The sequence below is a fragment of the Grammomys surdaster genome, unplaced genomic scaffold (genome assembly GCF_004785775.1).
Source record: "Grammomys surdaster isolate TR1022 unplaced genomic scaffold, NIH_TR_1.0 255, whole genome shotgun sequence".
Lineage (NCBI taxonomy): Eukaryota > Metazoa > Chordata > Mammalia > Rodentia > Muridae > Grammomys > Grammomys surdaster.
The window spans coordinates 2081558-2142481 of record NW_021604696.1 but is presented as its reverse complement, the minus strand read 5'-3'; the positions used below and the strand labels follow the sequence as shown (position 1 = coordinate 2142481).

General features: G+C 35.4%; 2 pseudogenes; one reads left to right on the top strand and one right to left on the bottom strand.

Moving 5' to 3' along the window:
- Nucleotides 1–5967: 5967 nt before the first annotated feature.
- LOC114627528 lies at nt 5968–6173 on the top strand (annotated as a pseudogene).
- Nucleotides 6174–23391: 17218 nt separating this feature from the next.
- LOC114627527 lies at nt 23392–24745 on the bottom strand (annotated as a pseudogene).
- Between the last annotated feature and the right edge of the window lie 36179 nt (nt 24746–60924).

Genomic DNA, 60924 nt, shown 5'->3' with positions numbered 1-60924 from the left:
GAGAGAGAGAGAGAGAGAGAGAGGGTGGGGAAGAGAGAGGGAGGGAGGGAGAGAGAGAAGGAGGGAAGGAGGGAGGGAGGGAGACAGAGAGGGAGGGAGGGAGGGGGAGAGAGAGAGAGAGAGAGAGAGAGAGAGAGAGAGAGAGAGAGAGAGAAAGAAAGAGAGAGAGAGGAATGATCTGAAAAATGATAAGGTTTTATTAATGAGAAATCCCTTGAAAAAGTAGATGGGACCCTAACAAATCTCAGTTTTGCACTATAAGAGACTTTAGCCTTAAGAACTTTAAATATTCATTTTTACAAGCTACCTAAGTAAGAGAACCATGAAAATCAAGATCCTTAGTCAAAATTACTAGCCAATATAACGTTCTTGTTACTTGGCTAAACTAGCCACTTGAAGTAACAAGGAAATTTTCTTTCCCATTTTATTTGTTTTTTAAAAGTTCTACAAGACTGAAAATATATTTTTCTATATTTAGAGAACACCTCCCTTTAAAAGCTGGCCTCATGATATCTAGTAATTTATTCAACCTGTACTAATTTGAGTATAAAACTAGCTATTATTTTTATAAATTATACCTATACAACCAAGATTAAAGTAGCACATCCCTAAACATAGCCTTCCTAATTTTAATGCCATCTGTCTTTCAAAATAACTAGATCTTTACATTAATGAAATAAAGTGAAATACTAGGTATTGAATATTAAAATTGTAAATGATAAACAGGTGATGTTATTATACACACACACATACATACATATACATATACACACATACATACATATCAAAGTTTCCTTATTGTAAATAACAAAATAAAAACTGTTGTTGAGAAAGGAACTCAGAAAAGAAATGAAATTTAACAAGATAGAATGTCCAGGGCAATAGTTCATTTACTGGTCCTTGCTTTGCAAACTTCATGACTTGAGTTTGATCCCCAGAATCCATGAGATAAATAACAAAGGAAGTATTCCACATATGTAATTCTCGCACTGTAGAATCAGAGGCAGCCAGCTCTCTAGGGCTCATGGACCAAAAGACAATCTTCTCAAAATTGGATTCTTCCCACCCAAGATAACTCAAGATAGTTGACGGTGTTAGTGCTCACTCTTTGTGGTGACTATTTGTGGTGAAATGACACCCTCATATACTGATGCTGCTGCTGCTCATGTAAACTAATTCCATTCAATTCATTGCAGTTACTGACCATTTTTAATACAGCTAAGACCTTAGATGAATATTAGTCACTATTATAGTAAAGATGGAATAGTATCACCAACACATTCATACATTGTCTCCATACATTTGTTTTCAATATTAAGTCTAGTACTCACTAGTAAGTACTTTTAATTAGAAATGTTCTAGATTGTAGAAATGTTAAAATTGTGTTCATATGCCTATCTCTGTAATTATAAATACATTTTAGTGTCACACGTAGTTTCACTTGGAATATAGGGTAAATCCAAACTAACTTATCATCTCTTTATGAGTACCTTTTTATCACATCAACTCTAGTGTGAGTTTTATGGACAATTATTCATTTATCCAATAGGTTATGGTGACTTTAATTTTCATTTTTGCAACACAGTTAGTGAAAATAGTCTGTGGTCAAGTTACCTCTCTGGAAAGTCAGAATCACGAATGTTATCTCAGCTTACCAAAAATAGTTATCTGACACTGCTTAAGGAAGCATGGCTCCTACTCTAAATATCTTTCTATTAAGGATTGAGCTTCATGGTCGATTAGCTCAACTCAATGAAAAATAAGATTTATTAGGAAAAGCTTCAATAAGAAAATTTGAAAAAGAGTTTACCATCATTTTTTTCACTTGACCTGATGAGACAAATCAGGCTCATGATGGTGATTTAATGGGGCAATCAGCAGGTGTCAGATCTGATTGATGTGTCCCTCAGAGTATGGCAGGTGACTTGATCACCAAAATCCCAGACAAATTTTCCCCCAACGACCCCCATAAGTAACAATACCATGAGGTATTCTTTCAGTCAATTGTCTTTTATTTTGTCCTTGAAACAAAATGACTTTCTTCTATTCAGTCCTGTGCTTTGAATTGAATAGTACACAGTGACCTCAAGATACTATTTATGATAGAGAGCTCACTTACCTTTCAAAATGTCAAATGTGTAGTCAAGTGGCAAAAGTGATTTCTCTGTGGAGACTTAAGTTTGAAAGTAATAAATGTAATTTTCACAAAACACCAGTTTTAATAGCTATCGGTGTGTTATAAACACAGCGAAATTTACTACTGTCTCTGAGTCAGCACTCTGTCACCTTCTGTCCTCAGTTGCTAGCTTCCCAAACTCAGTGTTGAGGACAAACAGTTCACATCACCAGTGCACACAGCAGCCAGATCTTACTGGAACTCAAGGACAAATAGAGCAATAATCTCAAAGAACAGGGTTTTGTCTTCTAATCATGTACACATTTAGAAAGCTAAATCATGGACAAACACTTGTGTGATGTCATGTACACTCCTTGATTAACCTTCAGGAACTCCCACATATGGCAAAGTGAGGCTTGTTTCTGAGAAATTACATGAAATTGTGGTGACTCGTGTGAGTCTTGTTTGGGGAACTGTGATCCACAGAGTCATAGCACGGGCATTGCCAGAAAACTTGCTGCAATTTCAGGCTTCTCCAAGATGTTGATTTGGAATCTTGTTTTCAGTAATGTATAAGCATTAAAATATGTGGAGAACCACTAACCTAAAAGGAGTACTTAGCTTGAATTGAATAAAGGGGATCACTATCTCTTTCTAATACCACAGTTAAAGTAAGTTCCCTAATGTCCCTGAATGTCTGCCTCCATGTCAGTTCACTAATTTAGATATCACCTGTACTGACACCAAATAGAATTATTACAACAATGAGAGAATGACAAGAATATGTGGTTATTAATTATTATTGCACTATTAATTTGTTTCCATGGGCAGAAGTATTGATATTTTTCATTAGTGTATGTGGAAATTATTTTTTGTGGTAATAAAGAATTTCTCTGATGTTCCCATATATCTGTCTCTTCCTTGCTTCTGGGCACATGGAAGTATTTTTCTCAGGACTCCAAATCTCTGTCATGGACTAAGCCTCATGAAGAGTCTAGCTTAGTGACTGTGGGAGAGTCACTTATAGACAAGAACTTTTGGTATTGGAGACTCAGTAAATGGTTCTTTCTTTCTTCTGCTGCCCACACAGATAGTAGACATCTCCTCAGTCTGCATCCATGAAAGTGAAAGATATTAGCACATACTTCTACTGGCACATGGCAAATAAATAGCATGAAAAAGAAATAAAAATTACTCACCCTAGAACATGAAGCTCTAGAATATGTTATTACACTACAAGTCTACTTTAACAACCAAATACATCTACTTTGCAAAGCCAACTTTTAAGGCTAGTGTTGGCTTATACACTCAAATGAAATTAGAAGTCTTATAGGTAAATACTCACATACTCTTTTGATTCAACCTTGCCTCTTCATTCTTCTCTACCCAGTTTACCACAAGGGAAAAAATTTCTCCCCAAAGGCCCTACAACCTGAACTTTCTGTAATCTATTATTCTGAGTATATAATATGGTCACATCATGATGTTCTAAACTTAGACGTTTTGTCGTATTGTAAGGCTAAAAATTAACACTGAAATTTTTAATTTTTTCTCAAAGAAAAGATTTATTCTTATATTTATTTTTAACTCAAAATTTTTGAAAGCATTTATCAGAGTAAGCCAGAAAGATTAATTTTCTATCATTTATTTGAATTTTTGTATATCTGAAATAAACATTCTCTAAAATTTGATCTTACTCTAATTCCAGTTTTTATTTTTTATGATTTCACTTGCCAATTAGTATTTTCTTGAACAAGGGAAACCTTTATTTTTTCCAGAATGTAAAATATGATAATAAGAACTATAATTGAGACACTTGTGCCTCCAAATATGAAGTCTACTTGATTTTTCCATTCTCATTAGTTAGAAATACAAGAAAGGAAAACTGGGTCTACTAGCGGGATTTTGAGAGATTAATGAATATGTCAGAAAATCAAATGCATATCAGCGTGACTCTGAGTGACATCAATTCATGTCTCTGAATTTCATATACTAGAGTGCTAACAGTGATCAAATAATAGGAATATGAATAAGAAATATGACATATTAAGAAATTACTATGTTAAAATGAGAAGCTGGTGTGGGGAAGTTTTTCCTTATGTTTACTTTTCCCAAAATCTTTTCAGATGGGCATAATTCCATTTAAATTTGGGAAACCTGAGACTTAAGAATTGTAAAAACTTGTTCAACAGTGGAATAACTACTCTGTTTATAACAGAGTTTGACATCCATCTACAGAATACCTGGGTACTCTTCTTCTCCACACTGAACTATAATGTGAGAACATACTAATCATTATTCTTAAAAATAGTGTGTTTGGGTAAGACTAAGTAGAGAAGAACTGTAGTTTAGCTCTAGAGCCAATTCTGATTTCAATTCTTTATTTGACTTTGGAGAGGGCTATTATCAATTTTGAGAAATTAAATCTAATAATTGTTGTGGCCTTTACAAGCAGATGTCCTATGGAATAACAGCTTACAATCTAAACTGTATTTATAGTCGCTTTGTATTCTTAAAATATCTGACAGTGTCTGAATATCTATATACATACAGGTGATTGTTACTATTAATTGTCAAGTTGACAGACTTGAGAATCACTACATAGACTGTGATTAGCAGTCCCAGGCAGGAACTATCTTTCTGAAGATGAGAAGGCCTGCCCATCATAGGCGACATCATTCCCTAGGCAGAGGATCTTGTACAGTGTTTGAACTGAAAGGGGGAGCTGATTATTGGTATGATGTATTCATGACTGTGCACTTAATATTACCAGTTGCTTCAAGCTGCTGCTGCTATGACTTCTACATCTTGGTGCACTGTAACCTGTAACTGTGAATCAAACAAATCTTCAAAGTTGTTTTGTCAGAGTAATTTATAGCAAAGACAGGGAAAGAAACCAATAAAATGAATTTGAAAATAAATAATGCTTTTCATGAAAATAATGACTTCCTGTTTCTCTGATTTTGAAATGTTATGCATTAATATTTCTCAGTAGGCGATAAATAGAAAAATAGTATTTGTTGCTTTTCTTGACAATTCTTATTTTAAAAAGAACTCCATTATATTTTAATTAGTGATTTAGTGTTCAGTTTCAATTGACCAAGAGATTTTCCAATATCAAGTTTTCTATGTATTTTCATCTGCAACATTGGAAGATCTGAATAAAATGCTGTGAGATATTGAAAATGGAACAAGATATATGAACCAGGGACTTATATACAATTATTTAGTAAAAGCATTAGACCTAATTTTTTTGGTTTGAAGCAAACAAAGAACATTGACACGCCTTTAAATTTTGTCTTTTTAATTATTCTTGTTGTAGTTTTTACTTCAAGATAAATTCAGAAATTATCTATATTAAGAATGAATTGATCAGATCATTGAAAACACCAGTTCAAAATTACAATTACTAGCTATGAGACTAAATTGTCGCTTTAACTTTGCACTCTTCATTATTCATTTAGAAAACTAGTGAAATAGTTCCCTAACACCTGCATGACGCTATTAAAAGAATATGAATTCAGAAATATGCAGGGCTATAAAACACTCATAATTTTGTTACTATTGTCAGGTTTCCTTCCATACATTCGTCAATAAAACTGCTAGGATAAATGAGCTACTTAGTCCTCATTGGTTTTCTGATTAATAAAATACAGCTGAAAGCCTGTTTCTTAATTTTGTTTTTATATTCAGGAACACAGTGTATATCCTGTAGTGACATTCTTCAATGTTGGAAATTTTGTTTCTTTAAAAACACACAGAAGGAATTTTTTTGTGCAGGTGAGGAAGGGAGTTAAATCTGAGGCAATTCAAGGCCGGGGTGCAGACACCAGAGCCGAGCGCCTGTGGCCATGCCTCAGAAAATTGAGATCAAAGACTTTCTGCTCACAGCCTGGTGGATGCCAAATCTGTCAAGATCAACAAGAATAAAGATAATATGAAGTTCAAGGTTCACTGCAGCAGGTACCTTTACACCCTGGTCATCACAGACAAGGAGAAAGCTTAAAAGCTGAAGCAGTCCCTACCCCCAGGTTTGGCAGTGAAGGAGCTGATATGAACCAGATCTCTGCATATGACTATTAAAAACCCTGAAAAGTGAAAAAAAAATAAAAGAAAAGAAAAAACAAAAGACACACACAGACACACAGAAATTCTTAGAATTCTTATAGTAAGATAAATAAATTCCTATAATAAGATTGTGCTTTGGGGGCTGCTTCAGGTTACACCGGCTGACCATGATTGGCCTTTTGCTCTGGCAAAAGCATGGTTTTGCCACCTGCAGATAATTTTTGTGATTGGGTGATATGTGGAATTCTGAGAACTTTTCAGAGGGTGCATAAATGTGAGGGCCCCAAAAGGTCTGGTGGTTGGTGTTGGTGGTCATTGAGGGAAGTTGGTTGTGATTTGTTAGCAGCGGAGTAGCCACAGTCAAAGAAGAAACAAAAGGAGAGCAATTAGATTCAGGGATTCTCCTAATTCCTCTCTCCCCTCTATCCTTGTTTCTCTCCTATGTATTGTTATGGGTTAAAACTGGGGTCAGGGAGATTGAAGGTGAGAAAAAGAAGATCCTCAAAGTAGCAAAGATCAGCCATTATATCCTGTTTTGTTCCTTCACTTTATTTTATACAATTTTCTAAGAACAATGAGAAAAGAGGAAAATACATATACTTGCATATGCATATCTGTATATATAAAGTTATTAGAAAAAAAAGGGCACCAGGATTGGTTATGAACCAATGAAGATCATGATGTAACTCAACTAGTGAGTGGAAGGATGGACGACATCTGTGTGGATTTCATATTACAATTAAATCTAGAAAAGTAGAGTTATTATTATTAATTGATTATTCTATAGTAAGGTGTTGATAAATTAACAATCATGAAGGAACTTGGTAAAAATGAATGCTCCTTTTTAATTATTCCTTTGATACTTTAATTTTTATACGTGGCAATTTCACAACATTGTTTAGGAAATGATCATATAGTCTGTACATAGAAAAGCATTAATTTTTAACTTTACAACTAAAGTTAACTTTTTCCTTAGCATGCAAACCATGAGGCTGGATGCTGAATTCAGAAGTATTAATACCAATTCCCTTCTGCTAAAGTAACTTACATAGTTGTGTTTCCTTTTTGTTTCCCTAGTAGACAGATGTTTCACCTCAGAGTTAATTGAGGAAGTACTGCCTTTTCTTTAGAATGGATTACATTGTTAGAGTATATGAAAATGGCGAGATAGGACATGACCAACGGCTCATAGCTATAATTAGAGCGTGTGGAAAGGAAGGCTGCTAAGTTTCAAATATGAACATTTTCCACTATATTCATTCTACTTGACTAAAATGTTCTCAGCAAGATTTTCAAGCTCACATCAATTCTGGCATTCCATTTCTCATGTAATATTTAAAAGTTTTAATCATAAAATTAAGCCCAGGATTACAGGCTAATCATTGTCACAGTATTCATATGGATACATCTTACCAGATTACACATCTAAATAATTAATTCCCCCATTTCCAGTCCAAATAATATAAGGAAGAACCACCAAATGGTGACTTATGAAAGTTCTTTAAAAACATTAGCCTATAATCTCAGACAAGTTCATTACATTTGAACAACGTTAATTATTGTGTAATGTTTCAGAAGTTTTTGTTAAATTTCATTGAACTATAACACAGAAACAGGAATTATAAACTATAACATAGGTCTATCCTTCACTATGAAGCTACCTGTGTAGTAAGCATAATCAGAAGTCATACATAGAGCACATGAGACATCGGTTTCTCTCCCAATTCAATTGATTTTCTAAGAGCACTGAGTGGATTTTATAGTTTTTAAAACATTGCATAAATATAAATAGGCTCTAAGCATTAACTCTTTTAGCCTCTCACTGAACATGCTTCTGAGAATCCTTTTGACACTCAGCTCACTGTATTGCATTGTATATATTGTATGAAATTTCACCAACCTGTCTACTCAACTAATTCATTCTTCTATTTGTTAATCTTTTTATAGATATTAGCAGATTTTTTAAAACAGAAAAGTAATAATGCTATTAACATGTATTTTGTATATTCTAGTTTTGTATATCAAGGAGCTAAGTTGCCTAGTTACTGAGCATATATATATGTAGCTACTGTAGATGTTGTCAAACACTTTCACAAATGAACTAAACATTTCATTCCCAACAGCATGTAGAAAGTCTTAGATCATTACAATTTCCAAATATTTGTGGTAAACAATTCAGGCTTTTCTATCTTACTCTCTCTAAAGTATGTACAAAGATTTTGCATTATGATTTTCCATAGCCTTTGCCTAATGATTAGAGAGCCTGAACTGATTTCACAGTTTCATTGGTGTTTGGTATCTTAACCCAATTATGTGATGCTCAACAATCACATTCAAAATTCTATGCATACTTTTTCTTTATCTATTGAATTAAAAAAGTATACACTGGTATATACACAGCTTTCTCCTTACCTATTCCTTTCTTACAACTATAGTCTTATGAAATCCTTCCATCCTCTCTTGCCTGAATTAATACTAGGTAATTCTAAGCAGGATCCCTATGACCAAACCCAATTCAGTATGTACTGCCTTGTCCTCTGTTTCCAAAATAATCCTCAGGATGAAAAAAAAATGCCAGCCACAACAAAAATACTATTGAAGTTGTAAAAACATAAACATCATTTCTGTGACTATGAATAGACTCTAAGTCACAAGGGAACAATAGAGAAAAGGAAGAGCATGACATTTTTCACAATTGTGTGCACCCAAAACCATATGTGTCCAAATACACAAAACAGAAAATGGTATCACTGAAAGAAGAAAGCAAATCCAAAATTATATTGAGAGAGTTCAGCAATTCCCCAGTAACTGATAGAACAAACAAATTAAATGTCTAAGATTGTGATCTATCTGCTGCACACAGATCACACAAACACACAGATCACACAAATGTCATGGGGAAACTCTAACTGATAACAGAATAGTTTAATAGTACCAGAGATAATTGAGAAGTTTAAATAGTTTATGATCTCACAGGTCTGAGGGCTCAAAATCTAAGATCAGGATGTGGGCTCACAGATGGTGAGTACAACCACAGATGTGCAGTTCAGGGATTTCTTGCTGTTAACACTGATGCTTTCAAGGTTAAATGAATTTATAAAAGTTTTATGAAAGAGAAGATACAATTATCTACTAAATAAATGCATTTGAAAAATCTGCATTCTTTTTGTATGATCCAAGGAATTTCATGGAGTAATCAAACCAAATGTTTAGATACAGCAGCATATATTTTAAAGGTGGACCAGGCTTTCCAAATCAGTATGACCCACTTGTATCACATACAATTTTCAAATGTTGTCTATGATTTAAATGGGGGAAGGAATGATGACTGACAAATCCTCCACTTTTATTGGCTTTTGTTTGCTTTTTGTTACTGTCATCATGGTTTTTTGAAGCAGGATTTCTCTGCATAGCCTTGACTCAATGAGAACTGAAGTTCTGTGAGTGTCAAAATTGTCTATTTGGAAGTGGATTTCTTTAAGCAGAAATAGGAAGCAGTGGGTGGCACTTGAACATGATCCTGCTAATGGTGGTTTTGGTATTCTCTTTCCACTGGTAAAATAAAATTCTTGAATCAAGGGAAATCACATAATAGCCTATGAAAGCATCACGCAGGATGAGTCAACCAGTATTCCACCAGTTACAGGTATTTTACCACATCCTATGTGGCTTAATGTATTGACACAGGAAAAAAAACATCTTTCCTTTAATTAAAAAGGAAACTCTGCAGTATAATGGCATATATAGAGTAGAGGCTTACCCTCCAACATTGCCATCTATGGAAGTCTTGCCCATGAGATTAAATATTTGCCTTTTGTTTATGGCTCAATGAATATTTATGAATTTATAGTCAGATCCTTGTCAGCATTTGTGTACCAGACACTTTATGATATCTGACATTTATTATCTCCCTTTTTATCTAACCATCTCTTATATGAGTTTTGAAACGTACTTCCCTGTGTCATCAGCAAGATTCCATGAATGTCACTCATACCGTGTCAGAGTCCAGGGTACAAAAACCTCTTTCTTTCCTCATCAGCAGATTTTCTTTATAATTCTTGTGATTTTGTGTTTTCTCAGAAAAACTTTGAATTTTGAAGTTATTTTCATCATTCGTATCACTTCTTTAAGTTTACATATTTACATCAACTATCTTTTTTTTTTTTAAAAAAAAAAATCCCTTTAAGATGAAACTTTTTTTGCCCTGAATTTTACTATTTTTTTCAACTTTTGTAGTCTTCTGTTTGGTAAGAATTTTACATCATTTATATTAAGCATCGAATTCTAAAATTCAACAGACAGTTTAAAGTACAGAAGAATCCATAAAATATTGCTGGAAAATGTATCAAATAATATCAGATCATCGAATTTAATATTTATTCATTAAAATGCATAAACTAAACTGCTTGCTTAACATTCCCTCAAAAAGCCCACTACTGCTCTATAGATACAAATTTGTAAATTACAGTTTTAGCATAATATAGTTGATATAATAAGGATATAGAAAAATTCTCTAAGAGGACTACAGTATGCATAATCAACGAAAATATTTAATATTTAATAAACTATTAAATAAGTATATAATTCATAGGTCACGTTTAATCATTAAAATGACCTTTAATCATATATAAAGCTAGTAGAAAGTTATGAGCACATTGCAGGCAAAGATTAGATGAGTATTAATTACTGCATAATGAAAAACAGTCTTACCAACTTGGTAGTTAACACACATCATCACTGACTGTCTCAGAGTTCCCATGTGTGAAAATCTGGGTATGCATAGCTGAACTTTCCACCTGGGTGTCACATCCCTAAATTCTAATATTTACTTGATGAATATTCTATGTAGTGGTTCAACTATGGAATGTTTTGCTTGAACACGTATTTGGGTTTTGTCATGACTGACTATGTCCTCATTGTATAATATGTCCTAGTTTCATAGTTTCTATAGGACACCATGGCATTCTGAAAGCAACCATAAGCTCCTGTCACAAGGACCTATGTAAGGCAATTGAGAGCAAGAATATTCACCTCTACAGTGGGAGGGTCCCCTAAGTGGTTTCAGGTACTTTGTTCATCTGCCTGAACTAATCCTCATTCTAAATAAAATAAAATCAATATTGGAATTTAGGTATTTTACCAAGCTCCCTTCATCTTTTCCATATAACTTTATATTATCACAAGAGTCTCATTTTACCATCTTTCATATATTCTTTACTTATATACAAGTCAGACGTTTTATCTATACTTTGGGAAGCATATATACATACACACACACACACAAACAAAGACATAACCACTTGATATCAAAAACTGAAGCAGTTATTCTAGAACTTTCACAATGTACTTGTTACAAACTCTAATTTTCACAAAACTGTAAATGTTATGGTTCCATTGTGTAGAAAACCGAATACAAAATATTGATTTAAGGTTTAGGAACATCACTCTGCTGCATGCAATGAGAAAGTTATGTGAAATACTCGTAGAGTACACTTGGGGCAGTTTTCCTGGAAGCATCAAGAAATGAACACAACAGCGTGAGTCTGGAGGTAGGAAGTTTTGTTAGGAAGGAATATCCCTGACAAGAAGACTGAGATTTTTTCAGAAGAAAAGGAATGAAAATGTAGAAATAAGTATGAAAAGACACTTAAGAAAACAGATTAAAAATGGATAAGAGGTGGGAGGGCTGTACAACTGATTTAAGATATACTGGCTATGATCTGAGATTCAGGAGTTGAATACACAGAATCCATCCTCCTCCTGTGGTCTACTTTCACAAGCTCTGTTAGGTGAATTGGAAACTTCTAGTTTCTTTGGAAATGTAGGTGAAATGATGTTTTTCTCAGACACATAGGTGAAAGACCGTTTTCCTGAAGCAGACACAGGTGAAAGGATGTTTTGTTATAGCAGACACATGATAGGATTCTTGAAGGAGTATAAATATGACCCCACAGACAGTGGAAGACAAGCAGCGAGCACTGGTTTGGTTTCCTCCATCGTGCTATTCTTCGCTAAGAACAGGCACATATTGGTTTGCCTTACATAGTGTTGTTGAGCTCAATTTGTGGTTACACTGACATTGAGATAAATGCAACCAAGAACTGCTCCTGAGTTTCCTGTGGCAGCTTGCCACTTCAGCAGCCTCACCTCAGTCTAGTTGGTGAGCCTTGCAGTTTCTTCACAATTGAACTACAGCTGCTTAAAGGACTGGGCTGATTCATGTGTGGTATCGGCCTGCCTAGAGGACTGGTGAGCAGCTGCTGAGTCCTATTTCATGTTTGCTACAGGACTGCACTGCTGAGAAAGAAGATCAAGGTCGCCCCCAAAGAACTATTGCTGAACAGGTCCACTTCCCCCATATACTAATAGCTTTTATCTTCTACTACCTCTGCTGGGTGGTGGGCTAGAGGAGAGGTTGAGCCCTTATTAAAAGTAGGTTGCAAAAAATGTATGCCTACAATTATGATGTTTAGTTATATGTTCAACATCAACTTGTTGAATGGTGAACGAAATATCACATATAAAGCAGATTTTTTTACTCAGCCATAATGCAAAATACGAAGGATAGAAATGGAGATCATCATGTTATGTGAAGTGAGTTCCAGAAGGAAATGCATTGATGTTTTTTAACTCATATGTGTAATATAATGTAGGAGGAAATACAAGTCAAAGGGGTATTTTAGGTATAGAAGGACAATGAAGAAGAGAGGAGAACATGGGTTGAGAATAAGGAAGATTGATAGAAGGAGTATATATGTCAAATACTCTAGAAGAATAAGGAGAAAAGAATGCATTATGCTTTTTACTTTGTATAATTAATGTATGGTGACAAATTTGCATGAAATTGAAAAAGGTCGCTGTTCAGTTAGGAAGACATGCATTCCTTCATCCTAAACACTAAAGATTTCTATTCAACTAGTAACTTGCTTATTAATAACAAAAATAAAGTAGCTATTGACTCAAACCTCTAGTGGTAGGAATATCAGGCTTCTACTCTGGATAGTAGAGTACAAGACTTCCTCTCCTAAACAGCATAGCTATCATGCCATGCTAAGCAGTGTTCCATATTTTCTGAGTTCTAAAACTGTTTTCCTATGCCTCTTGCGCGGTCCTCAACAATGGGGGATGGAATACACAAAAAAAACCAAAGGCCTTCTAAACCCAGCAGGACCAACAAATATATGAAGTCACAGAGACTGTGGCAGCATGAAAGGAACCTGCAAAGTCTAAGCCAGATGGATCACAGTGCTAAGAAAGGAAGTGGACAGAAGCCCCCATCCTCAACCCAGAAGTTATCTGCAATTGATAACTTCTCACAAAGTAAAACTTAGTTTTCTCCATTAGAGTCTCATTGAATGTACAAATAGCTCTTAGGGATAGGTCTCATGTCCAGCAGTAGATAGCCAACACAAAACAAACTCAACAGCATTTTGGGTGGTTCTTTATCCATTAATATTTTTTCAGGGTATTTTGCTTGTTTGTTTGTTTTATTTCTATTTGTTAGCTTGGTTGGTTGATTTTTTTTAACCTAACTGATCTTTTGCATATATATTACAGTTTCTGGTTTTGAGTTCTAACGGGATTTCTCTGTGTGCAAACATGGATATCTAAATGTCTACATGTTTACATGTGTTTCTTGTACTTTTTCCGGTCCTGTCCTGCTCTATTTTTAAAAGTTTACCTTATTCTAACTAATTATCATTTTCAGGTGCTGTTTGTTTATACTGAGAGAGAGAGAGTATTTAAATTTGGGTGGGAAGGGAAGTGGGAAGAATCTTGGAGGAGTTAGAGAAAGAGAAACTATGATCAGAATATATAGTATATAAAGTAAATCAAAAAAAGAGACTACTTTCAGGGAATAAAACAATATCACACAATGTACTTTTACCATATCAAATAACTTTAAATTAAGAATATCATTAATCAGCTGGGCGGTGGTGGCGTACACCTTTAATCCCAGCACTTGGGAGGCAGAGGCAGGCAGATTTCTGAGTTCGGGGCCAGCCTGGTCTACAGAGTGAGTTCCAGGACAGCCAGAGCTACCCAGAGAAATTCTGTCTCAAAAAAACAAACAAACAAACAAACAAACAAAGAATATCATTAATCAATCTATAGTTCATGCTGAAAATTTTATTTCTTTTATTTTGAGATTATTATTAGAATTTTTACCCTTCCATTTTCACCCTCCAAATCCCCCATATACTTCTCCTTGCTTTCTTTTATATTCATGACTTCTTTTATTTCATTGGTTATTGTTACACACATGTAACAATAGGAGGAAGACTATTTACCCTGCTCTCAGCATTAATTATTTTCCTGTGTTTCATTGTTTAGGGTTGACGCTTCATAGTCCTTCCAATGTTCACTTTGGAACATTGCTATTCCTGTCTATTGCTGTCCCTGTTCAGCGTATCATTAGGCAGTCTTATTGGTGAGACATATTGTGAGCATAGCTTCCTATGTTATTGGGAAATGCCATCTCACAGAAAACTCTTCTATCCTTTGGAACTTAACATTATTTTTTTCCATTTTTATACAATGCTTCCTGAGCCTTAGTTTCAGAAGTTCTTTTGTAGATGAGTCCATTTGAACCAGGCTCTACATCTACTTTTTGATTGGGTCCCTTCTTGCATTATGGTCTCTATATGTTGTAAAGAGGAGTTTCATTAATGTGAGATGAGGGCTATACTTATCTGTAAGTATAAGGAAAATGGTTAGAATACAGTCAGAGATTAGCCTGGCTGTGTAGAGCTGGGATTGTAGTTCTTCAAGATCCATGACTTCACTACCCCTGGGTAGTTGGCTAGGTTTCACATAAATGTGAATGATTTCCATCTTGTAGAGATGGTTGTAAGTCTAATTAGAGAGATATTGGTTGTAGCCAAGGTATACATTCCATTACTGCACCCTTAGGGTCACTATGGCATGATGTTATTGTTGTGGTTCATAGGTGTCATAGCTTAGTAGGACAGTTGGTTGTTTGCGTTATTTGGAAGCTTGAATGACACCTTCTGACACTATGAAAGCTAGTCTTCAAAGAAGAAATTTCTAACTCAGTTTCAGCTCAGGGGGCCTCCAGGCCCAGTGTCTGAAGTTCATAGTGTCTTCAGCAAAAGAAAATTATATTCCACATCTGTAGGTTGAATCAATACAAATGTTATTGTCTAAGATTTGTTATTAGCATATGTGTGGGTTCTGCTCACATCAATCTACTACTTAACAGGATCAAAAATTATATTGACATTTAAATTAAGTACCTCTGATTCATACACATAATATTTCCCCTAGGAATTCTCTTTATAAAGTGAGAATTTATCATTAAATGGGTTGATTTGTGTATTATTCAAGTGAATTACGATAGTAATGAACAATCAATTTCTCATCAGTTATATGCCTCAATATGAAAGCTTTTTAACTGTACTAAATATAGACTCTACATCAAAACATTAAGATTTGATGTCCTTTTATGCTTACATTATTGTGACATTCATCATGGAGACTGTAGACAATAGAAAAATAATCTATAGTTTTTATGAAAAATATGAATAAACGTGATAAAAACCAAAGGCAACAAAACCATCACATTCTCTTCAATTTAATTGTCAGGAACATTAATGCTTATAAATCTCTTCTTCAGATGAATAAGGTATTGTTTTAAAATTGAAAGCCATAGCATTTTAGTTCTTCTGATATTTAAATTTAAAGGTTTATTTTTCATCTCAGGAAGCTGTGTAAGTTTTCTTTGAAAGCGGGATTATTTTCTTGGGCATAGTTAGCCACCTCTGCAATGAAATTGGGTGTATCACAAAGGACCTGTGTATTTATTTAGAAAATAATTTTCATTTCTGGTTTTCAGAATATTTTTATGTGCTACTATTGCACATGCTTATTAATCAGAGATTTCTCCCTGCAATGCAATACTACAGATCCTCCCTGTCCCTGTTCCTGACCCTCTCCTTCTCCTTTTCCCTCCGCCTCCCTCACTCTCACCTTTCCTGATATCATGGTTCTGTATTGTAGAGAGTTGCTCTGCAAAGTGAAGTTCTATAATTATTAAAGACAAGATGCTCACAACAATGCTGACCTTCTATGTGTGTGCTATAATGCTTTGCAGAACTCGTAACCTACTTAATGACTGCAAGGATTTCTTTTCAGGGTTCCAGAATACCTATTTTGTTTGAATAGGATGTACCTTTGGAATCTGTACTTAAGATTGTGGATATTACTTTCCGAAGTGGAGTGTTACGGTCCCGTTTGTTTGTTTCTACTCTACCACTTCTAATTTTACTCTATGATGCCTGCACTGTCTGAGGAGACCCACAATGGCAGACGATGATAATGGAGGCACTTAGGAAACTAATCCTCACAACACAGCATATTATAATTGGTAGCTCACACCATAGGAACAAAAGCCCCTTTCTTCTTAGCCCCTTATCGTTTTCACATATTCTCCTCTGCACTCAAAGCCTCATTAGCTTTAACTCAAGTGGGCTTTGTTTACCTGGAAATGTGTAGTTATCCTTAAATGAGACTATTTTTCAAAGTGACAAAAGCAGTATTAGCCATTGTGTTACTTTGAAGTCTGTTGTTGAGAGTACTACATCTAAAAATCAAAACACCATTGTCTCATTGCTTATAAATGTTCTGAGATTAACATCTTCCTGAAACATCTCACTAGGTAGCATCCTCCCAACTCACTCAGATTTGGGTTAGACCCAGATTCACATTGGTGACTCCATGAATAGTATTCTGCTCAGTGTTACACAGCATAAACCTTTAACCCTGGTATCTAATGCCTATTTTAATGTTTATTTTCTGTAGCAGTTCTTACTTTAGGAGTATCTGAGGTCTAATTTTGATATTCAAAGGGTTAATTAAATATGCAATAGTAAAGAAAGCACCATGCATGCCTGCACAATCTTGGTGACTTTCTATGAGTTTCTGAAGACTCTGTTTTCCTGGTGTCATTCGTTAGTACTGGATCTTATAATCTTTCCATCTTCTCTTCTACATAGCTCCCTTAGCAGTGAAGAAAGGAGTCTGAAGAGCGTCCATTTAGGATTGAGTGTTTCAAAGTCTCTCATTCTCTGCACATTGTTGAGTTGTGGGTCTCTGTATTAGTTTCCATTTACTGCAAGAGGACGCACCTCAGATTATAGACAAATAGCACCCTGATCTATGTGTATATTAGAAAGTAATTAGAAAGTCATGTTATTGGCATGTTCCTTTAGCAGAGCAATCGTACTAGTTTTGCTCTAGGTTCATGCCTATCTAGTCTCAGGATCTTTGCCCCTGAAGACTGTCCAGGAATTTGTTCCACTTCCTGAAGTTAGCCTTAAATACAATTGAGATTATGTGGTTACCACCACACTGTTTGTGCCACGGTAGCACCAGCACATCTTGCAGGCCACTCACTATAAAATACCAGGTTTCTAGCTGGAAATCCTACTCCTGTGTCTATATTCTGCACCAGTTTTTTTGCCCAGGTAATAAATCCAACTGAAATTAACCTTAAACATTAGGTTACATCTTAATTTTTTTCTCCCCAGGTATGGATTAAAAATTCCCACCCAAATCTGGTAGTAGCATTCATTAACTCCCAGGCTAAAGGTTTCAGAGGAAAAGAAATAGAAATTATGCTTCATTTAACAAAAAAGAAAATGGGACAAGAGTTTACAATTTTTCATAAACTTTTACTAAGCCAGTCCAAAAATAAGAGGAAAATTTCTGTTCCCATTCCCATGGGCCCCTAGTCCACCTGCAGAATCTGTTCTATTTCCCCTTCCCAGGGGGATCCATGCATCCCCCTAGAGCCCACCTTGTAACTTAGCCTTTCTGGCTCTGTGGTTTTAGCATGATTATTTTTTACTTAACAGTGAATGTCCACTTGTACATGATTACAAACCATGATTGTCTTTCTGTGTCTGTGTTACTTTACCCAAGATGATCATTTTCTAGTCCCACCAATTTACCTGAAAATTTCACTTCTACTGGAGGAATTAGAATACCAATCAAGCAACAAAAACATTGACCTACAATCTTTCCTGTCTGCAAAATGTACAAAGGCAGTTGAGGCACACAATCTGTATATATGGCTAACCAATGACTGGTCTATATTGAGACCCACACCATGACAGGGAACCCATGCCCAACACTGCCCAGATGACCAGATATTGGAGCCGAGAATGCCCAGAGGCCTATAACAGAAAAACTTAATAAAATGATTACTAATGATATTCTGCTATAATCATTAATTGATACCATGCCTGATCATTATCAGAGAGGCTTCCTCCAGCAACTGATAGAAACAAATGAAGAAACCTACAGGAAATGAGAGAGAGCACAAATTGAAGATCTCCATCTGGTTCTTCCCTTCTTCCCATGGAAGAGGAGCAGGAAAAATTGTAGGAGCCAGTGGGGCAAGGACAAGAGGAGAACAAGGCCACAGAATCAACTAAGCAAGGCTCATAGAGGCTCAGGCTCACAAAGACTAAAATGACAATCATGGAGCCTGCATGGATCTTCACTGCGTCCTATGCAAATGTATTATGGTTGTTAGCTTGATGCTTTTGTAGCACTCCTAAAACTGGGAGCAGGGTATCTATGACTCTTTTGCCTATACTTGGGACCCCTTTGCTCCTACTAGGTTGGCTCACCCAGCCCTGATATGAGGGTTTGTGTCTAGTACTATTGCAACTTGTTATGCTGTATTCACTTGATATCCATGGGAGGCCTACTCTTCTGTGAACGGAAATGCAAGAGGAGTGGATCTAGAAGAGGGGAGGGGAGGGGTACATCACTGAAAGGAGTAGGGAGAGGGGAAATTACATCCAGGATCTATTATATGAGAGAATAGTTTTTAAAAAGAGAGACAAATACCTGTATGTCATAGCACAATGATGATGATAAAAGCAAGAGAGAGAGAGAGAGAGAGAGAGAGAGAGAGAGAGAGAGAGAGAGGACTAACTTTGAATTTTAAGAATTTTCAAGGAATTAAAGAAATACATAGGCCTACAGCTGATGGCTCAGAAGTTAAGAGCCCAGGCCACTCTTCCAAATGACCTTAAAGTTATTTCCACCAGCATCCTCATGGTGACTAACAAAATTCTGACTCCAGCTCCAGGGATTGGTATATATATATACATATATATAATTATTTTTAAAACATGATATGTAGAATTATCTGAAGCTGGACTTAGTAAGAAAAAAAATTCAGTAATTTAGGTTTAACCCCAACTTCTCAAATAATCTTGCCTTATTATTGAATAACTCTTGATTCAACTGCTTTTAAAGACTTAGACATCTCTAAGATGATCTTGGGAAATATGGCCATTGTAAGCATTTGGCCATCTTCTTCTAAGAATAATACGCCTTACCCTTTTGCATTTTCTTCCCCAAACCAGCTCTGCTCACACAGCAGTAATAGCATGCTTAGAATTCAACTCACCAAGTAAGAAAGTTATATTTGGAGGTGAGCAATTATTTCTGGAATCTCGTGTCCCTTGAATCAACTTGCACCTGTGACTAAGTCCTTCTTCTCGGGAGTACAAGCGCATTTCGAACTTGACCTGTAATTTTTTCTTGTAATAAGTTCTCAAGTATATATTTTTTCTCTGCTACTTAAATATATGAGTCCTAATTCAGTCTCTGACCTACATATTTTATTTGGCATTAAGTGAAGAAATTTTCAATATTAATTTAGTGCTTCACTTTGAGAAAATTTTCAGGAGAGTAGATGGGAAAACCTCTTCCAGAGCCAGCAGCATAAGGCACAGATATGGGAGCCAAAGAAGTCATTCATACTTGCTCTCCCCTTTCTCTATCTGATCACAGTTCTCACTATAAATAGAATTTGATGGTAATTAATGTGGTATTAAGCTTACAAAGAAATAAGTAAATACATCAGGGTTATCACTACATTTTAAGTAACATAACAAATCTATGTAATGTAGGAATGGATGGAAAATAGAGTTCTTTTTCTTTAAATACAGGATGAAGAGAAGGTCAGGTCCTGATTTCTTTATATTAAATCTGTGACTCTGTCTCTTTTTTTGTCGCTGTTTTTCTGTCTCTATCTTTCTCTCATTCTGTCTCTGTCTCTGTCTCTGTCTCTCTCTCTGTCTCTCTCTCTCTCTCTCTCTCTGTGTGTGTGTGTGTGTATGTGTGAGTGTGAGTGTGAATGTTGAGTGTATGCATAGCATAGAACACATGTGGAGGTCAGAGGGCAACTTCAGAAGTAAAACATCTCCTTCTACCTTCCAGAATCCCTGGTGTTTTTCTACTGTGTACTAGGACAGCTAGGATAGCTAGCCTGGGAACTTTCAGGGATCCTTCTGTCTCTGCCTGTCATCTTTTTCTAGGAGTTCTAGGATCACAGACATAGACATATGCATCTTTACATGGACTCTACATGAGATTTAAGATTGTCACAGGTAAGTAGCAAGCATTTTACCCATTGATTTTGTTCCTCAGCTCAGGAGAACTTTTTAATATAAATATTATTTTCAACACTCCATCTAGTGAAATGACAATAATCACATATCTAGATGTTGATAAAAATGCAGTGAATTGCATACAATGCTAACTATTCTGTGGTAGTCATTCCTCTGTCAGACTCAGTGATTACACAGAATTGCATATATAAGTCACATATGTGTCAGACATATATAATCAAAGATCATTATACATTTCAGTAGTTGAGTTCTATTACCCAAGGAGGTTAGCATAACCTTTAAAATGCATGTTTTTCTTAAAATTTTATAGAGCATTTAACATCTAAGTGCATTAGAAAAGCACCTAAAATTTCGACATAATGGAGTCCTAAGGGACACATGGAGTTGATGGTAGCTCATATTCACTTGAGTTGAGACAGGACCTTTATTAATGGTCTCATAATTGGCTTACTTCTATGGATTCACTTCCTGACTTCATATTTATCTCTACCTCACTGTGCATCTACTGTAATGGCTTGATGGATTACCATTGATTCATTTTATTATTACTAAATGTAATTACTTAGTAATTATGTACCTAGATATGAAGTGTTCAGTTTCTAATCTAATAAAATAGACTGTTTTGAAAATAAGCATTCTAAATTGGAGATGTATTATATTAAATACAATAAAAAGAATCGTCAATGAAAAACAGTTTGCTTCTCAGTGTCCTTGTGTTTAGTGAACCAAGGGGCTTTGAAATTTAATTAATACATATCTTACTTTATATCAATGAAATTTTATGAATATAGTAGCTCATTTTAAAAAGAATAGAACTCCACACCTAGTTCTCTTTACCTAAACATAAAATTTAAAAAAGCAATAAAGAAAAATCTTGTAACTTTTCACCAAAATAATTCTGATAATTTAACTAATGTTTTTATAGAGATGGGTGGGTTGAACATTTGTGTATTATATTCAAAATACATAATATAGAAAGCATTCTGATTATTGCTATACCTTTTCTTATATCGCCCTTCCACAACTATTGTGGCCTCCTTCAATCTACAAGTCCCTTTTCCATGGTCATATGCTTTGTTAGCTACTGGTTTGCCCTGGGCTATCTGTATGATCCTAAGTTTTTAACTATCCATCGGAACATGGTGATTTCATCAATTAGTATACAAGTCTGCTTTTCTCCCAGAATCTATCATTACACCACAGTTTAGTATGGTGAGCTAGGGTCACATAGGCTATTCCCGGATCTGTTATTGTCTATTGGCATGAATGCATACCCAGTCATGTGCCTACTCATTGTAAGTAGCCACTGATGCTGTAAGACCATTATGACATTGGCTGCATCATGTGCAGAAGATGACATTTCATGACATTTCTGACTATCTTCTGTCTTTTACATTTTTCTTCCGCCTCTTCTCCATTGCTCATTGAGCCCTAAAGGGAGTGATATGTCAAACAGAAATCTATTACTTGGCATGCTAACTAGAAAATATGATAGCAAGAAGAGTGACAGCCTGCATGCTTGAATAATGGTGAATATAATAACCACAGATTATTAAGCAAACACCCTAGTGACAGCTATCAAACACCTCCTTATAAGTGGTTGGCCATGAGAGTCCTAGGGGTTTACATAAAATCAGAGACTCTTGATGTCCTACCAGAACTAGTTGATAAGACTCTATTGCAAAAGATAACATGTGCTTTGAGTGAAAGAAAGTATAGAGGATCTGTGGTGTGTGATCAGTTGGTACTGAAGAAAACAGCTATGAGTAACAATAGACAAGAGTCATTGATGTGAAAAGTTTTTATTTGATGGGAAAATTGGTGTTAGTTATCTGAAGTCAAAAATCAGCTTCAATTTATAAGAGAACATCACTGAGGTGTAATCATCTGGCAAGAATTCTTTTAGGGTCAACACACATAAGCAAGGTCCAGGAGGCTGAGGGGTGCAAGTTTGCACTTCGGTCTAACAGCTGAACTTTGTAAAGTATAAGAGTCTCCCACAGGTACTTGTTTTTAAGATGTGAAAGGGTTATGAAGAGCAGCTGAGACTTAGAACAATGGATTAAGGTTGCCATGTCCCACCAATGAGCCATGGTGAACATGTAGCCTTAGAGGCAGTGGGAATTCCATGATGGAAGGGTTCACAAGAAGAAGCTAAGACTTAGCAATGAAAGAATTCATGAGAAGGGGTTAAGGCTTGGCACTATGTGAAGACGCAACCTCAGCTTTAGTGAAGACACTAGCATGTTTGAGTTTCCAGGGCCATTGTGATGACCAGGATGGACAAGAACAAGTATGGAGTAGAATCAACCTAGGCTACAAGACAAGCATTATGTGTTATTGATGTCAAATCCTGTAAATTAGAGTAGCTCAGACTTATTGGATGTTTTTTCTCATGAAACATGTTTTTATGCATCTTGAAATTCTATGACATACTTTTGGTCAAGTTGTTTTCATTAGAAAGTACAGGTTTTGAATATAAATAACTTAAAACTGAATCTCTATCTGTCTCCCTCACACTCACCCGATCTCTCTCTCTCTCTCTCTCTCTCTCTCTCTCTCTCTCTCTCTCTCTCCCTCTCTCTCTCTCACACACACACACACACAAACACAAATGGTCCACAGAACATTCTCCTTCTGAAGGTTTTACGAAGCATTGTTATCATTAGCAAGTCTTTTACTATTAAACATAAATAGCCAATTGAGACAAACAATTCTTAGAACATTCTTCCACCAAAAGTTAGGTGGAAGGTGTTAGGGATAATATTCACTAGCCTTCTGAGCTTTCTGGGAAGACTTGGTGACTTTGCCTGTCCCAGCAGCCTTCTTGTTGACAGCTTTGATAATACTCAGACCAACAGTCTGCTTCATGTCACAAACAACAAAACAACCTAATGGAGGAGAGTCAGAGAAGTTCTTAACACACATGGGCTTGCCAGGAACCACATCAACAATGGCTTCATCACAAAACTTCAAGAATTTAGGGCCATCTTCAGGTTTTTTATGAGAACAATGATCAATCTTCTTTAAACTCAGAAAACACTAATGCTATGTGAGCAGTGTGACAATCCAGTACAGGAGCATATTCAGCACTAATTTGTCCTGGATGATTGAAGATAATCACTTGAACAATGAGGCTAGCTACTGCAGTTGGTAGGTCATTTTATCTGTCACCAGCAATTGTTGCCACACCTAATGTTCTTTACATTGATGCCCACATGGTTAATAGGAAGTTTTACTCTATTCTTCATGGTACATTTTAACAGACGTTACTTGTGCTAGGACACAGACTAGAGCAAAGGCTACCACCATGTAAGATTTGATATAAGAACATCAATCTCCATTTTCTCCACAGGAATAGTACTAATCCCATCAACTTTATAGATATCCTTGAGGGGCAGTCGCTGGGACTTGTCAGTTGGACAAGTTAGTGGCAGGATACAATTCAAAGCTTCCAGCAGTGTAGTCTCACTGATCTTGTCATCTTTACATGTGAATTTCTGTGCCTTGAACCAAGGTATGTCAATACTTGTCTCCTGCATGTTGTCACCCTTCCAACCAGATATGGACACAAATGTCACTGTCAGGATTGTAGCCAACTTTCTTAGGTATTGCTTTTCTCATACCTCTTCTGGATATACAGTGGCTCAATGGAATCTACTTTATTGACAACAATCAGCTGTTTCACAATAGGGTGAATGCCAAAAGGACATGTCCTAGGTCTGCCCATTCTTGGAGATATCAGCTTCAGTTCACTAACATCAGCAACAATCATCAGGACATCAGTCAACCTGAGATGTGCCTGAAATCATGTTTTTATAAAGTACCTGTGTCCTAGGGCATCAATAATAGTCAAATAGTATTTGTTGGTCTCACATTTCCATCAGATGTCAATAGTGATACCAGGATCACACTCAGCGTTCAGTTTGTCCAAGATCCAGGCATACTTGAAGGATCCTTTTCCCATCTCAGCGGCTTCCTTGTCAAAGTTCTCTATGATTTGTTTGTCAATTCCACATTTGTAAATTAGATGGCTGGTTGTGGTGAACTTGTCCGAATCTATGTGTCCGATGATGATGATGTTAAAATGAGTCTCTTCCTATCCCATCTTCGGCTTAGAATTAACAATGTTTTTTACAACACCACCACAGTGATGACAAACTCATTGTGAAAAAGTATCTTATGGATCTGAAAAGATCATGAGTCTCAGAAGCCAAATATTGAGTGATAAGAATTGATTTTGACTATTTTGATTGATTTTGGTTTAATCTTTCTGTAACTGTCCTCAGATTCTTTGATATGGGAGTAGAGTAGTATTTAACCTGTTTTATAATTTTACAGGAACCTATGAGACCATATTTTGAAAATGAGACTATATTTTGAAAGAGAAATTAGAATTTTAAGTTGTTTGAATTTTTTAAAGACTGAAAAATTTGAAGTTATCTGTATGTAAAATATATTTTATATTGTGATATTAAAAACATTAGGTCTTGGATATAAGCAAGAAAATAGAATAAAAATAGTGGTATACTTGTGTATCTAGTTGACAAAGAGGTCTATTGTACCAGGTACGTTTTGTCAACCTAACAAAAACTTAAGTCATATTGGAAAGATTCAACTCAATTTACTTCAATTGAATTGCCTCCATAATATTGGCCTGTGGGCATTTATGTGTAGCATATTTTTAACTAATGATTGATATGAGTGTTTTTAGCTCACTGTGAGTGGCACCATCCATGGGCATGTGGTTCTGAGTTACATAAGTAAGTAAACAAGTTGAGTAAGCCATTGAGAACAAGCAGGAAGCAAGGTTTCTGCATGTTTTCTGCTCCTGCCCCTGAGGTGAATTCTTCAATGATGAGCAGTGATTGGAAATTGGATTCCAAATAGATCTTTCCTCACAAAGTTGGTTTTGGTCACTGTTGTATCATAGAGGCAACCAAAACCTAACTAGAAAACTAGAAATGGGTAACATTTCCAATATGCAAAACTAAGAGCTGGGAGTGAGGCTCAGTTATTAAAATGACTGTCATATAAATATGAAGGACTAAATTAGGAAGGCTACATGCAGCGGCAAGCATCCATAATTCTAGCACATGAGAGAAGAATGGTACATATGTAGATGGATACCTGCAGCTCATTACCCAGCAAGCAAGCACAATCTATGAGCTCTAGGTTCAAGGAAAGACCCCATCTCAAATAAATAAGGTAGTGGTCAGCAGAAAAAAAGGTATTTGCCATTATAATCATAAATATGTATAGAAACAGATATATATATATATATTAGATATATATATAATATACATATATTAGATAGTTACTAATATATATATATATATATATATTAAAATATATATATATATATATATATATATATTAGGTAGTTACTATCATTTATGAACTCACGAATGACAATGTCTTTTTCTAACAGATTTCTCTGGTCTCATTTTCTGTTAGTCATCTCTCTTCATAAGGTCAAAGCCTCCCCTGTCATCTGTCATACTCTTTCCCTTATGCCTGCTCTATTCTTTGTCTTCAGGCTTAAGTGTGGAAACAGTCTCTTGAACTCACCAGGAGTATATCACCATTCATTACCAGTGTCATATATCCTGTCTACTGCTCTGTAAACAATATGTTTGATTTTATCTCTTTTAATTAGCTCACTTAAGTCATATAAAATTTGGGCATGTTTCTTGACTCAACACTGTGACCCAATGTGTAACTACACACACACACACACACACACACACACACACACACACGAGAAAAGTAAAAAAGAAAGAAAGAAAAAAAAGAAAAGGAAAGGAAAGAAAAGAACAGTTTAAGGGAAGTAAATTTGTCCTAAGAATTCAGAAGACTGAGGAGCAGCATCATGAAGAAGGCATGTTAGAAAGAACAGCTTGGTCCAGGGTGCAACCAGGAATCAGAGAAAAGGAATTTCAGTCATCAAGTTGGATTATTCTTATTTTTTCCTATTTTTTCAACCTTGTATCTCACACAACAGATGATGCTTTAAACACTCAGTTTTAGCCTTCTCTCTTCATTTACATCTCTATGGAAACACCTTCACATTAACATGTGTGTCTCATTAAAGAACAAGGCATTTATTAATTCTATCAGTTCAATAATGGAAATTAAACATTATAAGGTCATCCACTGTCAACATGACACTTAAACATATTTTATGTTAATGTATGCATGTATTGAATTCTCTTTTTTTTTTTTTTTTTCGAGACAGGGTTTCTCTGTGTAGTCCTGGCTGTCCTGGAACTCACTCTGTAGACCAGGCTGGCCTCGAACTCAGAAATCCGCCTGCCTCTGTCTCCCAAGTGCTGGGCTTAAAGGCGTGTGCATCCACCGCCCAGCATATATTGAATTCTCAAAGAGTAAAATCATTACATTATAAGGAGAACCTGGGAGAATTCTGTATTATTGCGTTATTCCAACAGCACAGTACACAGAGAGATGAAAAACTTGGCCATTTTCCTGTAGTTAGAGTAATTGTATATACATATATAAATGAAAGTAATAAATATATGAATAAACATTGATAGTTTGATATCCTATAGGGTCAAATACATTAACATTATTTAAACTATTTATTAAACTTTTTCCCCATGATGTGGTTACCTTCAATATCCCTGTTTTCTATTATTAGATTGCCATGTTGCTGAGGTTATGCCAACATATCTATCTCATGAGCTGAGAGACAAAGCAAAAGAGACATAATTTTCTAAACCATCCCTTTAAAAATTATTATTTTAACAGTATCACTTACTTAGGAACAATTATTTGTATATTACTCCATTGGAGAAAGAAATCAATGTACATGTATTTGCTTTATATTCATTATTTTAATTAGTCAATTAGTATCTATGAAGCATATAGGAATCTACTTATTAATAATAGAGTCACTAACAGTATAAATAAAATAGATTCATTAAATATGATTAACTTTTGCACATAAATAGCCAGTTGTTGAGAGTGCTCTGCAGAGAAGGGAAACAGGAAAAGATGTTCTGTGGTGGGAATGAGGGCATCAGCATTTAAACCCTGTTGTCAAACAATGCTGCATGCTGGAATAATTTATCTCCTTGCAACCACTTTCTCTCTTAGGTCATTGTCATATCTTCATTGTAAATAAATTCTAAATGTGTTTTATTGCGTAAATATGTGCTTGCGTTTGTCATGCAGTTGTAATTTTATTGGTTATTTTTTCAGCTCCCTTTTGCATCATTAGTCTTCCATGCAGAATCTCTTATCAAAGTAATCCTTATTGCTTATCTTATCTGAAGTGATAAAATACGAATATTTTTGTTGTTGCACCAAAATGGCCTTCATTTTCAATCTTAATGGATAGTATCTTGGGCTTAGCACTTCCTCAGGCTCCTCGGAGATATTTTGCCTTTGTCTTCTAGCTACCATTGATTCTGTTGCAGATTCATATCTCAGTTAATTAATTCCCTTCAACTGTATTCAATTTACTGTTTAATTTCACCATTGATTTCTCAATTGTGAACATTGTACTTTATCAATTCTAGAACTTCGGGTCGGGGCTTTTATTCTGTGCAAGCAAAGACAAAGTCAAGAATTCCACACACTGCTACCGTTGTCATTTGCTATGTATTTATGTTTGGTGTTTGTTGTTCTGTTTGTCCATTAACAGGTAAATAGATAAGGAAATAGAACTTTACTCATTAATGGGAATGAAATACTATGATTTGCAAATACAGGTGAAACTGGGACCATGAAGATAGGTCATAAGGTGAGAAAGACTTCAAAAAAAAAAAAACAAATGTTGCATGCTTTCTTTGTTATTCTAAAGAAAAATATTGAACATAGATAATATATAAAATAGAGGTCAGACTATTATGGAAGAAGAAGTACCAGCAGGGCAGTAAGAGTGATAGTAATGAACATCTTTGACCATTTGTTTATACTAATTGTCTAAATGTTTTCATGGAATCAGTTCTTTGTGAACCTTATTGATTTTATTTTTGAATCATATTGTAGATAAATCTATAATACACTGCTATTTAACATTAAAGAGCATTAATTTGTTGATAAATTGATTTTTAAAAACCCTTCATTTGTCATATCGATATTTAGCTCCCTAATTTTGAGTTCCTGCATCTGCAAAAAGGAATGATAATAAAATAAAGGAGCAAAAAACTTCTTGATTCCTGGTGGAGACTAACTAGCTTTACAATAGACCGGGATACTTACAGACCAACCATATATACAGAGCCATGGTACCAAGGACCAACCAGCAAACCTACACTATACCTCCTGCATCTGTGGCTCAGAGATCATTGTGGAAGAAGGGCAGAAAGAGTGTAAGAGCAGAGAACAGCTATAGGAGTTAGTTGTGAGACTACTTTTCCTAGGAATGTCAGCAGCTTCACCTATAAATTTCACCAATATGACTGTCTAAACAAGATCTGGACAAGGACAGCAACACCAGATGTGTTAATGCAGACAGGAAAAAGTCCAGGAGGCCTCAACTCTACACAAAGAACTCTAGGCAACCAAAGAATGCAAAGAGTGGAAGAAATAGTGCTCCCCAGGGAGCACTATTTACCCATCAGAGCACACTGATGGATAATCCATACCAACTGGTCACCCTTGAACACATAGATACAAGTAACATCATAGAGACTGAGCAGGTTGTACTTATGTGTTTACGAGTGTGTGTATGTGTGTGTGTGTGTGTGTGTCTGTGTGTGTGTGTGTTTGTAACACAAATTGATGAAAAAAAGATGCTTCGAATTTGAAAACAAAGTACATATAAAAAGGTTTCAGGGGGAAAGAGAACAGGAGATAATGTAATTATATTAGAATCTGAAAAATAAATGACTTTAAAAGAACTCTGACTGGTGGTAATTACTGAAGTGGTATCATTTGCCATATAGCAAATGTTCCATAAGTAAAAGTTATCTAAAAACTGGTTGCTGTCTTTGATGGTCATAATTTTTGCACTAAAATGTTGCTTCCATGTTAAGTAACAGCTAAACAGCAAAAGCTGAGACATAAAAATAAAGAGTTTTAAAACCTGACCGCATTGTTGGGAGACTGGTGTGTGTGTGTGGGGGGGGTGGTTACGTGCTTTGTTACTACGAACACTTAGTAGTCCTTCTGGAAAACATGAAAGACAGAGAGAAACTGATGAGATTTTAATTTATATATTTACCTATTTTATATGTATGAATGTTGTGCCTGCATGCATGTAAGTGCACACAGGTCAAAAGAGGGCATTGTACCTCCAGAAAGAGTAGTTAGAAATTGTTGTGAGCCTCCATGTAGGTGCTAAGAGTACTTTTAGCTACTGAGCCACCTCTCCTGTCCCTGAGAGACTACTTTAATATATTAAAATTGGAGTCTAAAAAAGTGATTTGGTGGTCCAGAGCATGCACTGCTCTTGTAAAAGGCCAAGCTCAGTTCTCAGCACCCAGGTCAGGCAGATCACAACTTCCTGTTAGGCCAGTTTCCATGCATCTCACCTCTGACGTGGGTGCCTGCACATGTGTGCATGTATCCACACACATCCATCTCATTAGAAAATAAACTCTAACACTTAATGAAAACCACTAAAGCAGTACTCGGCAGAGAAATTCTGTTAAATTCCTTTTTACTAATAGTCTTATTAAATTAACAAAACTTGACTTTTCTAACTTCGTACTCTTCCAACTTAGGGGAGACATCAAATGTTCCTCTTCATAATTGCTCTGAAAAGATAACTTCTATTATTATCATGTGCCAGGGGCTCTGTGAAAACTTTCCAGGAACCAGAGGAATATATGAATTCAGAATATATTTTCCTTTTGTGATTACCATAGCCTGATATAAAAGTCGAATAGAGGACATTCCTCTCCTAAAGTAGTGCTTTTAAAACATGTATATTTTAATTATGTCCAAGAAGAGGACTCAGCAGGTAAGGAAAACTTGTAGCCGACACTGTCATTTTAACAAAGTGCTCAAGGCTTGTTTTGTATTTTAGTAAAGACATATTTATTTCAAACGCAGCTCTAGAGGTTTCAACAACAGGCAATCAACATGTGGTCAGTTCTAAGAAGGGCTTTGTGGGAGGTGTCATCATGACAGCTGTGCAAATGGAAGAGACCAGAGTTAAGAATGAGACGTGCACTCTTGATAACAGTCAATTTCATAACCACTCCCTCCTTCTGGGAAACTAGAATTAACATCAAGGAAATGACTCCAAAGACATTATTGTCTCCCACTTAGACCTAGTCCACAAAGGTTGTACCGTACCTTAGAGATGACAGAACCTCGGTCACAGTGGTAAGAAAACTTCAAGGGAATAAGACTTTGAGAAACAAACAGCCACGCACCATATCAAAAGTATGGATTGAAAAAAAAAATCTTTAACCATGCAACTTTTTGTTTATAGGATTTTCCACTTAACATCACGTCGCTATGATGGACAACAGGAGTTTTGCAAGCAGATCTGCCTTCAAGCACACATAAGGTTTGTCATAGTTCATCACTTCAGAGAAAACATATTACATCAGTTAAATCTGTAATTCTTATTATGGGAAAGTGTATAACTCTTGTGAATGGAGATAGAATTTTTAATCTGGATTTCCAGAGACTGGGACATAGTCTTAAATGAATTACTTATTCTCCCACTAGTTCTCCTTATTTAAATATTTGGAAACAGTTTGATGACTTAATTATAAGATCAAAGAACAAGAAAATAAAATGATTTCTTTTTCTGCATGCAGCACAACTCCTAGATAATGATCTACTTCTAAGTTTCTAGAATTTAGTGTCATATTTTTTTTCTCCTCATTCAATGATTTTTCAAGTACTGCTTCTCAGTATATCGACAGACACATGTGTTATAAGATTAGCTGTATTCTGGTAAAGCTCTGTATGGATGTCTCCATTGTAACAGTGCAATCTTTAACACTAATGTATAGCTAAGATCCCAGTGGGCTGAACTATTCACAACATAAATTGTGTAAAGACACTCCTAATTTGAGAATCACTGGGGAAAGAAATGTAAGAAAGTCTTTATGTTCAACAGGGTAGATGCTTCTTGTCCTGTCTTAAAAGACAGTTTTTATTACAAACAAGGATTCTACTACAGATAAATTATTATTTAGTTGAATGTAACTCAAACACCCAATGGAAAAGACTTTGGCTAATGCTTAAACTGATGTATCCTCTGGTGAATTGAAAGTTGGTAGTGTTTGAAAAGTGGTATCTGCTTGTCAGAACAAAGAATATCTTCATTTGTTGCTCATCTTCATTTGTGACAAATGTATCTCTCTGAATGACCACATCATAGTGATTATTAGCATCAGTTTGTTGATTCAGGATGGATGAGATTGTCAGTGTGGGAAAGTAAGGAAAGCCAGCTCTGCCCAGCAAGGCAAACCAGACATTCAGAAAGAAGATAAGTACCATTCTTACTATGAGAAAAACTGGTTTTGAATATCAAACAGTAGGAATTGAAGAACCACCAACAATGACACCACTGGAATTGAACTTTTCCCCAGAGAGAAAGTTATATAGAGAAAATATAGCTGAGGATACAGACCGTGCTGTCTAGTGGATTTTTTAGATTGTGCTTCCATTTTGGATTTAGAGTATACCGGTGGATCTTCATCCAATAACTCCAGTACTTTGTAAGAATTTTACCTCTAGTCTATGAACTGTATTTGTTGCATGGATTATTCATACTTGATATGAAGCAAATATTGTTCATAATTTTATATAAAATTAGAGCAAGTTATTAGTAGGTCTGTTGTGAATCAGATATAATGAGGAATGCTAGGAAAAGATAATATCCTAGGTCACATGAGAGTCATAAATGGGCTAAGGCTGACATCACCAGAGATGAGAATACTTCACAATTTCTTAGAACCATTGGCATTTGAACCAATGTCACCACAGGAAATATCTTTTAGTATTTTGGAGTTACATTCAAACTTCTATCACTTAAAGTATTTGGAGCCCACTGATGGTGGAGTTGTTTTGCACAAAATAAATCATACCCCTTGAAATAATAGTGACTAGCTATTTGAAATATTGCCTGTTCAAATGTATTCATTGTTTAATACTTATTAATTCGGTTTTAATATAAAAGAATTTTGTATCAAAACATATTTTATTATTGAAATCAAAGAATCATTCACTTAGACAAAATATAATTTTGTCATGGAATTAAAACAAATAATTTGTAATATATGCATAGAGCTAGGAAATCCATTTAAGATAAATATTTATTCAAAATGCAAACTATGCACATTAAAGGCTACTCTTCATTATAAATGGTAAAATTACAAACTCCTGTTAGGGAATTAATTGTAATTTTTATTATTAGAAAGAAATTACCAGGGGCATTCATATGATGAATTTCAGTACATATATAAATAAGTTAATCTAATATGCATAGCCTTGAAGATCATTCATAATTAACTGAATTTAAACTTGTAGTAGTGTTATTTATTAAAATTAGACTTTTAGAAGTATAGTAAAACTACATTTTCAAGAACATTTAGAGGTGAAGTAAAGCAGCAAACGTGGGGAATGCTTGTTTTATTTACCAAGAAGAGAAATAAGTCATCTTATGTCCACCAGAGGTATGCATTATATAACATGCAAAATTTACATCTGGCCACTTTTACAAGTGGATGTTTCTACAGCACTTTTGTAAGACTTTTGGAAAACACGTTATAAAGTTATGATTATTTTGTGAACAGGGAATTTGCCATTTCTCCAAGGAGAAAATAAAATGTTTTCAGAGCCTCAATTATATACTGTGAAACACCTTGCAAATCACAGTGACATTTTTTAAGAAGTAAATATCTTGTAATTTGCACAGCCAGTTATCCATTATTGGAAATTAGGTCATCATACCTAATGCCCATGCCAATTCAATAAGAAAGAATCGTAGAAACAGAATTTTTTAAATAAAACAATTAAATAAAATTTAAAATAGAAGAAGAGAGTTGGTGGAAATCGGGGAAGACGGGACAGCAAGATTTCGATTATAGAGCCTAGGAGATAGATTAGGATACAAACATGTCTGCATACACATTGAATTACAAATTTCACAATAAATACATCCCAGTAACAAAGAACGTGACTGTTTGTAAGCATGGTTTTAAAAGTAATCATTAACTTAACATAGGTTTGGTTGGACCTATTAGACAGAAATTGGTACACATGTGCAGAGACGGAAGTCCACACAAAAACACAGGTGCATCATAGTCTTCTTGGAGACAGGAAGAGAGACATGAAGAGAAACCAGCATTGATATTTTAGGCATGCTGACACAGGTAACTTTTTATATAAGCACTATAATTCTAAACTCAGACACTCATGTCCCCAATCCCAAGCATCAAATCCAAACCTTTTAGGATGTTGAAGTTTTGATATTATCGTTTTCAATATGTACCTGAAAATTGATTAAATTCCAAAGGATGCATTGGTTTAAGAGACTAAAATATCTAAGAAAGGTAAAACATTGATAAAGTTTGACCTTGATGTTCATGAAAAGCATCAACTTTGTATCCTTAGTTGATCATGAATCTCTCAAACCTCTTCTTCAAGTGAGAAATACTCTGGTTCCCTTTTACTTGAAAGCAAGAGTAGTTGTCATAGTTACAGGCTCTTCTTTTATAAGAAATATCCATGTGTGACCCACAAAATAAAGGTAAATGCGTGGCCTGAAAATTCATGAAAGACTAATTCTGGATAATTGGTCAGGCATTATGACAGGTAATTCAGTAATAGTTTCTGACATTTGAATTACAATCTCTGGGGTGGAGCTAAAAATCTGTGTTACCATAAGATACAGGGAACCTTTGTGAATGCTGAAGTTTGACAAATACTACTGGAGGACAATGGCTGAAAGTTGGGTACAGATCAGTGTCAATGTGATGATCAGAAGGGTAAAGCACTTGGCATTGAGCCTGACTATATAAGTTCAAGGCCCCCCCACCAACCTGGAAGAAAGAGAGAATCAATTCAAGCAAGTTGTCTTCTGACCTCCACACATTCATGGTAACGATCAAAAATATATAACATGTAAACACACACACACACACATGCACTGAGGCACACACACATAAATAAGCAAACACGCACACATATGCACTTGGGCACACCCACATAACTAAGCAATGTGCACAAACACACACATATACACACACTAACACACACATACATACATATATATATATATATATATATATATTTGTATACATGAAACTAGGATTCATATTATTATGACACAAGAGTAAACCTATAACAATACCACAGCCTGAGTCCATCTCAGAAATTTCATTATTTCAGCATGAAGTCTGGATTCACCAGTACTAATGAACACACTTTTTTCCTGTCAACTTGACACACAGGGTTAAGCTCTCATGCCTAACTTGAAAAATATCTATCCACAAAGACTGCTTAAATTTTAATGGCAATGATCAATTAACTCTGAGCAAAAACATAGGGATAACTTCACCTCTAGTGTTTCAGTCCACCAACATTTATTATAATAACAAGTGCACATTGAGATTAGTGACCAATCATGTCACATTTTTAAAGCACCCCCACCATTGGTTACTGCACATCTGTATTTGGTTTGCACATACATCTTTCTGCAAGAAGTCCAAATGGCACAATATGAATATGAGTAATCAGAAGAGAATATTGGCCAACAAAGATAAAAGAGCAGCTCAGGATGGGAGATAACAGTGGAAATAAAATGTCAAGAAAGTATAAGCACAAAAGTTGATTGTGAAAATGAGGATATGCTGCTCTTGGTTTGGTCAGCTCTTGATCTGAAGCAGAAAATTTTAGCCTGATACGGATGTCTCCTCAGAGGTCTTCAAGAGTCTGACATATTCAGAGGCAGATGCTCACAACTAGCCATTGAACTGATCATGAGGTTCTCAATGGAGGATTTAGAGTGAAGACTGAAGGAGCTGAAAGGATTTGTGGCACCATGAGGAGAACAACAATACCAACCAACCACAGCTCCCAGGGTCTAACCACCATCCTGGGAGCACTTAGGGAGGGATCCAGGGCTTTAGCTGAATATGTAAGAGTGGAGGGCCCTGCTGGACATAGGTGGAAGAAGAGAACCTTGACCTCATGAAGGCTGGACGCCCCAGGGGGTGGGAATTCTGAGGGTGGGGAGGTGGGAGTGGGGGGTAGATAGAGGTTACATTCACAGAGAAGAAGGAGGAGGGGTGAGGGGATAGGGGGTTCCCGGGTGGGTGGGGGATGGGGTAAGGGGACAACATATGAAATGTAAATAAAACATCCAATAAAATAAATTAAAAAAAAGAAGTCAAAAAAAAAAAAAAAGAATGTATTTGCATCAAAGGAAGTAAAGTTGTATTGAAACGAAAGAAAATGTCCAAGAGAGAGTACATTAAGGAAACCCAAGGCCCAGAAAGATGTCTCAGTGCTTAAAGTATTTGCTGTGCAAGCATGAGAATCTGAGTCTCCATCCCATTCTTCTTTGTGATAGAACATCCCCACATCCCCAGTGTTGTGGGGAAAGCAGGCAAGTCCTGGTAGGTTGCTGTCCAGCACATCTGGCTGAAATGGGCTTCAGGTTCAGTGAGAGACCCTAGTTCAAAAGAAATAAGATGGGAAATGATTGAGAAAAATATCCTAAAGTAAATTTATAGCCACTTCACATTTATAAGAGTGTAACTGAGTACACACACAAACGCATACATACATACATACAGACAGACAGACACACATACACACACACACATACACACAAACACACATACACACATGAGCTCTTAATATATTAATTACAATGAATAACATATTGGAAGCCAAGGTATCAAGAGAAAATAAAATATGAGCATTGAGTATTGCAAGCTATACAGAACATAAGTATGATTCAAATTACATCTAGTAACTATTAGCAAAGTATGTTTTTCTTTTATTTTTGAGATTGTAATATAATATCATTTCCCCATTCACTTTCATCCCTGTGACCCTACTTTTCAAATTACAATCTCTTTTTTATTAATTGTTACTGCATGTGTATATATAATAAATTATCCTTCACAGTCTGCATAATGATACTTACATGCATGTTTCAGGACTGACCATTTGGTATTGGATATTTCTCCCACTTTTGGCATCCTTTAGTTGCCTGTAGTTCTTTGTGTAGAAATGTATATTTTTCTTGATCTTTATGTTTTTGAAGTACATTGTAATAATAATTCATTTTACTCTGAATAGTTTATAGCATTAACTAGGCAATCAAAGAGTGTTTAAAACTTTGACAAAAGTATACAAAGTTCAGGGAGCGACTGAAATTTTCTTGATATTTATAATTAGAATTTCTTTGCATTGCTCCAGGTTCAATGGATATTCCTATAGTTATCTACTATTATGAAAAGCCCAAAGATGCATGGTCAGACCTACACATCTCTTGGCCTGTAACCATGAATTCAACAGATAAAGAATACACAATTAAAATATCAAAATTGTGTTGAGTGTGTTTAGACTTTTTCTTATACCCATGCCCTGACAAAAACTCCCATGCTCTTTGTATAATAGTAGATATTATAAATAATTTAGAAATTTCTTTAAACATATAAGAAGTTGTGCTTAGACTAAAATACACATATTGTGCTATTGTATATAAGGAACTTGACATCATTAGATTTTGTCATCCTTTAGGATCTTGGAACTAGTATCCCACAATAAGGTTCTTTAAGATGCTAGCATTGTTGAGAACCACAGGTTAGAGCAGAGATTATAAAAATGTAGTCTTTGAACCATTAACATCAATATAAACAATTTAATTTATTGGAGATAACCTAGCTTGTGGTCTGCCCAACTTGGAATTGTGCCTATTAACGAGTAACGTCTGTTTGTTAGTAGGCTCTCAAAATATCAGTGAACCTACTGAAGCATCGACCTACTATATATTGAGAATCGCTGATAGAAAATGAAGAACCTTTCTTTCTAATATTTCAGCTGTCTAGGCATTCATAATGATATCAGAAGTAGTCTTAGCTCTGATTGATAAAGGAAGCAAAGAAAAATCCCAGGGGGAAAAATGTCTTCTAAGTAGTGATGCAAGTTTCTCAACTTAGATGACATTACAAAGTTTGTTGATTCACTTGAATAGAAACATTTGATACATATAAATGTTTGTTACAAACAAATAAAATGTAAAACTTTTAAAAACAAAAAGAAGACATTTTATTGACTTTTCCATGAACATAAAGAAAAAGAAAGATTTTTAATAGATTCTGTAAAAGAGTCATAAAATATATCCACCTAGGGAAGTTTTTGCACCATTAATAAAGTTGATTTAAATAATATTAGACCAAAAATTTCAAGGTGATTTTCAGCTATGATAATAAATCTTGCATGAGCTACCAGATTGTATTTGAATATCCAAGTAGACAATTGCCTATGCAGAATGAGAATTTTTATCATAACCCTTGACTCTTCAATTTGTATAATCACATATCTTGTACACTTAGCAAGAGCAAGGAAACTTGTGAGGCACCTTCTGAACTCATGTTGCATTGCAAATGTCAAGAACAAGAAGAACCAAATAGTGAACAATTGAAAAGTTAGTGATTGTCTTTTTTATTAGAAAACTACTTAAATTACACTTAAATTACTCTGAATTCCATCAGAGTGTCATAAAGTTATAACCAACAGGATATGGTTTTAGCTTTGAAATAAGTTTCATTAAGTTTTACTTCCTCATGGCTATGATGAACATAGAAACTCACCTAAGATAGTTCAGATAGAACATGGGGCATTGCATTTGTCATTAAGACTGTCATAAATCCTCAAAAATTCACTCAGTGTTAAGTGATCATGCATTTTCTCTTTACTTAGGATAGGTATATGAAAAATAAGGCATTGTTAGAATTTACCACCTAAGAAATAGAAGAAAACTTTAAGTTTTACCTAAAACAACTAGAAAAATATTAAAAATATAATATACTGCAGAACAATATCCTGTGATAGACATAAAGAGTTAATTTCCAGTGAGTGACAAAAATTCATTTTTCCACCAGACCCTAGTCACCATCTCTGAACTCTCAGCCACATCCTGACTTTTGGGCCCCCATATTAATCTACCTTGTTCAGTTTTATTATGAATCCTAATAAGCCACATGTACCATATCCTTAATCTTCATTATCTGGCTGTGTTCATCTTTGATTTTCAACATACAGATGATATCAACCCACTTCAACCTGCTTTTAGGTTTAACTAAAATCATACTTATTCCCAATGTTTCCTCTCAGTAAATTTCCAACTATTGATTTCCCCATTCTGCCTCATTACAATAAATTCCTCCTTTTTTTATTGCATTCAAATTTGCAGGCAATCTTTTTTCCATGTTGTAAAGCCCAAATGAAGTACAGTTATTTCCCAGAAAAAAAAGTATTTCTTACCATTTTTAATTTTTTATTATTTTAAAATTTATGCATGAATAGGCATAATTTTGCCAACATTTATATCTGTGCACCACTTTTGTGCCCTGCCCACTAGGTCCAGAAAGGGCCACTGAACCCCGTGAAGTGAACTTACCGATGGTCATGAGCCACCATAATAGTGTTGGATCTAACCTCAGATCATTGGTGGGAGAAGCAAATGTTCTTAACCCCTGATTAATTTAATGTACTCTGAATTATTTTCACATCACGTTAGTGCTAGGAGACTTTCCAGTGATGGCACAAGTAGTGGAATTCAAATGGAGCCCAGGCATCTCTACAGTTCAGGAAGATGAGTCTTAAAGTATAGAATGATTCAGACATCCAGAGTTGCTAACACAGAGTCCATAAAAAGGAGTTCTAAAGAACCTTTGAAAATTCGACTGATGAATTATGTTGTTTTCATCACTAAGAAATAACAACATACCTAGGGATGGTTAATGTATCAAGAGAGATTAATTTTTGATACAGGTTTAGAGACTGAGATCCCATGATTAGTCAGCTCCATTTGCTCAGTGTCAGGTTGGGGTCTCATGGGGATGCCTTTGTAGTAACTGATGAAATGGTAGCTTTACAGTGATGTTCAACATCTTTTTAGGAGAATATTTATATCATTCAACTAAGAACATGAGACAGATGAATTCTATCTATTGAATTTCAGGAGAGAGAAAAAATTTGAATGGATTGTTGCCTGCCCCCAGAGATAGCTAATGTCAAAACTGTGGATAAAGTACTGTATCCTAGGTTTACATGATCAAAATTTATAGAAATGATGGTTTTCAAGTGATCCAGAATGTGTTTGGCTCAGTGACAACCTCACATTAATCAAGCTCATGGAATACGAACTTATAAAACAGATTGCTAATACATTAATTCAAATGAGATAGGACTTCCAAAGGTCAGGAGTCTTTGTGTCAGCTGGTCAGTATATCCTCACTGCAGTAATAAAGGCTTTATGGGAAGCAGGTGTCGTCAGAATATTGCTTGGTGTGCAAGGGCAATTAGGAGGATTATCATAATGGTTATGATGGTCTGAGGCAGCCAGCAAAGCCCTGTGTCCTTCTCCCTGGACAATTCTGAAATTACTCTGATGTATTTCTGTTCTTTTATGTTCTCTTTTATGGACTCCACACTCACCTTCTACCTTCATGTAACCTGTTCTTATTTCTCTTCCAAAATGCTAAAATGACATGGATTATATCTTTTGGTACATGAACTGGATTTCATAATGTCATCAGAATGTTACTCTGGAAGTTCCTTGTCTAATGTTTAGCAATGCCTTTTTGTTTCTGATCCCACCCAGGAAAATTATATGACCGGTGTCTTAGCTTGGCATGCAGGTTACTGTTTTTGCAGATAGCTGGTTTTTTATGTCAATTATCTTCAATTATCATTAAGTCATGAAATGTGGTTATTGCCTTATTTATAATAGCCAGAAGCTGGAAACAACCCTGACGTCTCTCAACAGAAGAATGGATACAGAAAATGTGGTACATTTACACAACGGAGTACTACTCAGCTATTAAAAACAATGACTTCATGAAATTTGCAGGCAAATGGATGGAACTAGAAAATATCATCCTGAGTGAGGTAAGACAGACACAAAAGGACACACATGGTAAGTACTAACTGATAAGTGGATATTAGGATAAAAAGCTTGGAATACCCATGATTCAACTCAGACCACATGAAGCTTAAACAAGAAGGAAGACCAAAGTATGGAAGCTTCAATACTACTTAAAGGGGGAACAAAATAATCTTGGGAGGTAGAAGGATGGGGGGATCTGGGAGGGAGAGAGGAGTGGGAGGTATAAAAAGGGAAGTAGGATCATGTATGGAAAGAGACAGCAGAGAAGCCCAGAGGGTCAGAAAAATGAATAGAAATATGTAGCAGTGTGGAGTGGAGAACTAGGGTAGCCACTAGAAAGTCTCAGACACCAGGGAAGTGAGAGGTTTGCAGGACCCAACAGGGATAACTTTAGTCAAAATACACAAGAAAGGGGAGAGAGAACCTGTAGAAACCACCTGCACTTAAATAGACATGGCCCCCAGTTGAGGGAAGAGGCCATCTACTCACCTCAAAATATTTAACACAACATTGTTCCTGTCTAAAGAAAGCGAGGGGGAAAAAACATGGAGCAGAGACTGAAGGAAAGGCCATTCAGAGACTGCCCAACCTAAGAAATCCATCCCATCTGCAGATACCAAACCCAACACTATTGCTGATGCCAGTAAGTGCTTGCTGACAGGAACCTGATATAGTTGCCCTCTGAGAGGCTCTGCCAGCAACTGACCAATACAGATGTGGATACTCACAGCCAACCATCAGACTGAGCCTGGAGACCCCCAATTGGAGAGTTAGGAGAAGGACTGGAGGAGCTGAAGGGGATTGCAACCCCGTAGAAAGAAAAATATCAACTAACCAGACCCCCACCAGAGTTCCCAAGGACTAAACCACCAGCCAAAGCGTACACATGGAGGGACCCATGGCAACAGCTGCATATATATAGCAGAGGATTGCCTTATCTGGCATCAATAAGAGGGAAGGCCTTTGGTCCTGTGGAGGCTCGACAACCCAGAGTAGGGGAATGCAAGGGCGGTAAGGAGGGAGTTGGGGGGGAGCACACTCATAGAACAGGGGGCAGGAGGGATGGAATAATAGGTTTGTAGAGGGGAGACCAGGAAGGTGGACAACATTTGAAATGTAAATAAATAAAATAGCCAATTAAAAAAATAAAACGGACAAAGTATTTTGAAATGTACATAAATACAAATAGAAAAGTTGAGCAGAATTGTTCAAACATATACCTTTCCAATAATCATGGTATGAATACTGTTCAGATATGTAATGTAAGAATAAGATATGTATGTAAGAATAAGATATATTTTTAAATATCACACATTAAAATACTTCAAGCAAATATTATGATAACATTCAAATATGGCATTTTAGACATGTTAAAATGGTCAAAAGAGTAAATATATTCTGATGTTTAAAGTCCTTACTTACATTTTTCCATAATTTGTCAATCTTTAATAAATAACATGCTAATTTTGCTACCTGTTAAAAAAGTGCCTTTATATGAAATATCCCTAACTAATTTTCCTTTAGTTCAGAACAATATTTTTTGATATTTGAGATTATATTTTCATAGTTAATCACTTGTAAAATATCATAGTTTGATTGACATATGTTCTCTGTCACCTCATTATGAATGTAGTCCAACAACAATTTATAGATGCATAAGTTATATCATTTCATGATCCTAACTTGTATTTTATATTATCAATTTTGCTCATCATTATTTCTATTAATTTATATTTATTGTTATTTATTGTTAGCTGGGTGTAGATATGACTTACATTAAACATTTCAAATAATTACTAGTTTCTACTGAAGTTTAAAATAGTAATTGCTTTGACCTTTGATTGACCATGTACAGTCTTAAAAACACACTATTTGAGATAAAAGCATCAGTACATTAAAAGTGCCTACAAAGTAGCTCACAAGAGATATGTTCTATAATTTCAAAAACAAATTCTGAAAGTTACCTAATATATCAAAATTATACAAGTTTACAGTCCTTTTTAAATCATAATCTTTATTTACAAATCATTATATAATAAAATACATTGTGCTCTGTGAGAGGCTATGTTGATCAGTAAGTACAATACATGTAGCACACACACATGCATGTACACACTTCATGCTCTGAATGAAATGTGAAGAGGCCCTCCACCAAAGGATAATGGGATTGTTTTAAAGGCAAACTAAAATAAAACATGGCCTAAAGTTCTATATTAATCAATAAAAAATTATTTGATATAAAACTCAATAAAGGTTTAGTATTTTCAGATGTTCTATCCTTTGAGCTTTCTTTACCATGAATTTCTTGTTCATATTTGATACCATTCTTTACTATTGTCCAAACCATTGCTAAACCTTCTTATTGATTACATTATACCCATTCCCAAAATACACACCGTTACCTATATTTTAAGTTGCTTCATTTTTTGGGGGTAAAGACGATTTTTCTCATTATTCAGCACTATTTTTACCTAGTCTTTACCTATCAGGTATATTAACTTTAGAAATGATATTAACAAGCAATTGGGGTGTTTATTAAGGTGAATTGATTGACCATCACACTGGGCATCCAATCCAGTGTTCTGAATGGGATACTTCGATGCCATCCCTAATATCATACTTCCATGGAATAAAACTATGTTTTACTCAAATTCACATGTTGGTACTTATACCTTTAATATCCATATCCTATATATCTGTAGTTACAGATAGTATCTTTAATGAGGTAATTAATATTAAAGGACAATACTTAAATCATTGGAAAGGAAAAGATAACTTATCACTGTCTCTATCTCTGTCATATACATATATAAACTCTCTCTGTCTCTCTCCATCTTTCCATCTGTCACTCTGATTTTGTTTCTCGCTGTATCTCTCTGTCTCTCCATGTCTCCCTGTCTCTATTTCTCTCTGTGTTTCTTTGTCTCTCTCTCTGTTTCTCTCTGTGCCTCTGTCTTAGTCTTTCTGTCTCTCTCTCTGTCTCTCTCTGTCTCTCTCTGTCTCTCTGTATCTCTGTCTCTCTCTGTCTCTCTCTGTCTCTCTCTCTCTCTGTCTCTCTCTCTCTCACACAGAGAGAGAGAGAGAGACAGAGAGAGAGAGAGACAGAGAGAGAGATACAGAGAGAGAGAGAGAGAGAGAGAGAGAGAGAGAGAGAGAAAGCTGTATCATGGTCAAATGTGAATTTCCATCGTTTCCCAGTCTATAGTATTATCATAGCATCTCAAACAGACTAACCCAAGGTTACTGATACATAGTTTACCATAAAATGGTGATACTAAACATAATTGAAATAAAAGAACAGAAGACACAAAAGGCTCAAATAATTGGAAACTCGGGCTCAATTATTGATAAAATAGTAGTAATCCACCACTTATCACTTCTAAACTTGCCCATACGATATTTTCTTAACCAGTCAATAACAAAAACAAAACATTCTAGAATTTCACCTGTGCCATAAATAAAGAAATAAAGAAATAAAGTAAGAATGAACATTTTTTACAACCAAACAATATACTTCCTACTACCTAATATTCTTTGAGAGGGGCTACATCTAAGCTCAGAAAAAGAAGTTGTGATTGAATGGTAACATATTGCAATAGAGATGTGTTAAACTACTTCTTTAAGATGGAAACTATTCAGACTGGGGGGAGCACTTACTGGCTCTGTAGAGATTCTGAGATCTGTTTCCAGCACAGTGCTGTGACTCACAATCATCTACAACTCCAGCTGCAGTATATCTGATACCCTGTTCAGGCCTCTGCACCTGCACACACTGCACATACACTCATACAGGCACTCACATATGCATATAAAATAAAACATACAGAAATATTTTATTTTTTGAAAAGGGAGACTACCTGTGTTTTTATGATTTACTTTGTTTACACTTTAGTTCACTGTTTGGAAATGATACAATCTGACCTAAGAAATTTCTCAGATCTTACATCTATGAAATTACACAGGTAAGCATTTAAATGAGTTATATAATCACATAGCACCTGTGTACATCCATGTATTATATGTATAGCTTCTGTACATATCAAAAGCAGATGTCGAAGACAGTGGTGAATTTTCTTTACGGTATCGTTCACAAGAAGTGTTAGGAACAGTTATCTCTATCTAGGTATCAAGTACAATTTTTGATCACTAGGCTCTGTAGACAACTCCAGCTTCAATCAACTACAGAGTGAGCCCTAAAAGTAGAGTCTTAGCATTTAATGAAACCACAAAAAAATATCAAAAACCACAATACAATATTATCTTTGGCAAGTATTTACCGTTTAATAGAAGTCACTCTTAATTTTCCATTACCATACTCTTGCTCTCTCACTCTCATTCTCTTTCACTCTCTTTAGTGCTCCCTCTCTCTCCCTCTATCATATATATATATACATTCCAAGTATTACTTACCAACACACATAGCTTCAAACATTATATGCAAACTTACGTTTGCTCATCTAGCTTGGTAATGTCATTTTCTCACCTTCAGTGGGAGAACTGCCCAATGTTACAAGGTTCTATGATATGGATCACAAATGTCAGTGGAGGCATGACTGTTCCTGGATCTATCATTGAACAGCTGTCCCTCAAGTTAACATTTAATCATTTCCCTTGGGCTACCAGTCGTGAACATTTATGTGTGAGAGACTAGCAATTCAATATCCCAGTTTCCAATTAGCCAAATCTTAAAACAGTTTATTTCTACATTAAAATATCAACTACAATTGGCTGCCAATAGTAAAATCATTCATTATTTCAACAAACATTTATGAATCACTGAATACAAAACTCACATGATATCAAGTTTTAATAACTATTAAGAACATAGAGTTATCTAAATGGTCTCATGTGTATGTGAATATAGATTGTGATAATATTCATTCTTAAAGCCTGAGGCTTTTAGCCTTAAATATTAGTTTAATCATGAAACAATGATTAAATATTTAGTAACTAATTAAAACCCATGGCTTCACTTTTATTATAAGCCATCCTTGCATGCATAGCTTAATATTGGCCAATGCCCAATATGAGCATAATATTTTCCAGCTTCCTTACAAATTTGTCTATGAGTAAATTTCAGCGAGAACCTGTATGACTCATTTAACAGAACATATCAGATAAGAGAGTACAATTTATTTTTTATTTTTATTCTTCCCCTAAAGATAGAATATAACTTTAGCAATAAGATTAAAGAGGTATTCCAGACTCTGATGACTCTCTTTTGAAAGTTGGCAATTATTTATTTATAGGTTAATTAGTGGTAATATATTGTTTAAAGTTCTTTAGTGGAGGGTTTGTGATATGGCCTCAGGCTGGCCTTTTGCTGAGAATCAATGTTAGAGTCACTGTTAGAGCAATGTAGCTAAAGTTGGAAATATGGTTTTCCTTATAATGGAAGTCTTCTCATTTTCTTTGTAGCTACTACCACCTGTACTTTCTTACACCCACCAGAAATAAACATAAAATAGAAGTTCTGAAAGATACAATTTCCCCATAAGAATGGACAGCCAACAAGGAGAAGTATGCCTGCGGCCTGTTTCGCTCCCAGCTTCTTTAGTCTCAAATACAGAAATTATTGTCATAACAGGAACACATGGGCTTCATGAGATGCTGTGTCATAAGCTGTTCTCAGACTGACCTAGCCATACCTTTGCTCCTTTCCAGAGGACAAATGCACTATTAAGGCACACTCATCCTTCAAGTTGTTCTTGATGTAGACAATCCATAGACAATTGTACTCTCTGCCTTAAGTGATTGGATAATATATTATGATATTTAATATGTAGTCATACTTATAATTCTTATGGTCCAAATCAGCAGTAGAGCACTAATGAATGTTAATGGGGGATTTGCACAAAATATGAGAATTCATTTAGTATATTTTCCTGATCTATAAATTATTATAAAATTATAGGTTGTTATTATTACTTATTTCTTACTGTAAAAATTGCTAAAATAAAATTTAGTGGCTTAAAATGTGTTTATTATGTAGGTGTCTCTGGATCAGAATCATGGCAGATTAGCTGAGTCCTTAGAATATCCCAGGGAATATCAATGAGCCAGAGAGTCTGAAGATACTCTAAAGTCAAGCCACTTAAAGGGATAAGTTTCTCATTGGAGGCTGGTCATAGACACTCCATCTAAGGCATCAGAACATAGCTTCTTCTTGTATACTGTTATGAGAGAGGAAAGAGCAAAACACACACACACACAGAGAGAGAGAGAGAGAGAGAGAGAGAGAGAGAGAGAGAGAGAGAGAGAGAGAAAGAGAGAGAATTGCAGATGTGTTAGATACAGACTTTTCAAATAAAGTCTCCAGTGAAGAATAACCTGAACAAATTTGCACAAAAATAGTCATCAAATAATTGTACTTTAAACATGAACACAGTTTAAATATGACCTGGGTTATAGTTCTTCCTTATAATATGGTTTGCTTCCAGTTTTAAGCTCACAGTTTGGGGCAGAGGATATCATCAAATATCTGATTCCTAGGGAATTGAAAGAAGACAGAAGCCTTTGTTAAGTTTCTTCTTTTTTATCAAAAGCCAGAAATTGGCTGCAATAAAGAGAATATAAAAATCAACATCTGCATGACCAAAATATCTGCGCCTACTTCCCTGTCCTAGCACAAAGTCATTTTCATGCCTGAAACCTACTTCTTTGTTCTAGCCTAAGATTTAGATTCCTGCCTGAAATTATTTCTTTTTTCTAGCCTAAATAAGCCCTTAGAAACAGTGATCATGGGAGTAATCACACAAGACTTTGTTTATTGCCTTGCTTGTTCTTTGACTATTTGTGTTTATTGTCTTGTTTGTTCCTTTACTATTTGTACCTATTATATTGCTAGTTCCTCAATCTAGAACTGACCTTAACACTTGCATGTAATTAAAATGGTATGAAAGCCAATTGGGAAAAAAAATCAAAAAAAAAAAAAAAGCAACATCTATGTTTAGAAGAGGTTTGGACCAGAGGACATCATTTCTGTTCCAATAGTACATATTAAGAAAATTTCAGGGATTCCTCAGCACAGTGTCAAACATTTTTTTACAAGATAACAGTGGTTAAGAGTGGGCAAAATTTAGAGCGACCTAAGAGAGGATGTAAATCAACTTTAGTTTCCTGTATAAACTTGTTGGCACAGTACTAATGAAACAAATGGTTTCACAGACAAGTGATATCACTGGAGAGGTCTTAGAAAGAAAGAAACGCCAGAGAGCTTCCATATTCCATGAGGAATTCAGCCCATGGTGAGATGTTATTCAACTCAGAAAAGCTAGACTTGGTAATCTGTTGGGTAAACACGGAGGAAGTGTTGGCTGAACTGCAGGCAATGGAGTGGAGCCATTTGAGATCCTGATCCCAAAAGGAACAGAGTCAGCAGCTGAAAAGGGGTGGGGTATCAGGCAACAGAAGACAGAGCAGAGGTTTCGTCACACTTGGGGTTCACTGTATTAAAATTTAAGAGTGGAAGTTTGGGAATCTAGAAGCCAACATTCTGTTGCAATAAAAACTAAAAAATCAAAGCAAAGAACAGTAGAAAGGAGAAAGGCATTTTTCACTACAAACTTACTACATTTTCTGATAATGAAGAAATAGAGTATATTTAATTTCTTTGTAACCTCAATTAATGTGATATCTATTTATGTTAAATCACCTTATTTAGCTATACTTTCCAACAAAAAAAAAATGGCAGATGGCTTATACCAAAAAACCTGACAGATTAATAAAATATGACAGATGGCATATAGACAAGAAAACATCAATTTCTTTGTACAGTTTAAAATTTACACAAAACATCTGTAGCTAGTAATGAGTCTGACTACTTTCTCATTTTGTGACAGTGAGATTTCAAATACATCATCGAGAGTGCATTTTGTTAATGAAATTATCTGACTCAGTCATTAAAGCAAACTTTGAATTTTCAAATGTTACGCTCACACTTGTTAATCTGCTGCTTTATTTATTTCAGTCTCCAAGTTATAATTAGTCTGCATCGATCTGCATGGCATACAAACAGCTTCTTCTTCTTTTTTTTTTTTTTTTTGGAGCTATCAATCGGGGTCTAACTGAGTTTTTCAGTTTCCCACGGATGGTTTTCAGTTTCCAATTTGCTATTTGCAAATGATAGACAAAATTATATGTTCTTACTGTCTTTTCTGTGGTGCTTTGAAGCAGACACATATTGTACAACAGTCAAATTTATCTAATTAGCAAATGCATTTACCTCACATGGCTATCATTTATCTTTTAGTAGTGCAACAGAAAGCATACGCTATTTGCATTTTTAAAAGAATACCAAATATCCTTCCCTTAGAATTTGGCCAGTTGTTGATAATAGGGTCCAGGGACCCCATAGATCTTTGCTGCTGTTGTTTTCAGCCTTTCCTTCTACCCCATCTTCCTTCATGTGTGCCTCCTTGCCACCTGCAGAACCCCTCTCTATCAGGGACCCTACAGCTATCACACTTGCCTGGGACTTGGGGACTGTAGGCTTAGATTTTTCAAAACCTATTTTAATTATGGTTCTTTAATGCTTCAGCCTCCTTACCACCCACCAGAGGTATTCGAAGTTTGAAGGAAATGGGGGTTAGAAATAGTTCTTTGGGGAGGTTCCAATCTTCTTCATCAGCAGTCCAGTCCACTAACAAAACACCAAACACAAACTAGCAGCTGCATTCCAGTCTACCAGGCAAACACTATATATGAATCAGGAACAATGACTTGATCAAGAAGAAACCACAAGGCTCTGAAAATGAGCACGAGTCTTCAGAAGCAGCAAGCAGCAGCCAGAATGCCACCAGAAGTTCTGTGGTACATTTCTTTCTACAAAGTCAACAAGTCATGACAAGTGAAGATCAGTGAAGAAAGTAAAGCAAACCAGTGCAAAAGTATTGTAAGTGAAAACAAGCATCACTGAAGACCAGCCTCTGTGAAGCCTAATAAAGACCAGCAGAGTTGCAACATGAACCAATGCAAAAGCATCATCTACTGTCTGTTGGGTTATAATCATAGTCTTTCCAAACATCACACGTCCCCTCTGGTGTCCGCTCCAGCAAAACATCACATGCCTTTTCACCAGGCAGCTTCCAGAAAAACACCAGATGTCAATTCCAAGCGAAACATCCTCTCATATGTCTGCTTCAGTGAAACATCCTCTCAAAAGACAGTTTCTAGAAAAATATCATATGACACAACTGAGTCCCCAACGAAATAAGAAATCCCCACTTCATAAGACCTCTCAGCTGTCGCACTTAGCTAAGACCCAGAGTGGCATATAGCAACCAAAGAGAACAGATCATGCAACCAACAAATGTGATGCCAGATATCTACACCAAGTTCAAATTAAAATGACAGGATTTCATCTCACGCCAGTCACAATGGCGATTACTGAGAGAAAATACTGACCAGGTTGTGGGGAAAGCCATGTTGCCTGTCAGTGGGATTGCAAATCAGAGCAGCCTCTATGCAAATTAGTATGAAGAATCTTCACAAAGCTAAAACTAAGTCTGCCATAAAACTGGTTACAACGCCATGTGGCATATGTGCAAAGATGTCGAGATCCCACCACATGGACATTTGGTCACTGGTGCTCACTGTCAAGTTCTTCACAAAGCCAGGAAATGAAAATAATCTAAATGCCCTTCAAAAGATGAATGGATAATGAAAATGTGGTTCATTTTTCTCAATGGAATATTATTCAGCTCTAAAGAGAATTGCAGGTAAATAGAGAGAAAAAAAACTCACATCCCCTCTCAAGTGTGGTTTCTAGCTCCATAATTGTATGTGTGAGTATGTAATCTGTAGTACCTTCAGAAGCCAACAGAAGAAAAATGAGTTCTCAGAAGTGGGGAGTTGGGGTAGATAGCAGGATATAGGCAATATAAGGGAAAAATGACCAAATGTGGGGAGTGAGAGTTCAGTGATGGAGGAGAAGGGAGAATAATGTTGAAGGAAAATGATAGAGGAGGGACAAGCAATATGAGCCATAATAGAAATAGCCAAAAGCAGTTGATTGCTTCATACCTACCTAAAATTATATACAATACATATGATTATGTATATTCACATACACACATATATATGTGTGTGTGTATATATATATATATATATATATATGAAATTACAATATTGCGATTAAACTTCTTTTTGAGTTATTGGTTAGAGAAGTCCAAGACAATACCAAAACCATATAGGATATTTCTGATGCCTTTGGTTTTGATTATGTCCAAAAAGATAAAAGTTAATCCATGTTAATAAAGATACCACATAGTTTGTAGAAAATTTTTGGAGGATTTGACTCTGTACCTGACCCAAAACTCCCCTCCCTGATAGCTAGCATTTGTAGAAATTTTATATATACATAAATATATTAATATATATTCATATATATATCCAATGCACTCATTCACATATATACACATTCATATATATATATATACATATATATATATATCCAACACATTCATTCATTCATACACACACACAAATGTACACACTAAATCCACATAGGACACAAATTTTCTATACAGAAAAATTAAGCTTTCATGACAAGCATAAGGCTAATTGTAGCATCTTCTTATTTTCCAGATCACTTTTGTCTCAGTTCTATTGATTGGCATGACATCACAATATTTTCATGCTGCCCTTGGATCTGTAACGTTTACAGAGATGGCATCTCTGCACAGCTTTCCCCTTTTCCAAAACGTACTCTATTCCATGTATTCCAGCCATTGTGGTCTCTCTGATTCTCAGACTCTCTCCCCCTACATCAGATTGAGCCTGTCCTTCTGCTTGGCTCCTTCACCTTGTTCCGGGCTCAGGATATCTTCCTTAGTTGAGTATATGATTTTTTGATAAATGCCTTCTTACCTCAGATGACAATTTCCTTTATTCCATGTATTCATATACTTTGCTACATTTTGCAGTGCTTTCAGACTGAGAACAAAACCCACCCCTTCCTTCCACCTTGGCTGAACACAGAAGTAATATCAATGAAGTATGACCTCAGGACAAACTGAAACAGGAGTAAAAAGTCTTACAAACAGAGAAGGAGAGCCTAGGCCATTTCACTTAAAGTTCAAAGTGAGTGGTTATTATATTTTTATAAATCATTCTACTCAAAAAATGGGTGCTATGTTTTATAGAAGCTGCACTAGAGCGTGAAGGTGAAAGGAAACCAAATGATTGATTCTTTAAAGATATAATTGTATTTCACAAAGAGGCAAGTGAGATAATAGGTTAAGCACACCTGGAAATGCTTTTAACAACTAAGGCCCAATTATTAAGGGTTTCAGGAACATGTCTAAGAGGTGTTAATATCATCTTAATGACAGTGAGACATCAGGTTTCATAGTATATGTACATTAAATGCAGAGTGTGATCAATTATGTAGGTGAGAGGAAAACAGTATGATCACAAAGGAGTGTAGAAAAGCATATATAGCTGTCATTTGAAAGTATGAAGAGATGGACTCACTTCAAAGAATTCAAAGAAGACAATGGAACAAGAAGAGAGCAGGAGACAGAGAATCTATAATTCTCTCAAGGATCTCAGGATCCTAAAATACAAAAGGGTTTGGTAAGGTGAGTCAAGTTTGCTAAGAAGCAAGTTGAGTTTTCCACATGATGATTTTTAGATAGCTTTAGGCTACCTGAGCTCTGTATCCACTGGAGATGTTGATATTAACCTTATTATAAGTAGAAGTATAAATCATCTATGTCTGATAGTGATCAAATCCACAGACAAGGATAACTCTACTTAGGGTAAGTAATAGAGCAAACCTACAGAATGTCAGATTTCTAAACATATGAAACTGAGCTAGCCAGGCAGCCCAAGAAATGGCAACTCATTGCTATTGACTGGCCTAGAACAGCCAACATTTCCTTAAGTGGTTTGCAATTGTCAACTGAGTGATGGAATTGGAGACTATATTAGGCTTATATGAAGGTGAAGGTGAATTGTGAAAGAGACACAAACCTGGCAACAGTGACTAGCTACATGCCAAGAGGAAAAAAAAATACATGTCTGTGAAATTAAGAAACAAGGAGTAAGTAATTTCTCAAGGTACACTGTTAGCATTTTTGAAAGCTCTGATTTTCTTTTCTATTTCAAAAACATATTAGAATAGAAAATTACAGAAAAATATAGAAATGTTTGCTTGAATTCAAGCCAATGGATTACAGCAGGAACAGCTGGTTCTTAACGTGAATAGTGAAAATAAGTCTTATACACATAATACCTAATGAAATCTGTGTAAGCCAATATCAGTAGCTAATCTCCCTCCCTCCCTCCCTCCCTCCCTCCCTCCCTCCTTCCATCCATCCATCTCTTCCTTCCTTCCTTCCTTCCTTCCTTCCTTCCTTCCTTCCTTCCTTCCTTTTCTTTTTCTCCCCTATGTCTTTTTTGAAGTTGTGGACAGAAATTATCTACGTTCTGACATCCTGAAGCTCATTATAAATCTATAACTACATTATAGTCACAAACCCAGTTATGAACTTACAACACATCAATTTGGAAAGGAACAGATTCACTTAACTCAGCTAATTTCTAATAAGGTAGATCTGTGTGAGGCTTAACAATGGCCATAGTATTTCTATTCATACTTGCTTTTAAATTATGGCACTAAGCATAGTAAATAGTATATTCCTTCAGAATAATCGTCTGTACAGTGAAGGTACCCAGGCTACTGACTGCCTCGCTTCTAGCATAACAAAAGTCTCCAAACACACTTAGATTTCAGCTCTGTTGTTCTCAAGCTCTAATAGATATACCTCCTCCTGAAGAAAAGCCACAACTCTGTCAATGTGTTGATTTCAGTACCCTTCTTGCCAATGGCTCTCACTTTCTCTGACTCATAGGACAATAATTAATCTTCTGTTGTGTGAAACTCCTTCAATGGTGACATCAGAAAGCAAAGATAGTCTGACTTTCAGTCTCTGGACAGAATAAACTCTGTGTGTTGTCATTATCATAGCTTGCTAGGACTTTTTTTGTGTCATTGTCTACATCCTTCTTATGTTGTTTAGTAAATTAACTTCAGGGCTGGGCACATGGCTCAGGGTTAAAAATACTTAATTCACTCCTAGAAGACCTGAAATTTGTTCCCAACACCTGTGGCAGTGGCTGAAACCCGAGCTCCAGAGAATGTGATGCCTTCTGGCTGCTGTGAGTGTGTGTGTGTGTGTGTGTGTGTGTGTGTGTGTGTAACTGCACACACATACACACATGGCATACATTAATACAGACAAATCCCAAAATAAAAATAAATATTTTAAAAGCTATTATTTGTTCAAAACTATAGCTTCTGCCAGTGAAAATTGTATTTCCAGAACTACTTTCTGCTCTCTGCACTAAAATATATATATTTAAAACCAAAGAAAGATTCCCATAACTTCTTTGCTCCTTCCCTCTGTTTCTTCATAAGTACAAAGACAGTCTCAAAATCAATGAGCAGAGTGCTGGAGAGCAATGGGAATTAAAGGGATATTATTGATTTCAAAGATACCATTCCCACTATTATACAAGTAAGAATGGTATATTATATTAATTATGATGTACGTGTTATATGTATATAAAATATATATATATATATATTATAATGATACTGTAGAGTGGAAACTGACACATGACTTTAAATCTTGTTTTTTATATTTTGATATCATGTTTGAAGTATTTTATAATCTAATTGTGTAAATTCTTTGTCCATTGTGTGTATTACATATTCTTGATGTTCTATGGAGATAGAATATTTATTATCATAAGTTAGAAATATTTTAACAAATAAAGTTTACTTCCACTTATTATAAAAAACTACAAATGTATTACTGGCAAAGGTGTTGTTTACTTACACTGATGCTATTTTAGTAAATCAGCAAGCATCATTAATTTCTGACTTTTTAATTCAGTTTAAAACGGCAAAAGTATTCCAGTATAGTATCAAAAATGCTTTAATTAGTCATGTATACTTTCAATGTCTCTCCAAACTCAAGATCCACTGTGTTTTTTATTTTTTTATGTTTTTGTATAAATCTATATTATGTACTTCTCTCAGCTTTTATTGCAATTTTTGTCATAGTCTACATTGGAAATCCACTTTAAAAAAATATCATCCAACATAGAAAAGTCACCTAATGTCTTTCTGCTCTCCTCCAGGAGGACTAAGAAGTCATTGCATTGTTGAGCATATCCCCTGTCTCTATTAAATTCTTCACTTACTTTTCACCAGTCTGCTATCTAAACCACACATCTGTGCATTTATTTTATAGAGAGTGTAAGTACTCTCTCTACCTGTCAAGAATTTAAATTCAAAAGCTCTATAACTAAATAGAAAACACTCAAAAGCTCAGAATAAAGAAACAGAGTTAATGGATATTCAGTTCACTATTCTAGCCAAAAAGCAGAAAGAACCTGCAATTTAATCACTCTTTAGGTAATTTAAAATCTGCCCCTAAAATAAGATAGATCATCAAAAATTCTCATCTCTGGATCCCATTACTTTGATTCTTTCCTACTGTTATATGTGTATTTTAATGCATTGGTACTATGCTACCAGCCTGTTACAGTGCCATCAACACAGACTAAAACATAGCAAACGAAGCCTTATCAAAAATGTCACCAGTTTTATTTATTAAGGTCAGAGTCAGAGTCAGAGTCAAGAATCTCTAGACAAGTGTGTTTTTGTTATAAAATCAAAATTTTAAGACTTATGTGTATGTGAACATGAATTGGAGAGTATGTATGTGTGTGTATGTATATGTGTGGATATGCATGTGCATATGTATGTGTATATATACATAAGTATATGAGAGAAAGAGGTTAAAATCACATTTAATCTACCACTAAAAATCATATATTCTAATCAAAATGACATTTTACATGTTTTAATAGCTTATTTCCTTTAATTTTCCATTTATAGACATTTTCAGTGTAACTCACTTCTTTATGTTTCTTTAAATTTTTGCTGAATAAGAAAGAACTACAAGTATATTTTGCTCTAAAATTTTATTTCAAAAATAAGTATAGTTTTGCTCTAAAATTTTATTTCAAATAAGTAGAATTATAATTTATCAATCCTTTCTTCTACATGCTCAAGGGAGTGTCACTGCTGTCATACAGTAAATTCCGAAGAATAAGAGGGGATAGGAAGGATTGTGACTAGAATTATCATATACATGGGTGAAATGGTCAAAGTGAAAATCAGGTTTTTTAAAGCTAGAGAAAAAATTCTCTAAGACATGCCAGACTTTGTATTATAAAAATTCATGAAAAAAGAAATAATCAATAAATTATGTGAGTTTTTGACATATATAGTTTTACCAATGTTGACCTGTTAAAATTCTTCTTGAAATACTGTAGCAGTCTGGTGGAACTAATTTCCAGTTCATGCCAGCAATGCCAGCCAATAGTATTTTCCACAATTCTTCTGTTTGCTTTATTGTGAAGGATGGAGAGTCTGTAACTGTTCGAAATCATCTTGACTCTCTATTTGTGATTACTGTGCCTTTAGAGAGGACAGTTCCAATAACTTAGCAACAAAAAGGGTGTATTATGCAATTCTTGCCCATGATTTTCTTATTAGACTACCACCGAATTGTTTACATGCCCTTTTCTTACTGTGGTGGGAATTTTCTTTGGGGGGGACCACCAGTTTGTATTCCCTCCAGACATGACAAAGACAACTGGACCAAAGAACAATTCTGCTCAAGTCTCACATAGTTAACCAATGAATATACAAGCATTTTCATCTTAAATTTCTCATGATATAAATCTATGAATGTGTGAAAAACCTTGATAAAATAAAACTGGGAATTTTTTTGAACAAATAAAACACAGTAGTTCTGGAAGTCAGCAGCATGTATGCTGTGGATGAAATGTCTGAAAAGGAATAGCTAATTTTACCACCATCTGTAAATACTGTCAGCCTAGGACAATGATACGGGTAATAAAACATTATGGTTGGGATATGGGCTATTCACCTACATGAGGAAGAACTAAATGTCTTAACACCCACATTTTGCATTCGGTTACTCTGTGTTTGTGTGTGTGTGTGTGTGTGTGTGTGTGTGTGTGTGTCTGTGTCTGTGTCTGTGTGTGTGTGTCATGAGGGTGTTTTCAAGTATGAAAGTAGATACCACAGGTGAACATAAAAAATAAGCAGAAATTATACCATTTGTAATTGTTTTGAGGGTGTCATGACTTGGGTGAAAACTGCTAGGCTAATGTTTAAATACACATAAATGAAATAAATTAGTTGCAAAGTCACTTGTATCATTGTGGTAAGTTAAAGTCCACTCCAGGCCTTTGCAGTCCCTCTGTCCAGTGGTCTTTATGACTTTCTTGCTGTACACTATTTTAGCTAATTAAGGGGCAAATGTAAAATCATAATACTAGTTCTCTAAAGTAAAATTTTTGTTCTCTGTTCCTACGGAAGGGTGATCTAAATATAAAACAGAATAGTGGCCAGAATATAAAATTAAAACAATATTTTTAATAAGAGTGAATTCTCAGAAAAGCCTTAAGAAAATAAATAGAAAAACTCATGAGTTTTCTCTGTTCCTGTGCCAGCTATGACTTCTAACATACATGGATGCATCATTAGTGCCTATTGTTTTTCAGATTTGGATAGATGTGGTTAACGGAGAACTCAGGGAAGATTAGAGAATGGGAAGAAAGGATGTCAATAATTTCATAGCACCACCTTCTTCATTTGAGATCTGACAATGATCTATCAAAGGATGAAATCTCAAAGTATATTTGATTTGCATTTCCCTGATGGCTAAGGATGTAAAACATTTCTTTAATAATTTCTCAGCCATTTGAGATTAGTTTATTGGGAATTCTCTGTTTAGAACTATACTTCATTTTAATCAGATTATTTGTTTTATTGTTGTCTAGTTTCTTGACTGCCAAACTCTATGCAGTCAGTCATTGACAGAAATTCCATTAGCAACATATAAATGCATTTAATATGATAAAATGGCACACACTGAATATACATACAAATAGTGCCACCAGTAAATAGAAATCTCTGTCAAGAGATTAATTTTTAAATAATTTTCATGAAAGAGAATAGCAAATTATTCTCCAAGAGTTTTGGTTTTGTTGTTTAGATTTATTTAGCTTCCCAAGATAATTTTTGAAAATAATATATTTTGTCTAAATGAAGAGCCCATGAACATGAGACAGCACAAGAGGAGACAGGAATTTGGGAGAGGTTGGAGGAATGAAAGAGAAGGGAAGAAGATGTGGTTATATTTTAATTTCAAAGAATAAAGATAGGAAAATATAGCCAAGCATGCAGAGCTTTGTAGAAGAAATAATAAATATATTTTCAAAATAACCATTGAGTTTAAATGAATTGAAATGCAATATTTCTGTGGTAGAATTAAAGAAACTGTGTTTAAGATGTGAAATTGTGAAGCACTGGATGAAACTCTGTTGCCAATGAACTGAATTCTACTCTATCCTTACAGAGTAGAGATGCCCACTTTCACTAGTATAAAAATTTCCCACAGGTGACACTGTGGACAATGTGTGTCCCTAACTCTAAGCCCTGGACTTTCAAATGGCCTTATGGTATTCTCTTCATCTTTCTCCTTTTTCATTAATTCTGTAAGAGGTTCCCATACAAATCAATTTGGTTCCAATTCAATACCTTTAATGACTTAAGATCCTATATGAGAAATAAAAGACATTCATTTAAGCTTAACTAGTATAGTTCAATGCCAAGTTTCTTGTCATTCAGGATAAAAATTAGCTCTGACGTATTTATGGATAAATTTTGTCAGCATAATTACCCAAGACTAATGCTATCCTAAAAAAAGAGAGACATGTGGAGATATATTTCTGTTCAATTCTTTTACTCATGACAAGTAGAAATTGCTAAAATTTTAGAGTAAAATCAAGAAATTGATATTGTTGTTGAGTCTTTTCTACATTCTCACAGTATATTAAATTTCTAGGCCTAATTCAGATCAGTGTTCAGTAGGTGCCAAAATAAAGGACACATTCTCCTCTTCGACATAGTTCCTCCCTCCAGCTTTCTAAGAACTGGAAGCCATTACTGCAGACAATGGTTTGTAATTTAGGAAATTTCGTGAAATTAGGTCAATTTAAGAAAATTTTGCCTAATTTTTAATGGTAAATTATCTCTACTTTTTCCAAGTCAGGCCCTAGCTTGGTTTCCATATGGCAGCCGTGCTGATTTGTGGGAAGCCGGATAGAGATAGTAGGCCACAGGTCATGGGCAATTGCGTAGATTGCTGGATGATTTAAAGAAAGCTATAACAGCTTCTAAAGGAACGCCGAGGTGAGTAAAACACCACAATACACCAGATTTACACCTGCAGATGTGCAAAGGGAAAACCTTGACCTATAATTCCTCCAAAATATGGGGACAGAAGAACCAATTTACATAAAATACTTTATGGTGTTTAATTCATAAGAGGGCTCTCTGTAGTTATAAGCCTTCTGGTAATAGCGTTTCCCACTTCCAATTCAGCTATATCAAATAGCTGAGTTTTTAATGAAGAATAACTTGAATTATCTCACCATTCTTAGCTAAGTTAGACTTTTGAACTATTAGAGTTTTTTATTGAAAACTGTGAAAATCTGGAGACAAACTATAATGAATTTAAAATTTTTGGAAGCTATTTTTTTGTATTGATTATTTTATTTATTTACATTCCAAATAGTATCTCCCTTCCTGGTTTCCCCTCCACAAACCCCCATGCCATCCCTCTCCCCCCTGCTTCTATGATGATGTTCCTCCACCTACCCACCCACCCACTGTCGTCTCACTGCCCTAGCATTCCTCTATCCTGGGGCATTGAGCATTCACAGTACCAAGGGACTCCCCTCCTATTGATGCCAGATAAGGCCATCCTCTGCTATATATGCAGCTGGAGCCATGGGTCCTTCCATGTGTACTCTTTGATTGGTGGTTTATTTCATGGAAGCTCTGGGGGTCTGGTGGGTTGATACTATTGTTCTTCCTTTGGGGTTGCAAACTCCTCAGCTCCTTCAGTTCTTCCCCTAATTCCTCCATTGGGGTTCCCATGCTCAGTTCGATGGTTGGCTATGAGTATCTGCATCTGTCTTAGTCAGGTGCTGGCAGAGCCTCTCAGCAGATAGCTATACCAGACTCTTGTCAGCAAGCACTTCTTGGCATCAGCAATAGTGTCTGGGTTTGGTGTCTGCAGATGGGATGGATCCTTAGGTGGGGCAGTCTCTGGATGGCCTTTCCTTCAGTCTCTGCTCCACTCTTTTGGAAGCTCAGTGTTCAAGACAACACTGCCATATTTTCTTTTCAGGTTTGACTTGATGCACTTTATAAAATGCAGTGATTAATTTCCATGACATTTATTTCTTATATAAGTATACTATATTTGGATCTTTCCCATTCTTTCCCTCCATCTCCTTCTGCGCTCTCCTTCAACTATGTCCTCTCTACTTCATGACTCTATATTTATTTTTGATTTTTGTTAAACACACACACATATGCATGTACATATGTAAATGTATATATGTGTATATGAGCATATGTAAATATGTATATGCATATATATGTGTATATGTATATATGTACACACACACAGACACACACACACATGCACACACACACACACACACACACACATATATATATATATATATATATATGTATATATATATATATATATATATATATATATTCATGCATACATATTGAGTCCAATAATTAGTCTTGCCTCTATTTGATTATGTTTATAGAGGAACCCTTAGAACAGTGTCTCACCCATAAAAGAAAACATGAAGAAGTAGAAGGTAGAGGAGAAAATTACAAGAAAAAAACTGGATTCTGCCTCCATCAGCACCACATTAACTTGTCTAAAGCTCTTTATGTGGGGCGTTGTGAAATTTTCCACTGACCATGGTGGCAAGTTGACTCATGTGGGCTTTTTAGGTCTCATCTAGAGAAGCATTTTGTAGGAGCTCATGGGAGTACTGTCTCCAACATGTCCAGAAGAAACTGTTAGACACAATCGTCCATATCCCAGGTTCTTTCCATCTCCTCCTGTACCAATCCATAATGCTCCTTGAACCAAATGGGTAGGGGTTGTGTTAACAATGTCTCATTTCGGGCAGGGTCTACCACAACTTCTTCATGTGAATCTTACAATAATCTCTGTGTACTGCAAAAAAGAAAGAAAGAAAGAAAGAAAGAAAGAAAGAAAGAAAGAAAGAAA